General features: G+C 42.3%; 1 protein-coding gene across 2 annotated transcripts; it reads left to right on the forward strand.

The window, feature by feature from the left end:
- Positions 1-30,141: 30,141 nt before the first annotated feature.
- LOC147451220 (uncharacterized) lies at positions 30,142-57,119 on the forward strand. Of its 2 annotated transcripts, none has more exons than XM_086520184.1 (5): positions 30,142-30,362; positions 54,517-54,587; positions 55,004-55,169; positions 56,025-56,225; positions 56,300-57,119. In XM_086520184.1, the coding sequence occupies exons 2-5, from the start codon at positions 54,537-54,539 to the stop codon at positions 56,890-56,892; spliced, it is 1,011 nt and encodes a 336-aa protein (XP_086376310.1). In that variant the 5' UTR covers positions 30,142-30,362; positions 54,517-54,536; the 3' UTR covers positions 56,893-57,119. The 2 variants fall into 2 exon arrangements, with proteins under 2 accessions (XP_086376310.1, XP_086376311.1); XM_086520185.1 differs by lacking the exon at positions 30,142-30,362 and adding an exon at positions 30,405-30,614.
- The last annotated feature ends 14,970 nt before the right edge of the window (positions 57,120-72,089 follow it).

Below are 72,089 nucleotides of genomic sequence, written 5' to 3' on the forward strand. Positions count from 1 at the left end.
GTATTGCATACATACTTGCAGTACGTGTGCGGTACGTCTGGTGGTGTATGGACTTACACGGGAGCAGGACAGCCGGATGCACACGATCACAGCCAGCCAGTGGGCATCGGTTGAGAGCGGTTTTCTCTCGCCTTTTGTAGTCTTTAGACTAGGTTCTCTTGCTTAAAGGCACAATCGCCTTTAAGTGGGAGGTTGTTGGGGTATAGGCGTCTGTGCCTTGCCCCCCCGCCCAGAGTCTGGGCGCCCACTGACTTGTATACCTTATACATAGCATAAGTGTATAGGGGGCTCGATCCCCTTCACTATATACCACAAATAGACATCATAACTTATACAATAGATTTGTGAGAAAAAAATAAGAATATTGGTATGAATGACAATGATGAACATGAAGTGGATGTACAAAGGTGACAATATGAATGGAAACTGATATCTCTAGTATGAAAGTTCAAGAACACTAGAAAAATAAAAACTACTTATTTACAAGGGCTTCTTCTCTCCTTGGATGCAGTGGATGTCTATTTCCCAAGTGTAACCGTGGACGATGGGGTCATAGTCTTCCATTCTTCTCAATTTTGGTGAGACTCCCTAGATAGCATGGGTCTATAGTCCACTTGGGAAAAATATGGCTTATGCGCGTTGTACCATTGATTAGTTAATGACAGATTTGCAGGCAAAATGTGCTCTCTATCATGGAGCTTTGTTGTGAGACTAGAGTGTCTAGAACCTATCTCTTCTCCCAACCTCTGTCCCTTATATAGCAACCCTTGAGCTTGATTCAAACTAGCCCTTGGCCTTTGGCCCTTGGCTTAACATTACTCCCCCTTGGAGAAGCGTTTTCGTCCTTGAAAACAAAAGCGAGAAATTTCTTCTTAACCACTTGGCCAATGCTTGGCAATGCCCACGAGGACGCGTACGTGGATCATGATAGTTGAGAATGCGCTCAGGTTTATGCATTTGGGTTGAAGATCTAATGAAATCAACCAAAAATTGATGGTCAATGAATTGTCATCCCTATGTGAGTGTTGATGTACATGAAATACCAGATGAATACAAGAGTGCAGTTGGGCTTGAGATCTAATGAAATCAACCAAAAACTGATGGTCAATGAATTGTCATCCCTATGTGAGGATTGATATACATGAAATACGGGATGAATACAAGAGTGCATAGGTAATGTTAGGCCAAGGTCAAGGACTCTTATCCAGTTAAGGTTTCAACATAATCCTTGTCCTACTGCAGTTTCTCAGTTTCCAATATCGTAAATGGTGATCCAAGTGAAAACCATACATAAGCATGAATGGACTAAAACCAGTCATCACATGCTTAGCACTATTGTAAGAAAACTCCAAACTAAAGAAATAACCTTTCCTATTGGAATGCTTCTCGTTAACATATGTCCTTAGCATATCCTTTAGCAGTAGATTAATACCTGCAAGCTACCCATCCATCTCTAAATGAGTGACATTACTAATTTTGAGTTGTGTTGGAAGCAATTAGCACAACACAACACCGATAGCAGTTTTCACCTTCTTCATGCACACAATTTTCCCTGTATAGAGTTATGGGCTCTCTATGAGTTCCAAGTTGTATCTATATATTTACTCTATGTGTCATGGGCAAAGAGACATATTTTTTATGCCTTAGGTATAAAAATGAAAGGTCATTTTTCATTGATCATTATGAGAGTAGAGCTTTAATGGAAATCTTGTAGAGGTGATGGAGATGAAGATTCTTGGAGTTGGAGCTTCCTCTTCTGCTTTCACACTTTTTATGGCATGCAATGGAAAGCTAAGTGCACTTTCTTAGCTGCACTCAAAAAGTTTATTAACATATCAAATAGAAACCCTAATGCATAAATTTTGCTAGCTTTTGAGATGCATCTATGCACTGTAGATCATTTATTTTTGGAGCAATCCTTGGCCTCTTTGCGAGCTCGTTCCCCTGCTTCCTTTGCCTCCAAAATTGCAAAGTCCAATTGAGCCGCAAGATGCAAAAAATTGTCCCTTGGCTGGGGTTCTAAGCATCATGCCCCAATCAATAATGTCAATGAGGTTTATTTACACAAGTAAAGTCTAGCATTGTATTGTAGGGATACAAGTCGTTGTGCACTACCAGCAGAGTGAGCTGTCGCAACGCCATCAATAAGAGCGCGTAAAATTGTTGGCATCTGCTCAATCACTACTTTGAAGCGTGTAGTCTCTATCTCTGATAAGTGTTGATTTATGGGTGGAAAAGTCCTCCAGCCATACAACATGTGCATGCAACACCTGAACACTCCTTGGGCAAACGACAAACAACACATCATGTCTCCTAAGGTACCCCCATTGTAGTATGGGAGTATTGTGATCTAGGGGACCTCTCCTCTTTATATAGGCAATAACCTTATCTTGATCAGCATGGCATAAGTCTTATCTCTCCCTCTCTCTCTTCATCTCTCTCTCTCTCTCTTCTTCTCTCTAGGTTGTTTCCCTTCCAAGCGCTAGCGCCCATACTGCATAGCCACAAGAATCGATTTGTGTGTGTGTGTGCACAAGAGCAAGAGAGAGACTTACCTAACGCAATTGTCAAACCAATTCTCCATAATTGATTTAAAAAAATTCGCATGCCCTTCTCTTTATACAGGCCACGCTAGGATCCTTTTTCTGCCAACCTCTTTATTCTCTCTCTCTCTCTCTCTCTCTCTCTCTCTCTCTCTCTCTCTCTCTCTCTCTCTCTCTCTCTCTCTCTCTCTCTCTCTCTTCTTCTTCTCTCTCTATAACACTCCTCCAATAATGTGTCACACACACACACACACACACACACACAGAGTAGCGGTGAAAGAGGGGATTGTAATAAACTATCTACCACACTATTGGGCAAAATATAGAAAGGTTGTAACCTTTTTCCCATCTTTATTCCCACCCACACAACTTTGTAATGCCATCAAAACAATCCAAACATGCCTTGTCAATGCGCCTTGAATTGGATATCTAATATCCCAAGAGGGAGCATCTCCCCTCTCTCTCTCTCTCTCTCTCTCTCTCTCTCTCTCTCTCTCTCTCTCTCTCTCTCAAGCTAAATGGAGGTAGGCTTCATTGAGCCTTTAACATAGAGAGGCATCAAGATTGAGGGACAGCAACATGTACTAGAAGAAGTTGGGATTTAGCAAGTGCCCTCAAAGAAGGACATCACATTACATGCTGGTTTGGGCAAGCGTAAAAACAAAGTCATTGTTGAGATGATGGCCAATGGGTAGCTAGTAGGGAAAAAGAAGCTATAGAGTGATTTTGTGGGTCCCCTCCAACACTCCTAGCCCCGGTTGCATGGCATTAGAGCTTTGTTGATATTCAAGCACATACATGCCTCTGCTAGTAAGACACGCCTCGCTGGCATACTGGTACTATTATCACATGGCTATGTCTACCATTAGATCTCCCCAATCTCAGAAAATTAAAGATTCTTTCAAAACATATTAAGTGCATAAGTGAAGGGTGAGTTTAGGAAATGAAAAGACAGATGAAGGTAGAAAGTCAAAAGACATCCTTTTCTGTCCATATAAAGAGGTGTTTCTTTTATCCTTTATTTTCCCTTTAGTGTTTTCTTCTCTCTCTCTCTCTCTCTCTCTCTCTCTCTCTCTCTCTCTCTCTCTCTCTCTCTCTCTCTCTCTCTATAATGCAATGTTGTATCCGTCCTTCCCAGGTAATACTATTGCAAATCTACGTGCTTCGTCATTGCCCATTGCTACGTGCTTTAGACTAGCGCATTATTTTTGTTGTTGTTGAGAGAATCTTTGAATTAGGAAAAACAAAGGAATACTTTTAATTCTTTTTGAAGCCAAAAACAAATCTACAAATAAAACATGAACGCTTTGAAGTGAAGTTTTAAAACATGCATGCAGTGAAACTCTATCTTCCCCTGTTTGAAAATGGAATGTAAAAGCATGTTTCTTGCATTGCCACTTCAAGAGAATGAAACCTTATGTTGCTAACAAGACACCATGAGCTAGCCTATTGATCAAGATCTAAAAGAAGTAGAGCAAGCCACACACAACTCTCTCTCTCTCTCTCTCTCTCTCTCTCTCTCTCTCTCTCTCTCTCTCTCTCTCTCTCTCTCTCTCTCTCTCTCTCTCTCTCTCTCTCTCTCTCTCTCTCTCTCTCTCTCTCTCTCTCTCTCTCTCTCCTCCCCCCCCCCCCCCCCCCCCCCCCCTCTTCCTTTTTTTGTTTTGGTGCACCAAAAAAGTAGGGGGTACCAACAGGCACAAAATGCAAAAATAAAGGAATTAATGGGAGAGGGTCATTGCATAACAACACGATGGGGCAAGGATAGGTATCAGTGGTAGGTTCAAGGCACGAGACAGAAATAGTGGTGGTGAGTGATGGCCATTGAGAGCTACAATGCAACACCCGACAAGGGGGAGGGCACTTTGTGCCGTGTTTGAGGAGACACGGAGTTTTTTTAATTTGTACGGCCTCGAGTAGCGAACTCCACATCATTGCAAACACGATGACAAATAGCAAGAAGCTCCAAAACATCAACCTGCAACCCTCCTCCTATCCACAATTTTGTAGGGGCAAACCTACAAAGACACAAACTCAAAATATAGATGTTAAAAAACAATAAACATACTCACATGAAAATATGGTTAGAACTAAACCTCTCATAGTATGTTGGCCAGCACCGCTGCATGAACAAACCATGCAAACAAACCTAGAGAGGTCCCTCCTCTGCAACACCTTGAGTAGGAAAGACATGATGTTATGTTACGTTCACCTTTCTTGATTTGTTGGCCTGTCAAGATGGCATAGCCAACAAACCAAGAAAGGTGTTCAATTCCCACAAAGAGCCCAGGCTGTGACCTCTTGTGATCATCAAGTGCATCGTCCACTGATCTACTTTGCTTGAGTCATCCGAATATGAGCCCAAAACGAGGAGCAATGTCTAGAGTTAGCTTCTGCAGCTCCTCAGATGTAAGAACTTCCCCAGTCCTTGCCTTTACTGCACTAACTAGCGCTTTTGTTAATGGATTTGCGGTTTGCTCCTCCAATATTTTTAATGAAGTGCTTTGCATGCCCGAGGAAAGCTCGCCTTGCTTCTCCACTCCAGTGCTCTTATCTGCCCCTCGTTTGTAGCACCAACTACTACCCTCACCTGCTACTCTTGTATTCGATAGCTCCTCCTACCTCCCTCCTGTTAGGAAATAAGACGTAGCTAAATAGATAATTGAGTAGATTACTTAATGGAGAGAGACAGATTTACATACATGAGATTATAGAGTAGAGAGAGAGAGAGAGAGAGTACACACGATATACGTGGTTCACCCAATGTGGGCTACGTCCACGGGAAAGCAGCCACTCAATGGCTTTAGTACTTCAAAACAAGAAGTAGTTTACAAAGGGATTATACCCTTAATGGAGCTCCCGCCTTGCTTCACTCTCACCACCTCACACTCACCTTGTTGCATCAACTTCACACTATGAAATGTGTGTAGAAATGGCCTCCTTTTATAGGCCAAAAGGGATGCCCTCTCTTATGAGAGACAGCCATGTGTAGCCGCCCTTGTGCGAATAAGTCCAAATCGGACCCTCCAATCCGCCCATGTGTGGCCGCCCTTGAGAAGACAAGTCCGCTTTTGAATTCGGCCACCGGCCACCGGCCATTGACTTCCGACCACCGGCCATCGGCCATTGACTACCGGCCACCGGCCAACCGACCGGTTGTTTTCCGACCACTTTCCAGCCGCCGTCCGGCCATAATATTCCGGCGAAAAAAAAAGTATCGGGGGCCTCCGCCCCCGAGGCCTTTAAAGTTGCCCCTGATTCTTGTCCGTGAAAATTTTGGTTTCCGGTGAGTGATTTTCCTTCACGCACGATGGCTTCTCCTCATAATGGGGGCCTTACAAATGTGCGCTTTTACCACAGAAAATTATAAGGGAAAATCAGTCTCCATACTTAACACCTCCTCTTGCAACTGGTTAGGCCCTGACCACCCCATGCAACTCCTTTACCCACCCACCATGCATGCCATTCATCACCAACTCCTTCTCATCGTCCTGCATGCAGTAGCGCCGCCCTACTCTTGTATATTTGAGCCACCTCTAGCTCAAGGATTCTATGCTCTGCAAGCGAGGTCTTCTTATATTCTGGCACTTGGTTGTGCCAAGACCTACTACGACAAGGCACGGAAGCTGTTGCTGTGAACCATCTTTACGGACTGAAGAGCCTTGATATCTTCTTGAATTGATTCTACTTTCTTCTGCTGCTCCTCGACATAGCCAACTGCATCTCTCTCTCTCTCTCTCTCTCTCTCTCTCTCTCTCTCTCTCTCTCTCTCTCTCTCTCTCTCTCTCTCTCTCTCTCTCTCTCTCTCTCTCTCTCTTTGAGCCAGCCGCTCTCTCTCTCCAGGAAGCAAACCATAACTATGGCACCATGCATGCGTATATGAAGAGTTGGGAGTTACAGTTAGGGAAGAGGTAGGCAAGGGCCGTGGAGGCGTAGCTCGCATGAGGACTGTTGCCCTCAACTTGATACTTTTGAAGGAAAATACTTGCCCCGATGACGCATAGCTGCATGCCAGAAAAACAAACAGCGGCACCATGCCTGGGTATACGAGGAGTTATGAGCACGATGCTCGTCTGAGGGCGGACATTCAATGAGCTCATGCTATGTAAAACTCTTTGTATGAGTAGATATAGCCCAATCAGGCTTAACTCGTTCAATCGTGGCAGTAGGCGGTGAGTTAACCATGGGCAATCTGCAAGATGGAAGCACTTTAAAGATCTTAGCATAGATTCACATGGGGTGGGGAAAATGCTCTCACCTTGACCCTTTTGGAAATTCACAAAAATCAGTTGAGAGGGAAGCAAAAAGAAAATCTCCTCTTGGATATCGCAAGAAAATAATACAAATGTGCCAAAAATGTAGTATATGTTCAAAAAATGGAGTGCTTTTATTATACACAAAAAAAAAACATATTGGCAAATGAGCACACTGTCCGTCCGCACGCACGCGGACGAACTACGTGCTCATTTGCCAACGTGAAAAAGCTTTCTATTTTTTGAAAATAAACTACATTTTCATCATAATTGTACTATTTTCTTGCAAAATCCGGCAAGAGGAAATTTGCATCAATGCATGCACGGACAAACTGCGTGCTCACTGTCCTAATTTGTTCTTCTAGCGATTGTACAAAATGCTTTATGTTTCGTACACAATTAGTGATTGTACAAAATGTTTTATGTTCCTTACACAATTGAGACCATTAGGGAAGGGAACTAGAGGTGCCACAAACCATTGGATGCATGAGATACAACATGACGCTCAAGATCATCCATTGGGGGATTGCCAGGTTTGTGAGTTGGAAATGCCAAGCATCCTACAAAAAATAACGTAGTTGAAAATTTATATATGTGAAGGTCATCCCTCCAAAATTATGGCCCTTCCTCCACCAACCACACTGTGTGACACACATGAACACCACACATCAATTTTGCTAGGGTATGATGAGAGAGAGAGAGAGAGAGAGAGAGAGAGAGAGAGAGAGAGAGACCCACCAAGTGAATCAAACAAGATTACATGCACATGCATGATAAATGATAAGCTTTGATCCTAGTAAAAAGGTAGGTTAACAACCCTTTTCCCTTGCAGTGAGGATGAGATTGTCTCACATGTACGATAATCTTTTTTTTCTTGTTTGATAACACTAATTTCTCACACGTTGATATGCTCTTGGTACCTACCTGTTTAAGTTGTTGGTTGCATTGGTTGCAATGTAGTAGGAATGTTTGGGATGAAGAGATCAAGCAACCTTGATCAAGCAAGGTTGCTTGCTTACCTCGCTACTCTTTGCAATTGGTTCAAGGACAATGCTACAAAAGGGGAGATTAGTGGACTCTCACTAAAGGGGGCAAGCAACTGGAAAGCTCAAAACATCTTTGAGAGAAACTTTATGTTAGCTTAGTTCAATGATATCGTGCATGAAAGCATTGAGCTTATATATTTAATAGGGTGTAGGGACAACTGTACAAGCCAAAGAATGAAAAAAATGCAATGGATACATTGGCTACTTAGGTTGTGCTCTCTAGGGGACAAGGAGATAAGTACCTTTGGTTGAAGCTACTAGATAAGGATTAGGCAGGGTCTTTTGCTACACTCACAATTTTTAGTATGTTTTCAAAGAAAAAAAAAACTAGCCACAATAATGGAAAAGACATTTCATGCCACTCTAGAAGCCAATGGTGTTTTATCGTCTCTGGGAATGCAACGGAACTGCTATGATTTAACATCATTTCATACATATGAAAAGATATGTATATCTTTTAAGATGTGAAATAGGACTTTAGTTCAAAATATTTAAGCTCTCGTTTGTATCCTCTTTATGTATGGTCTTACCTAATAACTGTCATATAATTTTATATTTTGCACAATGGGTTATTATGTCCCTCCTAGCTCTCAAAAAGGAATCACAACACACCAAAAAACAGGAAATGTCAAAAAATGCTAGAGTATTTGGAAAGTTTCTACAACAATAAAGCTTTAATGGGTTAGTAGCACTCACAAGAATTCTATGATTTAATTGTTCCTTTTTGCCTCAAGGAAGGAAGAATTTACATATTCATTGTCATTGAGTATCCCCTAAATATCTACTACCATATGTAATTTGCATCAAGTCGAAGGGCCCCTCCAGAAGAGAAATCAAATTGTATACAACTAAATAGATGATAAATTTTCTCGTGCCTTTGCCTTTCAAAGTGGAGATGTGTGTAGGAAAACTTATGTTGGCATCTATCCCATATGATTTAATTAGGTGGTAAATCTTGAAAATAGCATGCCAATCTTACACTATATCTATCTGTTCAAATGGATTTTTGTGGAATTCTTTGGAAATTTATTACCCCTTGTTTGCAACCTTCACACACTATATCTCCATTTAAGCTGTTTTGCTTACTTATACAAAGAATTTATTCCTTTAGCAACCAAAAGACTAAATAAATTACTAAGGTTAATATAAATAAATTAATGATGATGACTCTAACCTTAGTGATTATGTTTCCCCTTTAAACAAGGAGTGCCTGAGAGTATGGTTGTGTTAGTAGATGAAGGTCAACATAAATATATCCATGTACTCAATATATTCCTCACATTTTTATGCTTTGTAATCAAGGTTAGTATTAAATCATGGATTCTTTGGACATTTGTATTCAAAGCCCCACTACCAACTTTAGAGCGTATTCAAAATATGTAAGTGTAACATGTGAGTTCACCTTGAAGGGGGTTTTAATATATCAAGTATTTACAAAGTTATATTTACAAGAGGCATTTAAAAATAGAAAACTTAAAGAAAGTTACATATTTATGAAGAAGAGAAGTCTTTTAATCTATGTTGAAGTGTGTGTAGAGGGGTTTTATAAATACCTCTTGAATGCGCACACTATAGGTTTTTTAAAAAGGTGGACCCTTTGGCTCAAATCTTTTATGTAGATTTTAGACATGTTGCACTTATCATTGGGTTTCCCTTTACTTGAAAATCAATCATATGAAATAAGGGGAGTAGATTGTTTGTTTCCAAGAGTTCAATAAGTCTTCACAATATGTAAGAGGAAAAAAGTATTTGTTACTTTAGGCTAAAACATTGTGAGGTGGGATGGGAAAATTTGAAAATTGGAAGCTTATATGAAAATTGGAAGGTTGAACATGAGTAACTTAAAGTTGATAATAATAAAATGAAAAAAGTCTCATGACATTGGGAAGTCAAAGGACTTTGTAGAACTACAAGATTTTGCAAAATTCTACCCACAACTTGAAAAGACCATATCTTTTTTCAAAAGCTCTAAATTAGAAGCTCCCAAAAATAAAGAACTCGCAAATCACGAGATCTCTCTCTCTCTCTCTCTCTCTCTCTCTCCCCTCTAGACCAAGCACTAGCACTCAACTCACTAGTGACAATAGTCCTCTTATGAAAAGCAACAAATTTTTTAATCGCACAACTAGGGGTATTTTGGGAATTTTGGAAAATTTGAAGGACATCTTTGGAATTTATAACAAAATATGGGGTGTATTTTTGTGAATGGGCGCTAGCGCTCAATTATGTCTAAAAATAATGAAGCAATTAGTCTAAGAAGGTTTGTACAACCAACTCAAATTCTAGTTTTAGTATCTTGTATTTATAGACAATAGACTTCTTATGAAAAGTTACAAATTTTTTAATCTCTAGAGAAAAGCAACCAGACGACAATCTACTTCCATGAAGCTTAGCCAAGTTGGAAGTCTTCTCTATCTGACCCAACGAATCGCTTCCCCATTGTAAATGAATTCAACATAAGCAGATTTATGGGCCATCTTTTGTCTGAACTCAAAAGTATTGCACAAATGCTTTGCCCGATCTGCAAAAAAAAATATCATTTTTTTCCTCCATCTATTTCTCTCCCTCTCAGCCTTGCACCACCTCAGACCTTCCTTTGCTCTATCCCATCTTCCCCACCTCCATCTCTAGCAACCATCTCATTTTTATCTCTTTTTTTTTCAATATGTCACCATTGCTCGCTTAATTAGCCCTCTCTCTCTCAACTACTTCAAATCCCTCTATCTCTCTCACACTCTCCCATCTAATTTCTCTCCTTACCTCTCCCTCATTTGCTTGTTTTTTAAAATACAAGGTGCTAGCACCCTAACTGGAACTGGATGTGTGTGTGTGATAGAATGAGAGAGGGGTTTAAAATCTGATCACTAGATAGCAGCTCCCTCTCTATCTGTTTCAAAGGTTACAAACCCCCCTCCCAAATTGAATCTTATCTCTATCTCTATCTCTATCTCTATCTCTCCTTCTCTCTAGGTTGCACTCCCTCCAACCCTAGCGCCCATACCACTAGATTTCTATTTAGGCCAATCTACTAGATTTTTATTGCAATCTCTTTATTCTCCCTCTCTGTCTTCTTCTTCTTCTTCTCTCTCTCTCTCTCTCTCTCTCTCTCTCTCTCTCTCTCTCTCTCTCTCTCTCTCTCCACTTGAGGAGGATGCAAGTCCACCCAGCAAATAGGGACACATGATCTATGAGACCAGCTCACGCTTGCAAATAAGCTTTTGGAATTGTAACGGGTATCCATGGAATGCAGGAATTGGCGTTGATGAGCTTACCAATGACTCCAATGTGATACTTCTTGTCGAAAAGTGGTAGCATGATGCGCAACAAATTTTTGGATTTGACACATACAATCTACATTCTTTGATGTGGGACAAAAATGCAAAGCAACGTAGAGGCCAAGGAGGCATAGCATGTATGATAAAAAAGGGTTTGAAAGATGTTTCCATTGTCAAAGAAGATAAGTATAAACGTTACTAATGGCTAAAAATCAGCCCACCAATTGGTCAATTCATGTTTGTGGCTGGTTGCTACATTCCTCACTATGACTCCAACTTTTATGTTCGCTTGGATATGGATAGAGATCAGCCCTTTGTTGAACTAGAGGAAAACATTGCTCATTACAAGGACCAGTGTGAGTGCGCAAATGCAGTGTGCGTGTGCAGAGAGTGCAAAGGGGAGAGCGGGAGAGGGAGAGAGAGAGAGAGAGAGAGAGAGAGAGAGAGAGAGAGAGAGAGAGAGCACAGCACAGGATGTGGGGTGGAGCTCCCAAATCTCACTGTGTGAGCACCATGTGTGAATGTGTGAGAGCTCCTTATTCTTGGTATGTATAAAGAACAAGGAGATAAATGTGGGCAGCGGACACTAGCCGGCAGACACGGGCAAAGCACGATGAGGCACACCGCCTTTACCTAACATTCTCCCACTAAAGGCTGTGTGCCGATAAGTGGTGAGAAGACTAGCCTACAACTAGTATATACAAGAGGTGAGAGAAGTCGACTCTCAACCTATGCCCACTGGCTCACTCCAAACATGCTCTAGTGTAGATGCAACATGCATACCACTAGGGCTAGAGCTACGATGACACTCCTGATGCAGGTATCGAGTGACGACCTGCATGGCTCCACAATGCACAATGCCAGTGTCAGTCATCGCACGACTGACAACTCCCACTGCAAATGCACCAACCACATAAGCAAGATCAGGTCTCGAGACCAAAAGGTCAGACATGAGAGACCCAAAAGCCGATGAAACATGCACTATGTGTGTCAACCTATCCCTGTCAGCAACCTCAGTGCCATATGCATCCTCATCAGAAACAACCTGACTATGCATCACCATGTCAACATCCTCTAGCAAATACATATCTGCTGAGAATGATTGCAAAACCGAAAAATTAGCACCACTACAATCACACACAGCTATCTGAAGGACACTGTTGCCCTCAAACATATCAGACGCATCATAGAACAATGCATCGGTCTCTGGCTCAACTGATGTCACCTCAACTGATGACAGAAAAAGTTGTGCATCCCCAAAGATACCACTGTCTATGTGAACATCACCACAAGATAAATGCACAACCTGCTCTCCATGCAGCACATTTGCAAAAGAAACACGCCTCGTCTCTCGCTCCAAACATGGTTGCAAATACACAGAGACTACACCGCCTCGTGTGTCAGAAATATGCAAAGGGTATACCAAACCGCTCCTAGCACCTCTGGCTATCACCAGTGATCCCCTATGCATCTGAAATGACCGCTCTCCAAGCAGTACACAATGTCAACTACTCTGCAAACTGACGCATTGAAATGAGACCATGGCTGAGTCCTGGTACATAACGTACATTTCGTAGCGTAAGCAATGCACCGCTAGGTAAAGACATGCATACATCTCCAACACCCTCTATGTCATATGCTGAACCATCAGCAAACTGCACACAACCAAGTCTCCCACTAGAGAAAGAGAAAAACAAATTACGATGTGGCGTCACGTGAAAAACTGCATGCTCGTCTAGTAGAAAACGTGTAGACAATGTGCTATCCCAAGACACAAAGTAGTCTGAAGGCAAGCTAGACTCCTCAAAAGTGACATGCCCGTCACATGCATCTCTAGCATCTGTCACACTAGCACCATGCATCTGCCTCTTTTGCTGCCTCGTACACCTGAAGCAACGGCACCTAATATGCCCCTTGTGGCCACAATACCAACATGTTAGTCGCTGTGAACAAAAATTGCCTCTCATGGCCATGCCAAACAATGGCAAACAATGCTCGAGATCACAAAACTCTCCCACCTGAGAGCAAACCACTATCTCAAGCAGACAAAGTGAGAAAATGACAAAATTTTGGCAGAGTCTCCCTTGTAACTGGAGCAAAAACTCAACAGTAAACCACAAATGGAGACAACACAAAATGCCCAAATGGCCAAATCCGGGAATGTAGTCGTCCGGAATCACCTCACAAAGTCATACAAAGAGCAAGCATGCTCTAGTTGGAGTACCACTCAACGGAATATTGACAAAACCTGTCAACCTATTTGTATAAACAAGCTTCAATGGATGCGCATAAATAAGTGCTCAACTGTGAGCATCAACCATGCATCCAAAATACTTAGCCATGATGGCTCCACATCTGTTCCCACATAGAGCATACATCAGCACAAAACTATGTGCCGAGAAACTGCATACGGATGTGCCTTAGTCCAAGAACCACATCCCAAATCAACACTTGTATACACAATTGCAAGTTAAATCATCACCCAATGGACTCCACAATGTGACGTACATATCCCTAGACACAATCTACACAACGATTTGCAGTATACAAGCCCTTAACTGTCAAATCTTTTGTGTCTAAAAAAAACACAGGTTGCTGCAAAAAATTAAGAGATAATAATTTCAAATTTGTGATATAACCATTGCATCCGGAACATCGACAAACCCTGGGGTAGACCCCTAAGTCCGAGTGTGCAAGATATGCCAAAAAACATTGTTTTCGGCCCAAAAACGCAGCAAAAACTTGTTGCTGTTGCAGAAATTTCAGAGGTCAAAATCAGCTCAAAATGGATATCACCATTGCGTTCGAAGCATGCCAAAACCCCAGGTTACACCCCGACCTTGCATAAATCGCATTCCGTATGCAAAAGTTATGCAAAAAACGTTGTTTTTGGGGTTCGAAAAACGACCTGCGGAAATGAAAATCTGCATTCTTTCTGCAAGTATGGCTGCAAATAACCATACACACTTGCAATACACTCTTCTCTCAAGCTTGCAAATGCCCTTCAAGCTTCCATGAGCACAGATCTGGTGGTTTCTCACCGATCTCAAGCTTCCACCGAAAGCAAGCTTACCATAGCCAAAAGCTCACTCCTCTGTAGCACTCCATCTGTCGCGAAGCCAAAGCTCTGATACCAATTGTGAGTGCACGAATGCAGTGTGTGTCCGCAGAGAGTGTGAAGGGAAGAGCTGGGGAGAGAGAGCACGACACAGGATGTGAGGTGGAGCTCCCAAATCTCACTGTGTGAACACCATGTGAGAATGTGTGAGAGCTCCTTATTCTTTGTATGTATAAAGAATAAGGAGATAAATGTGGGCGGCCTGACACTGGCTGGCAGACACGCGCAAAGCATGATGAGGCAGACCGCCTTTACCTAACAACCAGGTGAAGTCATTGTCTTTGGAGACATGAATGCTCGCACAAGTACGTTAAAACACGACACACAACAAGTCGACATGCCGCATTTTTCAATAAGAATGAATGACTCATACATGTATAATCAAAGTTCTAATGATGCAAAAGGACTCGATCACTATGGAAAGTAAATTCTACATATGTGCAATAGTATTAGAATGCTCATTGCAAATGGTGTATCTTTATGGCACCAATGACTTTACATGTAGAAAGCACAATGGTGATAGCATGATTGACTATATGTTGTTTTTGGAAGCCACTCTAGAATGCATACAAAGCTTTACATTTGGTGAATGGAATCTGGAATCGGATCATAGGATGTTATGTATTGACCTCAAGTGTGGTAAAAAACCCAAGCATGTAGCCTCCAATCATGATGTGAATCATTCGTACCTACGTCTAGACTTCAAATGAGCACTTATATATGCACATGTGGTGGACCAAATGTTAAGCATGACAGAGCATCAAGAGAGCCCAATATTAGAATGCAAGTGGAAAGTAATTTTGTCTTGTGCGAAGGAATCCTTTTCGGTGAAACACATGTCTTGCAAAAGGTCTAAGAAGGGTAGCACCAAGAAGAAATGGTTTGACATGGAATGTAGTCAAGCCCGAAAATACTTGCTAAGTTTGGATGTAAGCAAAGATAAGGAAGTTTACTTGGAACTTTCACACACATACAAATCACTTGTTCAAAAAAAAAAGGAGAAGGTGGGAAGTCAAAAAACAACTTCTTTTAGCACAAGAGAAAGCACATGCATGTGGCAAGTTTTTGTAAAATCTAAAAGGTAAGCGTGTTGAGAGCTTTGGTGACTTGACTCTTGAGGATATGTATACGCATTACAAGAACCTCTATGAGCAACCCAATGTTGATAACATGGAGTGTTGTAGCTCCCTTCTGTTTATGCCTCCCTTCTTTACCATTGAATATGTATGCCGCGCGCTTGAGAAACTTGCTACTCACAAGGCAAGGGACCTTCAAGGTGTCAAGGCTAAAATGATTAAATGGACAAAAGAGAAACACGGTATTGGACATGCAATATATTTAACCTTGCACTTCAACATGGAATGCCTCACGATTGGAGTACAAATTGGATTAAACCTTTGCACAAAGGAGGAGATGTAAACAATGTGAACAACTATCGCACTATAATGGTTGGTTCTTTGATGGCAAAGTTATTTGGATGTATCATGGAGATGAAGATAAGTGAATGGGTTGAAAAGAACGGCAAACGTGCACTTGGCCAAGCAAGTTTTTGAAAGCATCATAGCACTATTGATCACCTTGGTACTCTTCGAGTTCTTATGGAAGCGTCTTGATTGAAAGGAAAAAAGCTGTATTGTTGCTTTGTGGATTTCAAGAAAGTTTTCGACATGGTACCACAAGGAAATCTTTGGAGACGTATGCAAAGCCTTCAAGTGCCGAGAGAATTTATGCATACAGTCTTTCGCATCTACCAAAAAGTGATATGTCGACTACGTATTGGAGATGGAATTTTAGCGTTTTTTGCAAGCACCATTGGTGTCAAACAAGGATGCCCACTTTCCCCAACCCTCTTTGGGCTACTCATTGATGAATTAAAATGCATGGTTCTTGATTTTATGCAGCAAGAAGGCATAGAAGAGGTTAAGATCGGAAATGCAATGATCATACTTTTGCTTTGTGCCGATGATGTAGTGCTCTTGGCACATACTTTAGAAGATGCACAAAAGCTTATGAGTGTCTTGGAACACTTTTGCCTACATAGCGGCTGATTGTGAATGGATCCAAAACCAAGGTTATGCTTGTAAAGACCCTCAATGACAAAAATCCATGCATTGTATATAACAATGAGCAACTTGAAGTGGGAGATAGCTTCAAGTACCTTGGCGTTGAGGTTCCATCCAATCATAAATGGAAGGATTGCGCAATGCATCACTTGGAAGCCAAAAAGAGGGCTTAATATGCATTTGAGAACATGTGCAATGCCGGAGAGATCAAGTGTTGGGCTCTCAAAAAGTACCTCTTTGACACGTTGGTGACACCGGTGATTCTTTATGGAGTGGAGGTGTGGGGTGGTCGCATTGGAAAGTCTACTTGGAAAGAGTTTGAGAATGTCCAAAAGCGTTTTCTTACCAAATTTCTCCAAGTCAAGACACAAACATCCTACATGCTCTTACTTCTTGAGTCCGGATCGCTTCCCATTGAGGTCTTGGGCATGCAAAGGGTTGTGGAGTACATGCTTAAGACACAACGTAACCCTTTGTATCGACTTCCTAGAATTGTGTATGAAGCAAGTCAACAAAAACCTTACTGCAAATTCATTGGATTGTTCTTTGATGATATCATCATCTACTCCAAGTCTTTGGAGGAACATAAGCAACATCTCCAAGTGATTTTTCAAGCATTGAGGGATAATAAGCTTTTTCTTAACCAAAATAAAAATGAATTTTTCCGTCAAGGAATTCAATACCTAGGTCATATTATCTCTCAAGATGGTATCCGTATGGATCCATCAAAGTTAGAGGTAATAAAAGCATGGCCTAACCCAAGGAATCTACATGAGCTAAGAAGCTTTATTGGTATGTGCGCATACTATATATGCTTCATAGCAAAATTCTCTCAAGTAGCAGGACCACTACATGACTTAACTAAGAAGAACATTAAGTATGTATGGACTGCTAAGGAGCAAAATGCTTTTGACAAGCTCAAGGAGAAGCTTACCTCTCAACCAGTCCTCGTGCTTCTCAATCTCTCAAAACCATTTGAGGTCCAATGTGATGCTTGTGGTGATTGCCTTGGAGAAGTTTTGCTTCAAGAAGGACATGCCATAGCATATGAGAGCCGAAGGCTCAATACTGATAAACGAGTCTTGGGCATTTATGAGAAAGAGCTTTTAGTTGTTCTACATGCCCTAGACACATGGAAGCGCTACTTATCGAGGACTCCATTCATTTTACAAACTGATCACCAAAGTCTCAAGTATTTCATGACGCAAACCAAGCTCTTCGACAAACAAATGAGGTGGGCAAATTTTCTTTCGCAATTTAATTTCCATATTGCTCACATTGTTGGTAAGCACAATCAAGTGGACGATGCACTTTCCTCTATCATAGAGGAAAGATCATTCCTCTATGATAGATGAGTATGCTATTGATCCTGATTTTAGAGACATAATGTCAACCCTTGCTGTGGGGAAGAAAGAGGAACCATTCACCTTGCAGGATGGTTATCTTCTCCATGACAATATGCTATGCATTACCCATTTCCTTCATGAGAAAGTTATGTATGAATCCCATGCTCCTCCCTTTGCAGGACATAGAGGTATTCAACCTAGTCTCCGAGGAGTAGAGACGTACTTCTATTGGCCTACCATGAAAGTGGACATACAAGAGTATGTTTCAAAATGTGTAGTATGCCAAAAGACCAAACATGATAGAGGGAAGCACCCTAGATTACTCCAGCCATTGCCTATCCCAAATTCACCATGGGAGAGTATATCCATGGATTTCATCTTTGGATTACCCAAGTCTATCCATGGGAATACGGGAATATGGACAATAGTCGACAGGTTTATCAAGCAAGCACATTTTATTCCTGTCAAAAGACTATACAGACACACCAAATGGCAACTCTCTTCATATCTCAGATTTTCAAACACCATGGATTACCAACATCCATCGTGTCAGATAGAGATCCTAGAATGACCAGTAATTTCTGGAAAGGTCTCTTTGAAAATCTAGGAACAAGATTGAATTTCTCTTTAGCCTATCACCCACAAACGGATGGCCAAAGTGAGATAGCCAATCTTACGATACTCGATCTACTCAAGACTTATGTTACCGAAGTAGATCAACGCTCACAATGGAAAAAGTACTTACCTCTTGTAGAGTATGCCTACAATAATACTGTACGTACTTCTACAAGAAAAGCACCTTTTGAGATCATTGAGGGAAGACCTAAAAGTCCCTTGCTACTCAAAGTACATGGGAAGATATTTGTTGCCGATGAGTATAGCCGTGACCTACATGAATCTTTTCAAAAGATTAAGGAGGCTATATCCATCTCTCAACAAAGGCAAAAAGTTGTTGCTTACAAGCACAAAAGGGCCTTAACGTTTAGAGAAAATGATTGGGTTTTACTTAAGTTTCCTAAGGCTCGATTAAGGCAAACGACGGGCAAAAATCCTACGGGCCATCAAAAGTATTATGCTAAGCTAGCAAAAAGATACTATGGTCCTTTCCAAATCTTGAAGCCCATCAATGAGACGGCTTATCAACTGAAGTTGCCCAACCATTGGCTCATACACAATGCCTTTCATGTAAGCCTACTCAAGCCCTACAAAGGAGAGCCACCAAGTGAACTAATTATTGAAGACCCTCCCGAAGTTGAAGACCAAGAAGAGGTGCTACAACCCGAAGCTATCCTTCGGCATGAAGACAAGGTACTATAACATGGTAAGATTATCCGACGGTAGCTTATTAAGTTCAAAAATTATCCTTTTGAAGATGCTATGGATGCAAGGAATACAGCTCAAGGATAGTATGAACCTTGTGAATGCTTACAATGCTACCTTAGACTAAGCAAATGTACAAATTTCTTTTAAATGACTCATGTTTTTGTCTTATAAGACTAGTTCTCTTTTTTTTTTTTAATGTGCACAAATTTAAATAGTATGAATGCTTAGAATCATGTTTGTGATGATGAAGTCTCTCAAACACCAAATAGAATTTGTCACTCTACTTTGGGAGAATGAGTTGGACTAAAGAGCAGACATGCTTGTGGCAGCTATGTCTCCCAAGCACCAAATGGATTAGTCATCCATCTTCGAAAGATGTCGTAGGGTAAAAAGGGATCCTCTACACGCTAAGTAAGATTGACTAATGACTAAGGATTTATCTCTTCTACCTCATAATCGAGGAGGACTATGATTTCAAGAGAGAGGTAATGTCATAAAATCTAATAACTAACCAACCCAAATGATTTTCTCATATTAAGCTGATCACTTAGTGTGGGAGAATAAACGGGAACAAGGGTTAAGATATACATGTGCTTATAGATCTATCTCAACACGAGGCCAATGGTAAAGGGGACCAAATGAGAGATGGTCTATTAAAGAGCAAGGCTAACCAATGGAGCATAAGACCTTAGGGTTAGCTTCATTGAAGACCTTTAATAATGTGTGTAAAAGTCCTTTGACCTTAGGTAAGCTAGGGTTGAGCTTGAGGTGGGAACCCGGCCCAAGCTTAAGGTGCTTGAGGTGCTTGTCGTGCTTGATGACTGAGGTGATTGATGATTGAGGTGCTTGTCATGCTTGAGATGCTAGGGTTGTATTTGAGGTGAGAACCCAACCCAAGCTTAAAGTGCTTAAGGGCCAAGCTTGTGGTGGGAATTGGGCCTAAGCATGAGGGGCTTGAGGTGTCAAAAAGTCAAATCCAATCGCTACAAGGAGGGGGTGATCCCTACAAGAGGGGGGATGAGAGAGAACACCCACACACTCACACAAGACATGCTTGGTGCAAAGAAAGTAAAAGGGACAGTTGTCAAGTTACTCCTCATGTTGCGCTCATGGTGTGCCTGAAGCCTATTGATTGGCCACCCAGGGGGGTCCAATGATAATTTAGGAGATTTAAATAATTTTCTTTGCATTTATCAAGTCCTCTCTCTCAAAGGGGAAAGGGGGACACTTGTCCCAAGGATACAATTGTTTCTTGTAATACCTCTTGCTTGTGATTGGCTAGGCCTGGAGGGGTCCAATGAGCTTCAAGCATGAGCTGCAAGGGGGGGTTTGATCGAAGCAAGCTAGGGGGTTGCTTGAGGGGTATACTCTCCCACACACACTCACACACACTCTCATTATGCATTGTGCAAAGTGCAAGAGCTCCCTCTCCTTCTCCAAGCAAGTAGAGGTTGAGAGCCTACACCAACACTCTTGGCTATGGAGTGCAAATCCAACCAAGAGCCATGCTTCAATGCTTAAGCTTGCCATCTTCTCCATATTCATTACTATGCTATTATGTATGCTAGCAAGAAGAGTTATGATAGGTGAGGAACCAATTCTCCTTCTATGAAATGTTTCTTCTTCCTCTTCCCTACCCTCATTCCCTGCTAGCTCTCTCCACCTTCGAAGGTGTTTGAGGTCTTGGGACTAAGGCTTGGGATAGTTAAAGCTTTCTTCAAAGTTTATGTTATGCTTGTGATGCATGAAGCTTTCCATATTCATTGCATCACCTAGGTCATAAGGAACACAAAGATTGTCTCTCTTGATGGGAGAAATCATAATACAAATGCCTATTGGAGGGGGGACCAGCTCCACATAAATCCGGTCCTCAACTGTTGTCATGTTCTCTAAATTCTCTCTATTGCAAAAGTATTGTTCATGCCAAATATGTTGCTATCTTCAATTATGTTCACCCGCTATGGTCACAAAGTAATTTCTTAAAAGTATTGTCATTAATTTCATCTACTCTCAAGTTAATAGGCCAATTCCATTACAGAACATCCCAATACACTAAATTGTTACAGGTAGCGCTATCATGTAGAAGCTGTTTGTCTCGCATGTTTCCTCTAATCATCTGTTGCTATGCACTGAGATATGTCCCTTCCTCTCCACAGAGAGAGAGAGAGAGAGAGAGAGAGAGAGAGAGAGAGAGAGAGAGAGAGAAGAATTGGAAGCTGTATTTAACGAAAGATGGATTGTTGGTAGCAGGTTCGACGACATGAGCTCCAGTACAATTGATATAGAGACCCTTCCCATTTCAAAATGGCAAGGGTACACTTAGCAAGGGGTTGTAGGACATAGGCTTGCAAATGGGTGTGTAAGTCTTGAGGGTTTTGGGTTGCGGTGCCTCTGTCTGCTCTCCATGCTTGCTTGGTTTTTTTGGTTCAGAGGTGGCGAAAGCAACTGAAGCACTCTCCATGGTTCAACAGCCTCTTGCTCAATACAAAATATAAAGCCTGTGTGGTAAATGTTAGAGGCAAATTCACTCTCCATAGACACCAAATTTCTCCTATCTTTTAGCTTTTTTGGCACTGCCCTTACAAAAAAAGGAAATGCAAATAGGCTCACTGACTTGAAGAAGCCCATTCCACGTCCTTTGTGAGTGAAGTGTCGATGACGCTACCAATTCAACTAGGCTGTGAGCAATTCACTATGAGGCTTTTAAACACACAGGTTCAACGCAACATGGTGTGATTGTTATGGGTATTTGCAAGCAAGTGTTTGGTAGCAGGGAGGTGGTCCCTTGTCTGTTCACTAGCACCCACAATGGGCTTGTTCTGGTCTTTTTTTGGGCTAAGTATAGCCTAGCAGCAAGGATGATTTATTGTGGTTCCTTATGAGTAGGTTTGGGTGGGAGAAGGCATACTCTCTTACGCCCCTTTGCGATGTGTTTTATCACCCGTATAGTGGGTTACAGTTTGGATCAGGTTATATGCAACATGGTTGAATTCTGCATGGTTTTTGCGGGCTGGTTTTTGATCGGATCTATGCACCAGCTGGGTGTCGTGCGAGCGCCTTCAACGGGCTTATGGTTGCTAAGTCTTCTGGTCTTTGTAGAGATAGAGCGTGTTGATTCCTTTGTGGTATTGAGACTTGTATTAGTTACTTTGCGGGTCGTCAAACCCCTCGTATGTACACCAGTTGTGATTTTTCCGGTCTGAGCTAGGAAACTCTTGTTCTCATTCCTTATTGGTTGTAGAGCCATGTGTTGGCTCTACAAGTTGAGGTGAATAAACCCTCTCTTGTTTCTACGCTATCGTATCAAGTTATCAGGTGAGCCAACCACTATAGACCCGACCTTTGTGTTGTCAAGAGGAGCCCCTTGTTTTCTGTGTTGAAGTAGGGTATAGCCGTTGCAACTCCTGCAAAACTCCAAACCCAAATTTTACAGAGCATCGGTGATAGATTTCTCATGCTGTAATTGTGTAGCGTGCTTGTGGTGTGTGACAAAAGATCGTTCTGTAGCTCCCCCCCACCCCCCTGCACTAGGTGGGACGAGGCTCTTACCACTTTGAGTCACAAAGTCAGTATCTACTCTCTCTCTCTCTCTCTCTCTCTCTCTCTCTCTCTCTCTCTCTCTCTCTCTCTCTCTCTCTCTCTCTCTCCCCCCCCCCCCCCCCCCCCCCCCCCCCCCCCCATGTATGCAATTTTGGCTTGCTTTTGCTTTGCCCCCAAGAATGCACCTGCTTGCTTCTTCAATGCCATCGTTGTTGTGAACTATTTGCTTGCTTGCAACACCTGTATCATGGCCGTACCTTGCTGCACAATCACACCCTACTCGCTCACATCCAGCTCCACATCCAGCACGATGGGCGGCACCAACGATGCCACCGACACCCCCTCCCTTTGCACCACCTCCAGCAATGCCCCTATCTCAAACCTCACTATTATGGCTATCACCGCCCCCACCCGCAAGCTCACCACTAGCACAATCGACAATGAATATATGTTAAACATGGGAAACACATAAAACACTACATCCTCCTCCCTAAACAAATATTGGGATTATCCCCATCCGCCTACTATGTGATGCTCGTCACCGATCTCTAGTTCATCAACATCACCCCTTTGATAGCCCCGTCGTCCCCGACAAGTATGGCAGTGCCACCACATCATCAGAGTTTATCTCCACCTCTAAACACCCCCCCTTATCTGCCTCCGTCAATTCTAATATGTGCACAACATTGTCACCTACAGGTTCCAGCATAGAGAGAAAATCGCAAACTAGAAGGAAATACAGGTCTCAGTGCTGCAAGTCTGCACACCGGGGTACATGTTGCCTCTTTGTGGGCTAGTTCCATCAGGGCCATGCATGGGCTATCATACGCCACGAGTTGACCCAAGAAGTGGACCGTGAGCAGTGCATTGACGAGCAGATTGAACGAATAGGTTCAATGTAATAGGGCAATAGTCCCTTGCTCCTATTTCCCTCCAAGCTCGTGCTCCATCCTAATATCCCTCTCGCCCCTGGATTCTCTGGCCTGTATGCCTTGGGTGGATGAGGTGGATGCAATTGATGGGGTCGATATTTCGAGGTAGAACAGAGACCTAAGCTGGCATACGAGGTTACAATGCTCCAAAAATTACAGCAGAGTCGAGGCTTGAGGGCACGAGCAATGTGGGGGGAAGGCTTTTATGCAGATCGCAGAGTGGGAGTAGGTGCTTGCAATTCTCTCTCTCTCTCTCTCTCTCTCTCTCTCTCTCTCTCTCTCTCTCTCTCTCTCTCTCTCTCTCTCTCTCTCTCTCTCTCTCTCTCTCTCTCTCTCCGATTTGGGTGATCTATAGCCTCAATCAAAGAGCACGAAGCCCTCTACGCATTGATGTAAACATAGAAATTTTCAAGAGTTATGGAACTCCGAACTCTGATTTGGGTGATCTATAGCCTCAATCAAAGAGCACGAATCCCTCTACGCATTGATGTAAAGACATAAATTTTCAGGGTTATGGAAGACATTTTTGTAATGGCATTTCCGAAGTGAACAGGTTCAAGAAAATTGACTCTCATCTCTTATTTTACATACAATGTCTTCCGGCACTTGCAAGGGTTCTTCTTCTTCAACAAGGTCCACAACCATTGTGGAAAATGATCCAAGATCTCCTAAGTGTGGAGATACACCACCCAACCAACGACATCGGATACCATGTTCATGGCATACTTGGTATCATTGCAAGAGACCGTAAACAAACAAGGCGAAGACTTACGAGCACTTGCAATGGAGAATGGCACACTAAGGGTACTTGTGGTTGAGAATGAGAATCTCAAGAGGACACTTGAGATGCAAACAACACGTTTGATGCAACTTGAAGAGGAAATCAATGAATGTAAATGCTCTCTTGTGGACTTGAATTCTTTGAAGGAGCGGATGAGCAAAATAGAGCATAACCATGTATTGAAAGAGGAGAAATTTGACACCACGAGCCGAGATGTATGCGACATGAAAAATGTATGCACAAACAAGTCTTGGGCTGATGTATGTGGTAGCAATGTGGTTGCTAATTCCTCACTCAATGGCTCAAACAAAGAATGTTGAGAATGTGGATGTGGAGGAGTTGAAGGAACGGGAGCGATGTTCCAAGAACATTGTTATTCGTGGAATACCCGAAGAGAAGCTAGAGACACCTCCTTCTCTTGCCATTGTTATTGAAGATTTCTTCAAACCCCACTTTGGCATGTTCGGAGTTATGGTCTATGGAGCACGTAGAGTGGGAAAGCAAAGAGCTCCTCGCTCGAGAGAACGGCCAATTGTATGCACCATGCTGGATGAGACCAAGTGAAAGATTATCCATGGTAATAATTGGATCTATTTGAGGGATACAAAATGTTTTGTATGTGAAGATCGCACTATTAAGCAACAAAATATGCGTCGCAAGGCATATGAGGAAAAGAATAAGAAAAACAAGGAGATCTCTCATGAAGAAAATGTGTCCAAGGAGGAGGTGAGTCCCTCGAGCAATTAGGAATGCATGACCTATGAGACCGAGTTACAATTGAAAATATGCTTTTGGAATTGTAATGGATACCCATGGAATGCGGGGTTGGCATTGATGAACTAACAAGCAAAGCTGATGTTGTACTTCTTGTTGAAACTTGGGAGAATGATACACAAAGGATTAACGGCTTGGAGTATTACAATGTACATTCATTGATGTGGTCAAAGAATCTTAAGCAACGAAGAGGACAAGGAGGGGTAGCATGTATGGTTAAGAAAGGATTGGAAGATTTTGTATCAATTATGAAAGATGACAAGTACAAACATTATGTATAGCTGAAAATTATGACACCAAAAAGAGCACCCATTTTTGTAGCCGGTTGCTACATTCCTCATCACTATTCTTCCTTTTATGCTTGCATGGGTAGAGATCATCCATTTTTTGATTTAGAAGAGGACATTGCTTATTTCAAAGGTGAAGGTGATGTTATTGTATTTTGGGGATATGAATGCTCACACAAAAACATTGCAACATGATACTCAACAATTTGATATGCCATACATTTCAAGGGAGTTGGAGGAAGTTCACTTGTATGATCGTTCTTCAATGGATGAGAAAGAGCCGGATCACTATGGAAAGTTACTTTTACACATGTGTAAGCACGGGTATGCTCATTGCCAATGGTGTATCTTTGTGGAGTAGAACCAATGGATTTGCATGTAGGAGACATAATGGGGATAGTGTGATTGACTATCTACTACTCTCCGAGCCATCATGTATCGCATAAAGAGTTTTATGTTTGGCCAATGGACCCCAGAATCTGACCATTGCACCTTATGTATTGACCTTTCATGTGGAGAAGCAACTAAGCATGATAATCTCAGCCAAAGGAAAGAGAAATTATCACTATGTATTGATTTCAACGAGCACCAAATGTACATTGAAATGGTTGAGCAAAATTTATGGATGAAGAAGCTTCAATATAATGCACCATTGGAAACTAAATGGGAAGCTTTCAAGAAAGTTATTTGTTCTTGTGTCGAAGAATGCTTTGCTATAAAGCATCTTCATGGTATCAACAAAGATAGATCACGCAAAAGGTGGTTTGATAAAGAATGTCAAGATGCTTGAAAGTCCTTGATAAAGCTTGATGCAACTATGGACAAAGACAACCATCAAAGTCATTTGCATACATATAAGGCATTGATTTAAAAGAAGAGAAGAAGATGGGAAGTAAAGCAACAACTTTTTCAAGTCCAAGAAAAGGCACATACATGTGTAAGATTTTGGAGAAACTTGAGGGACAAGCGGGTTGAGAATTTTGGTAACTTGAGTTTTGTGGATATGTACACACATTGTAGGCAATGATATGAGCAAACAAATGTTGATAACATACCATTTTATGGTTCACTCCCATGTATGTCTTCTTTTTTTACTATTGAGGATGTATGCGGTGGGCTTGAAAAGTTGGCCACCTGCAAAGCGGGAGATCTTCAAGGTATCAAGCCGAAGATGATCAAATGGACGGGAGATTTTATCCATGAGTGGATGTGTGCTATGTTCAACCTTGCACTTCAACATGGTATGCCTTATGATTGGATTACTAATTGGGTTAAGCCTTTGCATAAAGGAGGGGATGTAAAAAAGTAAACAACTACCGGACTATAATGATTGGGTCTCTTATGGGAAAGTTGTTTGGGTGCATAATGGAGATAAAATTGAGTGATTGGGCTGAAGATAATGACAAGCGTGCAAAGGGACAAGCGGGTTTTCATCGATGCCATAGCACCATTGATCATCTTGTCACTCTTTGTGCTCTCACGAAGGAAAGTCGGTTGAAAGGCAAGCGATTGTATTGTTGTTTTGTGGACTTTAAGAAAGCCTTTGATATGATTCCACATACCATTTGTGGAGAAGGATGGAAGAACTCCAAGTGCCGAGTGAGTTTATGCTTGCGGTTTTTTGAATCTATGAGAAGGTGATTGTCAATTGCGCATGGGAAGAGAAATTTCAAAAAAAAATGTGAGCACTATTGGGGTTAAACAAGGATGTCCGTTGTCACCAACTCTCTTTGGTCTATGCATCGATCAATTGGAACAAATGGTACTTGACTTTATGCAAGAAGAAGGCATTGAAGAGGTCACTATTTGCAATACGGTAATCATGCTTTTGTTGTATGCAAATGATGTAGTGCTTCTAGCACACACTTTAGAAGATGCACAAAAGCTTATGGTTGTCCTTGAGAACTTTTGCTTGCATAGTGGACTGATTGTGAACGAATCCAAGACAAAGGTTATGCTTGTGAAAACCAACCATAAGGAGAAGCCATGCATCGTGTACAAAAATGAGACACTTGAAGTTGTTGAGAGCTTTAAGTACCTTGGCCTTGAAGTTTCGTCTAATCACAAGTGGCATGAATGTGCTATGCATCGTTTGGAAGCGGGAAAGAGAACATATTATGCATTTGAGAACATGTGTAAGGCGGGAAACATCAAGTGTTGGGTTCTCAAGAAGTATCTTTTTGATGCATTGGTGACACCGGTTCTTCTTTATGGAGTTGAAGAGTGGGGCGGGAGCATCTCAAAGTCTACTTAGAAAGAGTTTGAGAATGTCCAAAAGCGTTTTCTCATAAACTTTCTCCAAGTGAAGACACAAACACCATATATGCTCCTACTTCTTGAGTTGGGATGTCTTCCAATTGAGGTTATGGGCATGGAAAGGGTTGTGGAGTACATGATAAAGATGCGTCAAAACCCCTCACATCGACTTCCTACAATTGCATGGGAAGCAAGCAAAAAAGTTCAAAAGACGCATAAAAGCAAGATCTTGAGCACGGGATGGATGCAAGACATAAAGAAGTGGTTTGGGAGATGGGATGCATTACACTTGCTACATGATGCTTCAATTGACTCCCAAGTGAATGAAGCTTTTCTACAACGCCAATGTATTACGGCTTGGGAGAAATCCGGTGGGTCATGCTTCATACATTACACCACCCATATTGCCCCCAACTACAAAACCATGTTCTTCGCTGAAAGAGGAAACCGTACTCACACTTATATGCTTGAGCCTATCCCCTTATTATCGATATGTACTATTGCAGCCGTTAGGCTTAGCTCCCATTTCCTTCGATGCGAGACAGGGCGTTGGGGCAATGGAGAAGAGTCAAATCAATTGTGCACATTATGCTCTATGCAAGTTCCAGAGTCCGAGTACCACACACTACTAGAGTGCTCAACTTTTGGTCACATTCGAACTTGCTTCTCTCACATTTTCAGCCATTTCTTAGACCTACACACTTTCCTCTCCCAGCCACAGTGTGGGCTCTCCATTGCGACTCTCATACCACAATTTTGGAGCATCGAGAGTCACTCATTAGCCATACATATACTACATCACATGTAACTTTGGTCCCATAGGTCATATTTGACCTCCGAGGACGATAATAAAATCTATCTATCTGTGTGTGTGTGTGTGTGTATGTGTGTGGACATCGTGCAGTCCCTGTGGCAATGGGCATGGGGCAAAGATGTTGTGAAGGAGGAAAATAGGCGGCTACGGAGAGCTCTTGCACAGTGGAGAGGGCTGCTGCTACCGCGCACACACGCAGAGGAGAGACAACCAAGGTAGGGCCAAGAATTAGGGGGGAGAGAATATTCATAGCTATTTGCATTTTAATATAAAGCAAGCCAGTATGTGTGCTCGATTTCAAGAAAAGATGTATTAAGGGGAATATGAGGAGATGCTCTCTCTCTCTCTCTTCTCTTGGGCAAGTTTCCACGATGTTAAAATTCTCTTCTTCTAATTCTCTCTCTCTCTCTCTCTCTCTCTCTCTCATGTGCTGGTCGACATATGTGTTACATGCACGTAGGTTTTTTTTTTTTTTTTGGGGGGGGGGGGGGGCGTTCGATCGAAAAGGGGGCCATATTAGTCGGGGCCGTTGTAGAAAGGCGTCGTGAGGTGCCTCTCTGTTTGCAAGAGAGGGCTCTCTCTTTCTCTCTCTCTCTCTCTCTCTCTCTCTCTCTCTACAGAGCATGCAGTTTGCGAAGGGACGGACTACTTGTGGAGAATTGTTGGAGAGAGGAGTGCAACGATTTCAGAGCAGATTATTAAGTCGGGCTATGGGAGGGCATACAGAGCTAGATTGTTAGTGGGGGCCTTCTAGAGAGAGTTGCAACAAAGGGGGTTTGGGGGCGAGGGGGACCTGGGGAGGGAGGCGCACATGCCTCACCTTCGAGGGGAATCTCTGAAATAAGTGACTTTATTTGAGTTGAACGAGTATGTGCCAACGATTTAAAAAAAATCATTGTAACACGAATCTCAGGTGATGCCCTATCTGTCGACGCGTGGGCAGCAGCAGCTCAGATGCATTGGGAACGCAGTCGTCGACACAAGCAAGGGCGAAGGGAGCAGAGCGAGCAGTTTGCAGAGATTGCGAGCAGGTTGAGCATGAGCGCATAGGCGGAGAGATATATTTTATGTAGGATGAGGGAAAGGCTGTTCTGCAGCGTGTCCATCTGTTTGGATGGCTTAGATTAGCTTCAAATAGTGCTTTCATTATGGCCTGTTCAAAGCTCGAGTCCAGGCATTTCCATTTTGAACGAGTATGTATCGCTTAGATTTTAGGGGAAATTACCAAAATACCCCTTTAATTTGAGGAAATTCCCAAAATACCCTTCAAATTTCAAAAATTCCCAAAATGCCCCTGCTAATTTGTCATAAATTCCCAAAATGCCCTTCAAATTTTCCAAAATTCCCAAAATACCCCTGGTTGGGAGACTAAATTTCTCGAAAAATAAATTTTTCTGTAGGTCTACACAAGAAGAGTGATTGTCTATCGTACAAGATGCTAAAACTACAATTTGAGTTGGTTACGTAGGCTTTGGAGATGAATTGCTTCATTATTTTTAGACATAATTGCCTTTTTTGCGATGGTAACTGGTGACAAATTACATGCTGAGCACTCAAAAACGGATCTCAATTGTCGAAAACAAATGAAGATTAGAAAATCTTGAACATTCCAACCAAAATAGATACAAGGGTATTTTGGGAATTTTTGAAATTTGAGGGATATTTTGGTAATTTTCCCTAGATTTTATTATGTCTGTTCGATATCAAATAGGCAACGCACGGGAAAAGCTGATCAAGATAAAAAACAGCATCATCTTCAACGTTGGATTACTTCAAAAATCCATGGTTGGGATTGAGAAAAGTGACTTACGCTTACCAAGGTGAAAATGTCGATGTAGCTCTCCCCTCTGTCTCTCTCTCTCTCGCGTACACGTATCGCTGAGACAGGAGAAATTGCAACTTGTTTAATGCGGAAGAGTTCCGCTGGTGCATTACCCATCGTCATCGGCGCCTAATTTTACAAGGTTGTGTGCCTGCTTCTTCAAGCTACCCATCGGCAGCGACCTGACATCAGGTTCGTTTTATCAACGCACAGAGAGAGAGAGAGAGAGAGAGAGAGAGAGAGAGCAGCACAAACGCCCGTTTCACCTCAGCAACTGGACTATTGCCCTATAAACAAAACCCGGTAGATCCTTGCTGAAAGGCTCTTGTCACAGAAATGGAGTCTGGGAGTGCCTGCACAGTCGTGCATTTCATGTGCCAGGCAACATAAGACCCACTCTGAGAAGGGATATAACTCTTGTTTTGATGCACATCAATGGAACAAGTAAGAGTTTGTGTCGTGTATGAATCTGCCCAAGCGCACCACAAATAATCTGTATGAGCCAAAATTGGATGTTGTGTGTTAGTTTTTTTAGGATGCCAGTCTTAATGTGATAAATGAGGGTGAGGCTGAGAACTGGTTTTCATGCTTTTCCTCTGCTTGCTATGTCGTTGTCCATCATCTCTGCAGTATGATAGAAACTCAGCTTGTTGGTTTTATAGCATACATTCTAGCCATGAAAGAATTCTGTGCAAACGTGCATCTACTCTTGGGCATTGATGACATGAGTAGGGATGTCATAACTATTGTCCAAGCTATGCATGATAAAGGCGACGATCTTATTCTTCCTAGTTGGACAATTAGTGAAGTTAAGGTTGCATGGGTTAGACTTTTGGAGGTCATCTCTTGGGTTTCCTTGTCTGGATCTTGCAGTGAGGGCGTTGCCCTATTTGCCTCATGTTTCCACATTTTAGAGTCATGGGGTATTTGGAGGTGGCTTGAGCATTTTGGTTAGCCTCCATATATAGGGGAGGAGGGGCACCCCCATTTGGCAGTGTTGTAGTGCCTTCTTGTCTCTCTTGTGTGTAGAGTTGCCACCATAGGTTTGTAGTATGTACACTCCCCCTATCTTCTCTCGCGTTTTTTCCTCTCTCCCGGGCATGTTCCTTGTCATAACATCTTGCGCTGCACTTGACATGGTGAGCTTGTCCACGCCTAGTGGATCCAGAGCCCGGGAAAGGGCTGATTGAGCTGCGCTTTTTAAACCGGCAGGAGGGTGACTTTGTTATTGCGTTTTCGTCGTGGAAAGGACCGTTGGACCAATGTTTTTGCATCAAGAGGGGGACTGATTAGTGTGTGCAGCATTTTTGTTGCAAAGATTCCTTGTGTGGTAGATGATCGAGGAGTATTGCTAATAGCTATTTTAAGCGAGGAGTAGAACAAGATCTGGGCTGCGTTTGAAGACAAGAAAAGATTTGAGTGTGGTGGTTCGAGCCGGTAGATGACCGAGGAGTGATGCTAATAGCTATTTTAAGTGAGGAGTTGAACAAGATCTGGGCTGCGTTTGAAGACAAGAAGGGATTTGAGTGTGGTGGTTCAAGCCTGATACCTTTGTAGACTTTCAGTCAATTGGTTGGGGACTTTTGTGCGGGAGAGGGGCCTGATTTTGGACCAATTTGAGCAAGTACACTTGCCTTTGCCGAGGAGTTTGGAGATCCCTTTCTATGGGAGGTTACTTGTAGCTTGAAGCTCGGTTTATACGTGTCTATGGAGGATTCCCTTGCGATCTTGGAGCGTCTTAACAAAGTTGCTTTTGGGTGTCTAGCTTTTGTAATAGTAGTTATGGGAGATCAATGCATGGTTGCACATCTACATAGTGACTCTGCGATAGCTGTACTGTATGTATTTGCTTTGGGGCCTCAGTGCCTTTAAGTATGAGTCTTGGGGTCATTTATACAAAAAGTAGTACTGAAAGGGGCACTAAACTTTGGGGCCAATGCATCTGGAAATTGAACTCCGTCAATTTGTGTCACGATTACTATTGGTATTCAAGTTAAAGTGTTTGCTGTTTTGGCTCAGTTTGGTGATGTTAGAGTTTGGCATCTCCCAATGTGGTCCCATTATTTATTTTGGCTTTTAGGTAATTATTTACTTATTTGTCAAAGTCTGGGTAAGGCAATTTATTGAGTTTCTATATATGCAACCACTTGCCTCCATTGTATTACATATTCAGATATTCATTGCCAAGATTGATTGTTTCAAGAGACTCTCTCTCTCTCTCTCTCTCTCTCTCTCTCTTCCCCCCCCCCCCTTGGTCTCTATGCTTCCACATCGTCGACTTTGACATGGTATTAGAGCCGTATTGGTGAAGAGCTTTGGTGCAGGAGCACCCGTGGAGAAGAAGTCACCGGCGTCCTACTTTCCCACACCTCCGTAGATAGCGTTTTAAAACACTAAGCCTTTAACCCCCCCCCCCCCCCCCCCCCCCCCCCCCAAAACCCCGGGGTTTTAAAACACTGATACGCTCGTCCCCTACCTGTTGGTGTTAAGCTTTGTCGCTAGCGTTTTGAGACGCAGTGTTTGTGCTCACGCTCGGCCTCCCCACGTTGCTCCTCGCACTTTGTTGCTAGCGTTTTAAAACAGTGCTGTCGGTAGTGGTTAACGGCGTTGCAACTGGGCTCTCTCTCCTTGCAGCAGGCAGCGTCTTTGTCACGTGACACATCCCAACCCTATGTGTCCGTGGACAAGCTACACCATAGCAAGGTTCCGTCAGTTCAGTCAGTTTAGATTAGCAGTGATCTGGCACTTTTGTGAGTCTATTCGTAGACCGTGCATGCCCAGTCACTTAGCATAGATGCATATTCTCCGGTTGCACACAATATGATCATCGGAATTCCCATCAGAATCCATTAGCATCAGTTAGGGGAATTTTCCAGTGCATTTAGCCTATTTTTCTATTTTTGGTTATTTTCACTTATTATTTTTAAGTGACTTTCCAACAAAAGTAGGTAGGGCAATTTTGCTAAGTTAATATATAAGCAAACCCAAGTTAGCACTTTCTGGCAGAAGAGGTAGCAAGAGCTTCTCGCTCAACAGGCAACTTCTCAGCAGTACCCGCAACACACCCAGCGTTTTTGGAGTCCATCCTCACCGGGCCAGTTCCCACCATTGGCGCTTCCTCATTTGCAGATATCGCCTTCATCTCCTAGATCTCCCAACATTGCAGATTCCTCCCCGTGCTAGCAGTAGAGAGCCCTTGCAAAAACGCTACATAACCAGCCAGCGTTTTCCTTGCAAAAATGCCAGCCCAACTTGTAGATCTCAGCGTTTTGTTTCCAGCCACATCAGCGTTTTGATTCTCAGCCCTTACCACAGCAGATACTCGCAGTTTTCAGCCTATGACACAGTAGCAGATCAGCCCCAAGCTGGTTGCAGATGTTCCCCCATTTTCACCATAAAAACGCAGCCAAAACAGTCATTTTCAGCCACCGAAACAGTCCCGAAATTCAGCGATTAGAAGATCTCAGATTTCAGCCATCAAGTCGTCGTCGTCACCACCGTCGTCGTCATCGGCATAGTCCATTGCATACGCATTGTACACCTTTGTGCAATCAAAGTAGACCACTCTCGCCAACGAGAGTGGGGCCTTTGGAGGAGGGTTTTACAACTCTCGGGTGTCGTATCTCTTCTCTCTCCTTCTCTCAGTCTCATTCACTTGCGCGCACAATATCCACTCACTTTGTTCGTGATCACAACACTCTACAAGACAGAAGGCTTTCCTAAGAACTAAAAGGAACCTTCAGCAATAAAGATCACTAATCTTGAGAAAATACAACATTCATTCCGTTGCACCTTACATTGGTATTTTAGCTTTGGAAGTGTTCTGTATTACTCAAGGAAAAAACCACAAGAACCACAATAAATTTTTTGTGCTTGTTGAGGTCGCACGAACCCAAGTTCGCTTGGGCGTGGCGATTCCTAATCGTGTTTTGTTGAAGAGTGATAGGAATCCCAAGAAAGAAGGGCTTGTCCAGCCTCCCCTTGTGTCTCTTTTCACTCATTGAGAGCGGACCGTGCACTTAGCGGCCGGCCAATCGACATGAGGTGGGAAAAAGCAACCTTGGTGTGAGCGCAAGGCCGCCAAGGGGTGCGCCCACGGAAAGGAGTAGAACTCGGGTGAAGAGAAGATCCTTCTCCAACGCGATTTGCAAGCGAAAGCACACCTCAAGATCCTCAAGAACCCAAGATTCTCATGAATGAAGGACCTCAAGAACCAAGACCCTCAAGAACCCAAGTTCCTCGCGAGCTTAAGAACCCAAGATCATAGTGCATGGTCGTCACCCGTAGCGGAATGGATACTTCGCATACAGGTGATGAGTATGAGAGAGGCGACGAAGACTCGTCCCCACCCGGAGATGATTTCTTCAACCCTCCCCCTTCGCTATCTACGCCACCAAGTGCACCAAACCCTATGGAGGAAATGGTCAAGCAGATGATGGCCATGATGGATAGACAAGAAGCAAGTCGCCTTGCTCAGGACTGTGAGCGCCTTGCTCAGGAACGTGAGCGCCTTGCTCATGAGCGTGAGCGTGATGAAAGAAACGCAAGACTTGCCGCACAACAAGAAGAAAATCGACTTGCTCTCGAATGCGAGTGCGATGAACGAAATGAACGAAAAGCAGAAAAGGACGCTGAGCGTGAAGCTCAAAGGGAGCTTCGCAATCAAGAGTTTATTTCCCACATCCTAGCCTCGAAGACTAAACCATCGAAAGATCGTGGGAGTTCGTCAAGTGGCGCAAGCCACGATGCGGATTCCAACCATCCAGTTACAGAAAAGTTGACTTTCAGTAAGTATGATGGTAAGATGGATCCTATAGTTATTCATTCTAGGTTGCATCAATTTAATGCTTATTTTGCGACAACTAAGAAAACAGGCAATAGCAAAGTTTTGACGGCAGCTATGTACCTTGCCGGTGATGCAATCAATTGGTACCACGCATGGCAAGAGGCACAGCTAGCCGCGCACCTAGAGGCAGCCGACGATTTCACTGTGACAAAGTGATGACGTGGCGGACAACAGAAACCCTAATTTCTGCCAAAAACCCTAAAATTCTTGAAAACCCTAATTTTTGCCAGAAACCCTAATTTTTGAAAATCGCGGAGGCTAATTTTTTATTTTTTATTTTTTTTTAATAATGATGAGCGACACGAATCTTGCTTTTTCTCTACACAAGGAGAAAGAGAGAATGCTTTTGCTTTCAAGTTTTGACTCTCTGAGAGAGAGAGAGAGAGAGAGAGAGAGAGAGAGAGAGAGAGAGAGAGAGCAGTTGCTTTTGATTTGAAGATTTTGGGGCTCTGATTTTGGGCATCCCTTGTAACCTTTAAATTAGTGGTGGTGAGGGCCTCACTTCTCAGAGCATCTCGACGCAGAGTCTGAGAGTGAATCCCGACCCACTCTCTTGTACTTTGAACTGATTAATATAAAAAGAAATACCGAAAGGGACGCCAGTCTTTGGGGCCAATATCTCTAGGCACGGAACTCCGCTAGGCCAGTGCAAATCTATTGTGATCTGTAAATTGTTTTGAAGTGGTTATTTGGTGTTGTCGCGGTTGATTCTTGACTTGGAGTGTCCAAGTCTGTTACAGTGGTATCAGAGCAGGGCCGATTTCTCTTCTACGGGAAATCCGATCTCCAATTTTTTTTTCCGCGGCACCTATGGCTTCACGCAAGGATCAATCGACTCCCTCTGCATTTGGAGATGCGGGCTGGGATCATAACGAAGATTCAGACAGAGAGTATGGCCCGCCTCGGCCTACTCAGGAGGAGCAAAGAGAGATGAAGCGTTGTCAATTGATCGGCGATGCAACGAAGATGATGCTCAATTTTGCGAAGGACCCAAAAGTTGCAAAATATATGAGCGAGACTTCTTTTCAAGAAGTGTATGAGCAGTGGCAGAAAACCACTACACCCACTCTCAAGAAACCTTCTGCTCACAAGAAATATTCAGAGAAGGAATTAGAAGAGGTGGTTGATGCGCGGATTGCTCAGCTTTTTGACGCGCAAAAGAAAACCAAAAAGCACGGCAAAAAGCAGAAGAAAAGCACTGACTTCCCGAGATATTTGGGTCGTCAGTCGACTTTTGACAAGGCAAAGAAACAGAAGAAGCGTGTTCGATTTGAAGGAGTACCCAGTTCTTCTTCTTCTTCTTCTTCTTCTTCTTCTTCTTCTTCTGACAGTTCTTCTAGCTTTTCAGATTTGAGCGAAGAAGACAGAAAAGGTAAACAGCGAAGCAAGAAACAAAGCTTCGGAAAGGGAAGGAAAAAGGCAAAGAAGACTAAATCTCGCCCAGAGACTGACAGTTCTACTGAGGACTCGTCTACAGATAGCTCAGATTCTGATGATGGAAACTTCTATGTGAACAAGAAGAATTTTTACAAAGCCAACTAGTATGACTTTCTTGAAGATAAAAGCAAGAAAGTCAGAGAGTTTAAGGAAGGTGGCCACTCGATCAAGTTTGATACTTTTTCAGGATACTCAGATGCTTCGAACGCTTTGTCTTTTATACAACAGTTTGACATCGCTTTCGCAGGAGGACGCTAATCAGAGCACTCCCAAGATTCGGAGAGTTGCCTCTTACTTTAAGGGGAATGCTCGTACTTGGTGGTCCACTCTTCTTTTATATAAGACTTCGCCAGTTAAATGGCTGAAATTTAAGAAACTTTTTATTTCTTCTTGGTTGACGCAAGAATATGAATGAGATATATGAGCTGCTTGGAACCATCTTCGGATGACCAAGAAAGATACAATCAATGCTTACTGTGAAAGATTCTGGAGCTCTTTTCTACCCGCCTCTTCATTCAAGAAGATCTCGTTCAGAGAACAGATTGAGCGGTTTACCTTGGGTCTACCTACAGGGATCTGAGTTCACTGCTTGGAATAGAAGTCAGCTTCTATTCAGGAGTTGATGAGTCATGTGAAGCTTTGCCATTCACTCTGGCAGTCTGACCTACCCCACAGATGAGGCCATGACACAACGAGCTGAACAGACTTCTGGGAATGAAAGTAGAAAGAAAAAAAGAGCAACCCAGAGAAAAAGGATGCATGACCCAAGCTTACTCCTGAGGAGAGAGCTCGCTTCATTAGAGAGGGGAAGTGCTTTGGATGCGGGGAACATGGACATATTTCCGCGAAATGCCCTAAAAAGGCACAGAAAGAACAGAATGATAAAGATGACGACAGGCCTGAGCGTTCGAGAGCAACTGAGAACGTGGTAGAAAAGGCAGATAGAAAAGCAAAACTGGTACCACATGGCGTGGGACCTGCACCGAATCTAATGAATGAAAGTACAAACTTTTGCCGCTTTTGGGGAAAAGTGAAGGATCAGGAAGCTCTTTTGAAGGAGCCAAGGCCAACTTCTTTTCACTTGGAATTGGCCGCTTGATTTGGAATTACGTCCGACAGACTGACGCCACAAGTGGAGGTAGTTCAACTGACACCCGGATGGAATGTTGCCATTACACCGAGTATTGGCAAACTTCGTTTGCAATGATAGGGGTGTTCAGGGCACGCTAGTGACGTTCTACTCAGGATCCCTTTGTACCACAAGAACTATGCCGTGGTTGACTACCGGGCCGAGAAAGCGACTTTGATAAATGAAGGGCTTAGAGATTGTACTTGATGAACTTAAGTGTCTTACTCATTCTTTTGGGAGAGAACTGAACGATGGATAAAGGTTGAATATGTTTTGACCTGATCAAAAGAACGCCAAGATTTTTTCTCCACACTCATTGCTTTTCAGAGGGCCTGAAGATCAAACCATTGATCTGATACCTGGAAGCATGCCACCGAACCGGCCACCTTACCGTGTGAGCCGAGTACAGAATGAAAAGATTATGAACCCAATGAAAGAGCTCTTGGAAAAGGGTCTTGTCCAGCATAGTACTTCACCGTATTGCTCTCCACTGTTGTTGGATTTGAAGAAAGACGGATCTTGGATAATGTGTATCGATTATAGCGCTCTCAACGAAATCACCATCAAGAACAGATTTCCGATTCCTAGGATCGATGATATACTTGACAGGTTACAGGGATCCTCGTGCTGTAGCAGGATTGACTTGAAGAGTGGATATCATAAGATCCGAATCGCGTCGGGAGACGTCTAGAAGACAACCTTTTGGACGACTTTTGGGTTATTTGAGTTTTTGGTGATGCCTTTTGGCTTAACCAATGCTCTGCGACATGTAACCGGATGATGGACAGGATTTTTCGAGAGTACAGGCTATTTGTTGGCACTTTCTTTGATGCTATCATTGTTTTCTCCAAGAATGAAGCAAAACACAGAGATCATATGCTTCAGAGATACTTTTTTTTTTTTTTGGGACACCTTGTCTCAGCAACAGGAGTGCAAATGGATCCGGCCAAGATAGACACTATCCGTAATTGGCCCGATTTGAAGAATGTCCATGAAGTTGAAAGCTTCTTGGGACTGTGTTCGTACTACAGACGGTTCATTCGAAAGTTTGCAGAGGTTGCTTCCCCTTTGCATATCTTGATACAGAAAGGAGTCCCTTTCTCGTGGGGATCCACAGAGGTGATTGCCTTTCAGACATTGAAAGAGAAATTGACTACAGGACCAGATTTGACTTTGTCGGACTTGCAGAAGAAGTATTTTGTGATGCTTATGGTCGTAGTCTGGGTGCGGTCTTGATGCAAGAAGGCCATGTCATTGCTTACGAGAGCCGATTGTTCTCTAGGTCGGAGATGACAACACAGATTTATGAGAGAGAGCTTCTGGTGGTTATCCATGCTCTTACTCAGTGGCGGCATTACCTACTCGGAGCGGATTTTACTGTCTTTACAGACCCATCAGAGTTTGCACTACTTCTTGTCACAGAAGTAGCTTTCGGAAAAGCAGATGCGGTGGGCGAACATCTTGTCACAGTTTCACTTCCAGATTGTCCATGTGTAGGTACAGAAGAATCTAATGGCAGATGCTTTGTCTCGGAAGTCGTTGGTTCTGGCTATTTCCGCGATACATCATAGGAGCTTCGAGGATATGGTTGATCAGTATGCCACAGATATAGATTTTGCAGATATTTTCACACGGATACGGGATGGGGAGACAATAGCTGGATACTCCTTTTGGGAAGGCTACTTGATGAGAAAGACTATGTTGTGCGTTACACAGCCGTTGAGGGAAAAGGTTATGACTGAATGCCACTGTCCACCTTTTGCGGGTCACCGTCGGATACGGGATGGGGAGACAGTAGCTGGATACTCCTTTTGGGAAGGCTACTTGATGAGAAAGACTATGTTGTGCGTTACACAGCCGTTGAGGGAAAAGGTTATGACTGAATGCCACTGTCCACCTTTTGCGGGTCACCGCGGCATTGCTACCACCATGAAGGGGGTAGAGAGATACTTCTTTTGGCCGTGACTCAAGAAGGACGTGGAAGAGTTGTGCGCAGTATGCCAGAAGGTCAAGTTTGACAGGCATAAGGCATAGGGATTGTTACACCCTTTACCCATACCCACCCGCCCCTGGGAAAGTATTGAAATGGATTTCATCTTTGATCTCCCGAGAACACAGAATGATCACGATGATTTTCCGATTACATGGCACGTTTGAGACGATTGTCTCCGACAGAGACCCCAGATTTATGAGTTTGTTTTGGAAGGCAATTTGGGAGAACATTGGCACGCGGTTGCAGTTCTCGTCATCGTTCCACTTGCAGACTGACGGGCAATCTGAGATTGCCAATTCAGTGGTTTTAGATTTATTGAACTCTTGTATCTCGGATCAGAAGACTCAGTGGGAAAAGAACATTCCTTTGGTGGAATTTGCCTACAATAACACGATACACTCTTCGACGGGGAAGACGCCATGTGAGATTATTGAAAGTGATGCGAAGGTTCCATCCTACCTGAGCACGAAAGATTAGATATTTGAAGCGGATAAATATTCGCGAGATTTGGATACGGCTTTTGCCAAGGTTCGCGAGACTTTGCAGGAGTCTCAAGAACGACAGAAAAAGGCAGCGGATTGCCATCGTCGCGACTTGAAATTGAAGGAGGATGATTGGGTGCTCTTACGTTTTGAGAAGGCACGCCTACGAAAGAAAAAGGGAAAGGAGAGGCTTTTTCGAAAGCTTAGTATGCGATACTGCGGACCTTTCCAGATCACTGACAAGATAAATGATATCTCCTTCCGATTGAAACTGCCAGATACTTGGAGGATTCACAATGCATTGTATGTGAGTCTCTTGAAACCTGTTAAGGGTGATGTGCCTGATGATGGGGAGCCTGATGAGCAACCCGAAGTGAAAGAAAACGAGGAGACCCTTGTTCCTGAACAGATTTTGGCACATAACGATACGAAGAAAGGTAAAGTCCGAAGGCGGTTCTTGGTTTAGTTCAAGAACTTTCCTGCATTTGATGCGAAGTGGATGGAGGAGGAGGACCTAGCAGATACTCCTCGGATTGTGAAACTTTACCTCGATGTTTTGGTTTAGCATAGTCTACTCCAAACGGAACCGAGAATTCAGCTTGGCCGGAGATTTGGTGCAGTGGGATGCACAAGAGGGGAGTTACTCCGCTCCTTTGTCAACAGATGCCTTGATTTTGATACTAAAGTCACTGATGTCTCTTTGAGCTTCAAGGATACTGAGAGTTGACAGTATTCTGTTGGATGACTTTATGAAATGGAATTCCTGATAATGATACTGATTTGTTCTTGACTTCTTTTGAGTGCAGGAATTGATAGCCGAAATGACTGCAGCATTTTGGTTTGATTGATCTCGAATAGACATGGTTGCAATAGGGGTTAGTCAATCGGACATCGATGAGGTCCCGGTTGGACCTAGATGTGATTGCTAGCTACATTGCCCATAAATCATGGTCTAAGATCCGAATGAATGTTGAATGTCATGTGATGTCCGGTGATGTCTGGTGATGTCCTGTGATGTCGTGTGATGTGACTGTCGATTTTGTACATGTGCTAGATGTGTGTTCCTAGTATGTAGGTACTAACAGTTTGTGTCTGCTAAGACGGTTTATGGCTTTTGTCAGTTTTGCAGGCGTACGCGGTCGATTACAATGCTTTCAAGAGGGGGTATGTCACAAAGTGATGACGTGGCGGACAGAAGATTGCCAGAAACCCCAATTTTCGAAAATCGCAGAGGCTTTTTAAAAAAATAAATAAATTATAATAATGATGAGCGACACGAATCTTGCTTTTTCTCTACACAATGAGAAAGAGAGAGTGCTTTTGCTTTCAAGTTTTGACTCTCACAGAGAGAGAGAGAGAGAGAGAGAGAGAGAGAGAGAGAGAGAGAGAGAGAGAGAGAGAGAGAGAGAGCAGTTGCTTTTGATTTGAAGATTTTGGGGCTCTGCTTTTGGGCATCCCTTGTAACCTTTAAATTAGTGGTGAGGGCCTCACTTCTCAGAGCATCTGGACGCAGAGTCTGAGAGTGAATCTCGACCCACTCTCTTGTACTTTGAATTGATTAATATAAAAAGAAATACCGAAAGGGGTGCCAGTCTTTGGGGCCAATATCTCTAGGCACGGGACTCCGCCGGGCCAGTGCAAATCTATTGTGATCTGTGAATTGTTTGAAGTGGTTATTTGGTGCTGTCGCGGTTGATTCTTGACTTGGAGCGTCCAAGTCTGTTACATTCACGTCCCTCTCTTAGTTGGGCTGATTTCCAAGACAAGCTCAAGGCGCGGTTTATGCCACCTGAGTACCTCGCACGATTGAAGGACGATTGGCGCGCTCTCAAGCAAAATGGTATGCCGGTTATGTCTTTTTCTAATCGTGTTTTGCAGCTAGGTACCCAATTACGCATGTCGGATGATGAGCGCAAAGAGGCTTTTCTCTTTGGATTGGACGAGTATATCAAGTACGATGTCGAGGTATTCGATCCAATCGATCTTAACAAGGCGGTAGCGATTGCTCTCGCACAAGAGATGAAGCACAACAAGGGAAAGCCTAAGGAGAACAAGACTTCCACAAGTACCTCGCGGACTTCTCAGAACCCTCAGAACGGTAAGAACGGTAAGAAGGGTAAGAATGATAACTCTTCTAACCAATCTTCCAATAGTCTCTCATCAAAGAATTCTTCCAATGAATCTAAGGGTAAGGCTAACACAACTGCTAAACCTAAGCTTACTCCAGATGAAAAGGTAGCACAAGGAATTGTAGGAGGATACATCACGTCGGAAAAACAAAGCCCTTATTCTAAGGAAGGTCGTTGTTTTCATTGTCACGTTAAGGGTCACATAAAAAGAACATGTCCTAAGCTTGAATCGAATGAATCTAAAGAACCCACAGCACCCACTATATCTATCAATGCAATGAATGATAACACGAGTGTGCCCCAAGTTTCTCAGGACCCTCCCATCGATGATTCTCTCATTAAATGTTATGGTCGTACGTCGGGTCATATTGTTTGACCTAGGTAGTATGCATGATGTGATCAATTCCTCTCTTGTTGAGAGAGCCCGCCTCGAGGTTAGTCCGAGATCTCCTATCGAGGTCTCTGGCTTTCGTCTCGGTATGGACGCTCTCATCACAGAGGAATGCCTTGATGTGTTGTTTGCAATTCAACAGACTGCTTTCACTAGAAGATTTGTTGTTTCTCCTCTCTCAGGATGTGATATGATTTTGGGCATTCGATGGTTTCGTGATAATGACGCTCTCATGAAATTTACGGCTAGCACTAACTCTCAATGTCGACAGTGATTCTCCTATTGTCATTCATGGAGAGGACATTGCTCCTTCTCCATCTCTCATTGCTAATATGCAGGACAAGGTTGAAAGGATTCGGGATAAGGAGATTCTCTCAATCTCTTCTTCTCCAAAGTATGATACACAGGATTTGCATGATTATGAGAAGCATGATGATTTGGATGACAATGACCAACATGATGATTTGCATGAAGAAGATGTGATTGTTCATAAGGATGATGTGTTAGTTGATGCTTTTTCTAGCGAAGCTAACCTCGTTGTAGATTCGCTCAATCACCAAGAATCGATCTTGGCTTTCAAGTCGAGGTCCACAGATCGCCCACAAGAAGATTCGATAGATGCCGACGAAGCGATCTTGGCTCACGAGCCTTGGGCCAAAGAACCCTCACAGGAAGTATTATGTGCTCGCATGATTGATACGCACGCATTGTTCGAGTGTTTCATTCGTGAAGATTTCCTGTATTTTAGTCAACATCGTTATGTGATCCCTTTTCCTAGGCATGACATATTGTATGTTGAGCACGTTTCTCTCATGGATGAGCACAAATGTATGCGGATTTTTCGTGAAAAGTTGAAAAGTATGTATGTAAGGAAGTTACATGCCATGTCTCTTCCTTGGCATGACACAGTTGTTGACAGAGCACATGAAAGTATGAGCACCACGCATGGGCATTTCCATTGTGATTTGCCACTGTTGATTGATTTCGATCAAACAGAAAAGATTCGATCTCATTGTTTGCAATGTGCATGTGTTTGATGAACGGATTGCCACTCCTTCTCTATGTTCATCTACATTGCATACACAGTCTTTAGAGAAGACAAGGTTTTTTTCCTTCACTTTACATGGAATGGGTATGTTTATGGTTTTGTGTTGGAGATGGTTTCAAGAATTTTCAGCCATGGAGATTCTTGAAGACGAAAGAAGCAGGACTCGAGACGAAGTTGAAGCATCAAAGGAGCCACAGAAGACTTTGTGGCGCTTTCGGCGCGGCCCAAAGAAGCAAGCGTTGCAGACCTTTATGAAGTTCAAGTACCGCACGACCCACACATCAGAGTGGGCCGGCGAAGAGTCCCTTCCAGGATTCCGGATGTTGTTGGCGATCTCCCTCGACGCCATACAGTTCAGTACCAGTACCTCACTTTGAAAAGGAGGGGATGTCACGTGACACATCCCAACCGTATGTGTCCGTGGACAAGCTACACCATAGCAGGGTTCCCGTCAGTTCAGTCAGTTTAGATTAGCAGTGATCTGGCACTTTTGTGAGTCTATTCGTAGACAGTGCATGCCTAGTCACTTAGCGTAGATGTATATCCTCCTGTTGCACACAACATGATCATCGGAATTCCCATGAGAATCCATTAGCATCAGTTAGGGGAATTTTCGAGTGCATTTAGCCTATTTTCCTATTTTTGGTTATTTTCACTTATTATTTTTAAGTGACTTTCCAACAAAAGTAGGTAGGGCAATTTTGCTAAGTTAATATATAAGCAAACCCAAGTTAGCACTTTTTGGCAGAAGAGGCAGCAGGAGCTTCCCACTCAACACGCAACTTCTCAGCAGTACCCCCAACACACCTAGCGTTTTTGGAGTCCATCCTCGCCGGGCCAGTTCCCACCATTGTAGATTCCTCCCCGTGCTAGCAGTAGAGAGCCCGCAAAAACGCTACATAACCAGCCAGTGTTTGCCTTGCAAAAACGCCAGCCCAACTTGCAGATCTCAGCGTTTTGTTTCCAGCCACATCAGCGTTTTGATTCTCAGCCTTTACCACAGCAGATACTCGCAGTTTTCAGCCTATGACACAGTAGCAGATCAGCCCCAAGTTGGTTGCAGATGTTCCTCCATTTTCAGCCATAAAAACGCAGCCAAAACAGTCATTTTCAGCCACCGAAACAGTCCCGAAATTCAGCGATTAGAAGATCTCAGATTTCAGCCATCAAGTCGTCGTCGTCACCACCGTCGTCGTCGTCGTCATCGGCATCAGTCCATTGCATACGCATTGTACACCTTTGTGCAATCAAAGTAGACCACTCTCGCCGAGGAGAGTGGGGCCTTCGGAGGAGAGTTTTATGTCACGTGACACATCCCAACCCTATGTGTCTGTGGACAAGCTACACCACAGCAGGGTTCAGTCAGTCCAGCCATTTTAGATTAGCAGTGATCTGGCACTTTTGTGCGTCTATTCGTAGACTGTGCATGCCCAGTCACTTTACATAGATGCATATCCTCCGGTTGCACACAGCATGATCATCGGAATTCCCACCAGAATCCATTAGCATCAGTTAGGGGAATTTTCCAGTGCATTTAGCCTATTTTCCTATTTTTGGTTATTTTCACTTATTATTTTTAAGTGACTTTCCAACAAAAGTAGGTAGTGCAATTTTGCTAAGTTAATATATAAGCAAACCCAAGTTAGCACTTTCTGGCAGAAGAGGCAGCAGGAGCTTCTCGCTCAACAGGAAACTTCTCAGCAGTACCTCGCCCCCTCAGCATTAGACCGACCTTCCCTTGGCGTTTTCTTCACAGAAGCCTCGCCTACAAGTTTCCAGCCCTTAGCGTTTTCTCCCACAGCATACCATTGCCAGAAAACATCAAAGCCTACCGTTTTTCTCCTGATCCTCATCAACAATTTCAGCCATTTATTAACGCTAGCAACAGCAGCAGATTCAGCGTTTTTTAGCATTGAATTCAGCAGAGCATCAGCTGGCACATCAGCGTTTTTGCTTTGCAGAGTCAGATCAGCCTTGAATGCATCAGATACATCAGCGTTTTGGGATTGCAGATACAGATCAACCTAGCGTTTTTGGCAAGGGATAGATTCAGCCAGCGTTTTTGGTTTTCAGCCCTAGACCTTATCAGATCAGTTTTCAGCCTAGACACAGAAGCAGATCAGCCCCCAAGTTGGTTACAGATGTTCCCCCATTTTCAGCCATAAAAACGCAGCCAAAACAGTCATTTTCAGGCACCAAAACAGTCGTGAAATTCAGCGAATAGAAGAACTCAGATTTCAGCCATCAAGTCGTCGTCGGTCATCACCGTCGTCGCCATCGGCATAGTCCCATTGCATTAGTCCATTGCATTCGCATTGTACACCTTTGTGCAATCAAAGTAGACCACTCTCGCCGACAAGAGTGGGCCCTTCGGAGGAGGGTTTTACAACCTCTCGGGTGTCGTATCTCTTCTCTCTCCTTCTCTGAGTCTCATTCACTTGCACGCACAATATCCACTCACTTTGTTCGTGATCATAGCACTCTTCATAAAGACGGAAGGCTCTCTCCTTCCCTAAGAACTAAAAGGAACCTTGAGCGATATAGATCGCTAATCTTGAGAAAATACAACATTCATTCCGCTGCACCTTACATTTTACAACTCTCGGGTGTCGTGTCTCTTCTCTCTCCTTCTCTCAGTCTCATTCACTTGCACGCACAATATCCACTCACTTTGTTTGTGATCACAGCACTCTACAAGACGGAAGGCTCTCTCCTTCCCTAAGAACTAAAAGGAACCTTGAGCAATAAAGATCACTAATCTTGAGAAAATACAACATTCATTCCGCTGCACTTGACAGTCTTATACCTTCCTACTTCCCTTGCAGATGACTCCCTCCCTTCCTCCTCGACGACTCTATCATCGATTTGTTGAGTAGAGTTTTTAAAACGCCTTATGCAGCCTTGCTTTGGGAGATTATAAGCCAAGATAGGGGCATTGGAGGAAGTTACTTGGCTTGGAGAAGTGAGAAGGACGCCTACAAAGGAAAATTGACCAGTTTGGATCGGTTTATTGGAGTGGCTTTGTGTTGACCGTGCGGCCATTTTTAAGTGCTTTGAAGTGGCTTGGAAGACGAAGAGGTGAAGTTTGGAGGTTGAAAAGAGGGATATTGGTGCCCAAGAGAGGGCATCGAGGGACACTCACAAGGACACCTACAAAGGAAAATTGATCAGTTTGGATCGGTTTATTGGAGCGGCTTTGTGTTGACCGTGCGGCCATTTTTAAGTGCTTTGAAGTGGCTTGGAAGACGAAGAGGCGAAGTTTGGAGGTTGAAAAGAGGGATATTGGCGCCCAAGAGAGGGGCATCGAGGGACACTCACTTTGTGTGGCTTGGAAGAGGTGGAGTTTGGAGAAGGCAACAAAGAAGTTTTCGAAAAAGCGGCTTAGAGTTTATTTTGCGGCTTGGGAATAGTGCGGCCACTGTCACGTTTGTGACTTAGTTACATTACATACTTACTCATTGATGCAGATATGTGAAGTGCCATGCCAAGCAGAACCTTTACGCTTGGATGGTCACACCCCTTCGTTGAGAAGACGTGCCTCTTCACCAAAAGCCACACTCCTTCGACGACTGGTCACAATCCTTCGCTCTACGGGTGCGACTCTTCGCCCAATGGTTGCAGCTCTTCGACGAAAGGATGTGTCTTACATCTAAAGTCATGTCTCTTCACCAAGAGATGCGTCTTTTCATTTGTGTCTATTCGTCTCTTATATAAGGAGCCCTTGTATCACACTTTGAATCAATCAAACACAGAGTCTTCTTGAGTCTTTCTTTTGAGTTCAGTTCAGTTTCTTAAGTCTTAATCACGAGTTTAAGTACTTAATAAAGGATTAGTACCTAGAATCCTCACAGTGGTATCATAGCAAAATTTTTTCCCGGGACCCTACGGTAGTGAGCCTCTCACCATTGACGCTACACTCTACCCCTTTTCCCGGCGTGGTATGAAATCTGAAGAACGGTGGCCTACGCTCACATCTCGACATGAGGTAACATAATTTACTTCTGTTCTCGTATAAAACATATTACAACCCACCAGAGATAGCAGCATGGTTGTGTGCAAGCGTGATGCTCGTGCTGCTGCATGGGTAAGAGCGAAAGTGTGTGCCTTTTCAAGCTACAAGGTGTACCTGTTCATGTGAGGACCCCTTCGTGTGAGCACCCGTTAGGCGAAATTTCTGCTCATACGGACTAAATTGCATATGGGCTGCCTTGCACCCTTTTGCTGGTGTCCCTCCGCATGGTACCTTTCCCCAAGCGGCGCCTCATGTTAGGTGCAGCAGAATGAATGTTTGTGCTTTGCTCAAGATGAGTGCTCCGAACTGTGCTCAAGGTTCCTTTTGTTCTTACGGAAGGGAGAGCCTTCCGTCTTAATGAGAGAATGCTATGATCACAAACAAAGTGAGTGGACACTATGCGTGCAAGTGTATGAGACTGAGAGATAGAGAGAGGAGAGATACGACACCAGAGACGTTGTAAAACCCTCCTCCGAAGGTCCGACTCTCGTCGACGAGAGTGGTCTACTATTGATTGCACAAATCTCTACAATGCTTGGACTTGCAGACGATGTCGACGATGATGATGACGACGACGAGACGGGTTAAAATCTGGAAACTCTAAGGGCTGAAATCTGCAAATCTTCTATCTGCTGAATTCTGACTCTATGTCGACGACGATGTCGATGGCGATGATGCAACGACGACGCGCTGAAAACGCAGATGCTGAAATCTGCGTTTTCTGGGCTGAAATTGTAAACCTTGCGGAAACTGACCGTGCGGCGAGGAACTGCTGCGGGAATGTGAGATCTGCAAGGTTCGGGACTTGATCTACGGTGTCTAAAGGCTGAAAACTGAAAACGCTGAGGTTTCTTGATGTTCCGTCGCGGTGAATCTGCAAAACGCTGGGGCTGATCTGCAAATAAAAAACTCTAGGGCTGGATGTCCTGCAAATGCAAAACGCTAGGCTTCTTGTTGCGTCTTCTCACCAGGGATTTGCAAGAGCAAAAACGCTGGCTGATTTGGTCCAAAAACACTAGGTGGTTGTTGTGGAGCAAAAACGCCAGGGCTTGGGGTTCTGTTGAGAAGTTGCCTGTTGAGCGAGTGCTCTTGCTGCCTCTTCTGCCAATTAGTGCTAGTCTAGGTTTGCTTGTATACAAACTTACTCAATTTGCCCTACCTACTTTCCAACAAAAGTCACTTAAGTGAAAAATGTCAAAAATATGTAAAATAGGCTAAATGCACTGGAAAATTCTCCTGAAGGATTCTGATGGATTGTGATAGGAATGCTTATGATCATGCTGTGTGCAACCAGAGGATATGCATCTACACTAAGTGACTGGGCATGTACGGTCTACGAATAGACTCACAAAAGTGCCAGATCACTTCTAATTCTAGACTGACTTGACTGAACTGAACCGTGATCATGCTGTAGCTTGTCCACGGACACATAGGGTTTGGTGTGTCACGTGACATCCCCTCCTTTTCAAAGTGAGGTACTTGTACCGAATTGTATGGCGTCCAGGGAGATCGCCAATAGCATTCGGAATCCTGGAAGGGACTCTTCGCTGGCCCACGCTGAGGTGTGGATCGTGCGTTACTTGAACTTCATAAAGGTCTGCAACGCTTGCTTCTTTGGGCCGTGCCGAAAGCGACACAAAGTCTGCTGTGGCTCCTTCGATGCTTCAACTTCTTCTAGAGTCATGCTTCTTTCTTCTTCAAGAATCTCCATGGCTGAAAATTCCTGAAACCACTTCCAACAGAAAACCATGAACATACCTATTTCATGTAAAGTGAGTGGAAAAAATCTTGTCTTCCTCAAAGACTGTGCATGCAATGTAGATGAACAAAGAGACGGAGTGCCAAACTGTTCACCACACACACGTAAACAATGAGATCGAATCTTTCTCTTTTGATCTAGAGCAATCAACTGTGGCAATTCACAATGGAAATGCGCATGCTTGGTGCTCATATTTTCATGTGCTCGTTCTGCCAATGTGTCATGCCAATGTGTCATGCCAATGTGTCATGCCAAGGAAGAGACATGGAATGTGACTTCCTTACATACATACTTTTCAGCTTTTCATGAACAATCCGCATACATTCGTGCTCATTCCCGAGTGAACGTGCTCAACATACAATATGTCATGCCTAGTAAAAGGGATCACATAAAGACGTTGACTAAAATACGGGAAACGATCATGAATGAAACACTCGTACAATGCGTACGTACTAATCATGCGAACACATAATACTTCTTGTGAGGGTTCTTTGGACCTAGGCTCGATAGCCAATATCGCTTCTTCCTGAATGATCGAATCGTCGTGTGGGGGTTCTTTGGATCTCGATTCGAAAGCCAAGATCGGTTCTTCATGATTGATCGAATCTACAACAAGGTTAGCTTCACTAGAGAAAGTATCAACTAACACATCATCCTTCTTGTGAACAATCGAATCTTCTTCATGCAACTCATCATACTTGTGAGAAATCAAATCTTGATCATGCAAATCATCATGCTTGTGAGAAATCACATCTTGACATGCTCATCATTAACATCCAAATCATCATGCAAATCATTGTCATTCAAATCATCATGCTTATCATCAACATTCAATTCATCATGCTTCTCATAATCATGCAAATCTTGTGTGTCATGCTTTGGAGAAGAAGAGATTGAGAGAGTCTCCTTTTCCTGATTCTGTGCAAAGTGCGTCTGCACTTGAGAAAAGAGTCGCAACATCTCTTTCATGTGTTGAGCGCTCTGTTCGGCCGCCTCACGCTCACGCTCCAAGTCGGCCTTTCTTTCTGCTTCTCTTCTGCTTTTCTTACTTCGGCTTCCAAGCGGGCTTGCTCGCTCGCACGGGCGATGACTGCCATTCTTTCTACGCTCGATGGCTGCGATTCTTTCTTCGCTTTCTAACTTCCTGTCCATCATCCTCTTGTCGAAAGCCTCCATAGGAGTTAGTGCAATCCTTGTTGTAGATGGGGAAGGGGGAGAGTCGGAAAAACCTCCTGGTGGGGAAAATTCTTATTCACCTCTCTCATGCTCATCACCTCCAAGCGAAGTATCCATTCCGCTTCGAGTGATGACCATTCTGAAGTCGTGGGTTCTTGTGGTCTTGGGTTCTTAAGTTCACGAGGAACTTGGGTTCTTGGGGGTCTTGGGTTCTTGGATTCTTGAGGGTCTTGAGGTTCTTGAGGTTTTCTTTCGCTTGCAAACCGTGTTTGAGAAGGATCTTCTCTTCACCCGAGTTCTACTCCTTTCCGCGGGCGCACCCCTTGGCGGCCTTGCGCTCACACCAAGGTTGCTTTTTCCCACCTCACGTCAATTGGCCGGCTGCTAAGTGCACGGTCCGCTCTCAATGAGTGAAAAGAGACACAAGGGGAGTCTGGACAAGCCCTTCTTTCTTGGGATTCCCGTCACTCTTAAAAAACATGATTAGGAATCGACACGCCCAAGCGAACTTGGGTTCGTGCGACCGCAACAAGCAAAAAAAAATTTCTTGTGATTCTTGCGGTTCTTTCCTTGAGTGATACAGAACACTGCCAAAGCTTTGATACCAATGTTATGTGCAACGGAATGAATGTTTGCGCTTTGCTCAAGATGAGTGCTCCGAACAGTGCTCAAGGTTCCTTTTGTTCTTATGGAAGGGAGAGCCTTCCGTCTTCATGAGAGAATGCTATGATCACAAACAAAGTGAGTGGACACTGTGCGTGCAAGTGTATGAGACTGAGAGATAGAGAGAGAAGAGAGATACAACACCAGAGACGTTGTAAAACCCTCCTCCGAAGGCCCCACTCTCTCGGCGAGAGTGGTCTACTATCGATTGCACAAATCTCTACAATGCTTGGACTCGACGATGTCGACGACGACGACGAGACGGGCTGAAATCTGGAAACTCCAAGGGCCGAAATCTGCAAATCTTCTATCTGCTGAATTCTAACTCTATGTCGATGACGATGTCGATGGCGACGATGCAACGACGACGCGTTGAAAAGCAGATGCTGAAATCTGCGTTTTCCGGGCTGAAACTGTAAACCTTGCGGAAATTGACTGTGCGGCGAGGAACTGTTGCGGGAAGGTGAGATCTGCGAGGTTCGGGACTTGATCTACGGTGTCTAAAGGCTGAAAACTGAAAACGCTGAGGTTTCTTGATGTTCCGTCGCGATGAATCTGCAAAACGCTGGGGTTGATCTCCAAATAAAAAACACTAGAGCTGAAAATGGTTCTGCTGTTGCCGGATGTCCTGCAAATGCAAAATGCTAGGCTTCTTGTTGCGTCTTCTGTCGCTAGGGATCTGCAAGAGCAAAAACGCTGGCTGATTTGGTCCAAAAACGCCTAGGTGGTTGTTGTGGAGCAAAAACGGTAGGGCTTGGGGTTTTGCTGAGAAGTTGCCTGTTGAGCGAGTGCTCCTGCTCCCTCTTCTGCCAATTAGTGCTAGTCTAGGTTTGCTTATATACAAACTTACTCAATTTGCCCTACCTACTTTTCAACAAAAGTCACTTATAATAAGTGAAAAATGTCAAAAATAGGTAAATAGGCTAAATGCACTGGAAAATTCTCCTGAAGGATTCTGATAGGAATGCTTATGATCATGCTGTGTGCAACCAGAGGATATGCATCTACACTAAGTGACTGGGCATGCACGGTCTACGAATAGACTCACAAAAGTGCCAGATCACTTCTAATTCTAGACTGACTTGACCGAACTGAACCGTGATCATGCTGTAGCTTGTCCACGGACACATAGGGTTGGATGTGTTATGTGACACCTCACCTCTCCCAAGCGTCACTTTTCTCAAGCGGCAACATCAAAAAACCTTACGCGCTGGATTGTTTTTACGTTGGGCTGATTACACTTTAAATTCAACGCAAGTTTTAAAAGGGCTTCATTAAAAAATTTCTTGGCCAAGACTTGGTTTAAAGTGGCCGCCCATATCCATTTTTTAAACCCGATGTGAACATACCTATTCAATAAAGAAAACAAACAAACATGAAGAGCCAGTGTACGTTTCCAGAGAACGTTGCCAGCGCTCATTCCCAGCCAGCGCTACACTCTCTCCCACTTTCCCGCCCTGGCCTTTGGAGTACTTCGTGTGCGCACGTTTCTTCGCCATCATGGCCGACGATGCCTTCGACGTTCCAATCCTCTTTCTCTCGTACATAGACGAGATTCCGAACGAAATCCTGCCGACACGCGAATTCATTGTAATTCCCGATACTCCGGAACCCGAATTTATTATCATTCCCGATTCGTCGGAACCCGACCCTGTTCCCGTGAATGCTCCAGTTTTAAAAAGCACTCCCGTTCCAGCAGAGATACCAGTTCCTATACCCCAGGTTGTATTGGCTCTGCAAAAGTACCTATTATACGTCACCCACCGCCACTCGACACAGTTCCATACTTGGGTGGTGTGGCATATTGTTCTGACTTGCGAGCCGCAGCATCTTCAACACTACGAGTACTTCCTTGGTCGAAATCCTCATCTCGCCTACTCACTGACAGAGTGCAAATTGGACGTTATCAACAATATTATTTCACTCCAGCCGCTAGTGCGTGTTCACAGCGAGATTCTAATTCCAGATTATACACCTTTGGCATCCGCTCCAGAGGAAACACCTCCATTGGATGAGATCGAGGATCTCAAGGATTCGGACCTGGATCTAGATTTCATAGTAGAGTTCGGCGAATCTTCGATAGCGGCTTCTCCTGTCTACATGCCCCATACTTCTCCAGTTTCTCCTCGGTACTCTCTTTGAGGCAGAACTATGTCGACGTCCCAAGCAAAAGAAGATGGATAGCGGGCATCGATGCTTGCTCTCCTCAAGGAACAAATGGAATCTTTACAACAGACTTTTACAACAAGTCTTGCTTCCCTCAACACTCGTTTGGAGCAGATGCAACAGACACACACTTCTTTTCGAGCAAACCCTTCTGCTGCTCCACCCTCTTCTTCAGAAGCTTCACTGGACGCACACGAAGACGACCAGATCCTACAACAGAGGTAGACAATAATCAATTACAGCTTCTTTATAAATTTTTAAATTCCGCAGAGAAAAAGAAGCTCGATGTTAAGCTGCCAGAACCATACAATGGTCGCCGCGACAAGCGCGTGCTAGACCAATGGATATTTAAGATGAAGGTCTACCTGTCCAATACGGACTTGGTGGAAAGTAAGAAAGTTGCATTGGCCAGTTCATTATTAAAACATACAGCATTCCTGTGGTGGCAACGTAGAGTTGCTGACGGTAAACGCTCCCCTTCATGGGACAAATTCCGGCGCTCCATTCGCAAAGCATTTGAACCTGCGAATGCGGACTTTCATGCCCGGTCTGCTCTCCGCCGCCTGAACCAAACAGGTTCCTTGGCTGCGTATATCACAGAGTTCCAAAGACTAACTCTGGAGATAGAGACCCTCAGTTCATCGGATAAACTACACAGTTTTATCGACGGACTAAGTTCAGCCCAACAAGGTTAGGGTTTTAAAGCCTAACCTCTTGAGGCTTCTTGGTTATAACTTGTTTAGTTCTTCTGGATTCTTCTGAGTTTCTTCTCCTGTGCTCTCGGCCAACCTCAAGTTGGGCATGCCACATCACAAACTTGTGACACATACCCTAACCTATCGAGGTATTATTCGAATGAGACATTACGTCGGATATTCAAAACATCAAGTTGTTATTTAGGGCTTCAAAGTCGGCTAAGCTAAATGACATCCATTCAAGTTTTTAACACAGTGAGCATGCAAGCCGGACCCCATCGATGATTGCGTAAAGTGGACATTCAGGCTCAGCCTCACCAAAACCTTCTGAGGCTTATGTCATTTGGTTTCAATCACGAAGTCTTATCTATAACTCAAACAATCCACTCATTAAGGATGTTGTAAATTTCTGTTTTGCAGGTATAAGCTGTTAAGCCAGAATGGGCAAGAAACTTACAATGCAGGGCAGTCTGGATTTTGCCGGACCTGAGGTAAAGTCCTTTTTATTGTTGTCATGGATATGAAAGTGCACTTTGTCCATCCATGCTGCGTGCATAAATAGTAGCATGTGCACATGCATGTGTGTGTGTGTGTCCGGACCCCTCCCTCCCGCATGATATAAAGTAAGTGTGTGTGTCTCATATAAAGTGTACATCTTTCTCACACGCACATACGCACATCCCATCATAAGGCAGAAAAATCTAAGCTTAAAAATTTTATGAGGGTTTAGCAACTTGCATAAAACACAAAATCAAGACGCACACAAACCTATAAAAGAAAGGAGGATAAAGAAGCAATTGTTACAGAATTGGGTTATTTAAAATACAACAGCAGCTACTTAAATATCGACTTAAACAAGATGGGCAACATAAAGGCCAATTCTGACTTCTTGTTTGTGTGCTTGCAGGTAGTCTTCGATATTCTTTTTGGCAATGATGAGTTTATGAGGAGGTATCACAAGAAAATAAATAGTGACCCACATGCTGAAGCTTCCAGCTGGAGCAAAGACCAAGAGCGTGAGGTCAAGTATGTTGCTTCGACGGAGGTACCAAAAGTGATGAAAAAATTGATAGGTACATCTTTTGGCTACATTATTCTATATGGCTTCATGCTTTCTCCGAATGGGACTTCCTTTGATTTTGTGTGGGTCAGTTCCTGAACTGCTCTTGCTGACTTCTTTTTCTTGGGGATCCGGCAAGCAATGATACTAGAGTAGTCATTCAAACAAAAGAGGAAAGGATTTTTTTTAAAAGAAAAGGGGATGATGTGAAAGAGTATTTTTGAGGAATCAAGTGTCGAGAGTGAGTTGAGATGAATGTAACAATGCATGGAAACATTCTTTAAATTTTATCTGCTCAAGCCTGAGAATAGGAGAGAAGGAAGCGGTTTCTGAGGTGACTTGAGATCAATGCAAAATCCATACAAACATACTTATTTCATTGACCCAACACTAAGTTGGAGAACATTGCAGGACAAAGAAAAGCAAAACTGACCAAAGCACAAGTTCAATCTAGAGGATTTGAGGTGTAAAAAGCAGTGTCTCTATCCAAAAATTGGGTTGCAAGTTTTCAGAGGTAATTAGGGTGGTGTTATCTCTAGTAACCTTTTATTAGGGGAAAAATCCACCTGACCTGACAAGGATGTAGAAAAACAATCTGGATGATGGACTGACACTACTCCCCCCTTATGGATGAATTATTGTGCTAAAAAACAAGAGTGGGACATCTCATCTTGAGAACACTAATGTTTTCTCAAGTGGAACCTTCCTCCAATCGAAATCGAGGAGAGAAGGCCGAAATTAGCATGCCACTAAACTTTTCTAATTCCATGGTCATTCTTAATTATTATCGATTTCATTGCTTTTTATACCTTATATTACTGTTAAAGGCCTCATTTAGATCCTGGTTCTGTTGTTGACCAATGTACAGGTGAGTCATTTCCAGTAACGGAAGTCCAGACATTTCACAAGAGTGGTGATAGCTATACCATCAGATGTATTCCTACAGTGGATTCGCCTAGTGGAGATCTCTTTTCCACGGAAGCGGAGACGGTTTTGGCACCTGATGCCAGTGGAGGGTGTGCCATCACATCGAATGTGACAATAGAGTATCGCGGTGTTTGGTTCAATGGTAGGAAGCAGTCTTTTTTCCACAGAAAAAGCTGTGTGGGTGTTTCATTTACCCCTTTACATATATTTCCTTAGGACCTATAGAGACCTTCATGGAGGCGAAGGCGAGAACTGGATTTGAGCAATGGTTGACACTCGCCAAACTCTTTTGCCAAGAGAAGCTAGCGGTAATGAATGCTGAGGAGATTGATGACAATGACGAAGGTTTCTTTGATGCCGAGGAGGCTCTATTTGACAACACCTCGTCTGTGGCGCCATCCGATAGCGTGACGCCCATGAATAGAATCATCAGTAGATTCAAGGCAGCTTTTTCCACATCGACAGATATTGATGCTTTTGCGCCGGCAAACTCCAACAACAGAAGAGCTTCTGCAAATGATATAGAGCAATTGACCACGAAAGTCCTGAAAGTAGAAGATGATTTGTCCTGTGCGCGGCTAGCATGGGAAAGGAAACAGCTTGCTTTAAGAGGACATGTTGAGCAACTGAATACAAAGTTGCTGAAAATGGAAGAGGACTTGGCACTTGTCAGGTTATCTTGGGAGAAGCAGCAGGGTGTTGCTTTTAAGAGAAGGCAATCAGCTGTGGTTGGTGCAAGTTTGGCGGCAGGTTTCGCCGCAGGGGTTGCTGTAGGATATTTGTACTTGCGTGCAAAAAGGCAACAGTAAAGTGATGTAGCACACCTGAGGTCCTTAAAAAGCCACACAGGAGCTTTGCCTCGTGTCACATAGGCTCCTCACTTATTTTTTTGAAGTGAGATCTCTGTTTGAGATTTATTGCTCCCTTTTGATCTCAATATTTGTGTAAAAAGCGTCGAAAGGTCAATTCTCATGTTAGAAATTCTTGGTTTCTTATATAGTCTCTCAATATCTGATTTCAATGAGTTATTTGGCTTTTTCCTGACTGCAATGTAAAGGTTATTATTCCATTCATCGACATCATCATCGGAAACAAGTCAAAGTGTGAGGGAGCATTAGCTTGGTGATGTCTTGTGTTCTGGTCAGAACTCCCTAGTTTCTTTTCTCGGCGAGGTCACCTATAACATAGGGTTCAACACAAGGGTATTTTTAATTCCAAAAATTGTTGCTTTTCTTTTTTTGGGGTTGCAGAGGGATATCATTAAAGGAACTCCAAAAAGAATTAAATAAGGAGAGGATTAAAACACTGAGAGCAAGGCTTTTTCTAAAAATAGGCTGGTAGATTTTGCTTCATTGCATGGACTTAAGTGCCCCTATGCTGTACGTAGACCTAGTTTACTGCGAACGCTTGCCTCTAACTCACATTTGCATCTTGAAACTCATACCCTCTTATATTTTAAAAAGTTCTCATTAAATCTTACCTCCACATCACCAAGTGGAGAGTTTTGAGGCAATATTTTAAGCTTACAGAAATTTCTTATGCCATGGCCCCAAGTATTATCTTCCTTTTGAGATTTGGACTCTGTAGATTTGCTTGTGGCTATGCATGTATAGTTGCTTGTGGCTTGCATAGCCACAAGCCGGTGGAATGAGAAGATGTGTAAGCCGTATCCAATTTAATCACCATGAGCAATACATTGTTTAGGAAGAGAAGCCAACCAAGAGCAGACATTTGGCAATAGAAGTAGCCGAACGGAGGGAGAGATTTCAAAAAATAGAATATCATCCATTAGGACTATAAAATGCCATAGGCAGGATAGGGAGGTTTAGATAAAGACATTTCTAGAGTAGCAATTAGGCTTGCCACTTTTGGAACCATGAAAACCCATTGAAATAATGAAAATTGTACTTGATTATTTCTCTCTTGATAAAGCTAGCATATCATGAAGGGATTTTGTCCTTCATGATGATTTTGTGCTCTTTGTGTAGCAAATTTATGCATCTATGCCAAGAAAGAGAGAGTGCTTACCATGAAGCACATTACCCTCTCATGCTTGGGATCCAAGATTGACTAACACCTAGTATAATATAAATAATGCACAATGTCCAAACAATTGAACTAGGGATGACTTCAACCTTTGATAAGACTCTAGATAGCCAAATTATCATCATTAGAGTAAATTGTGCACACAACTAGGATCCAAGATTGACTAACACCTAGTATAATATAAATAATGCACAATGTCCAAACAATTGAACTAGGGATGACTTCAACCTTTGATAAGACTCTTGATAGCCAAATTATCATCATTAGAGTGAATTGTGCACACAACTAGGATCAAAACTTTGATTTCTAGGTATGGACATACACTCGATTTGTTGTCAATTTTCTTTTTTTATCAATGCATAAAGTCAAATTTTTTAGTCGAGCATTTATCACAATGTACACACATGAATCTTGATAATTCTTTTTGGCATAATTATGTCACAAGACTCGAGGATCAAAACTATTTATTTCATTACCAACCTAATAAAAAATTGCACACAATGTCAAAGAATTGCATCAAACACTTAATTTTGACATAACTTTAGCACAAGATTGGATCCAAATTAACATACAAAAAATCAAATTAATAAGTGAACTTGCATCTTGATAGCAATCCAACAAAATCTTTGCTCCACACCTAGATGCATCAATGCACGCACATATGTGCACCTCTAGTTTGGATCCAAAATTCATCGGTTTTGGCAAATAATCAAACACTCAAATCACACAATTAGGCATCCATTAGCACAAATTATCTAGATTAGATTGAAGATTTAACCTCTAATCAAAAGGTTATACATACATCACACATCAAAGTTAGCATTTAGGTTCACAAAATTAGGCAATTGTTAGTAGAAATTAGTGAAAGTTGGCATGGAATCAGTGAACATTAGTATGAAACTAGTAGAAATTAAAATGGAATTGAGGGTAATATAACTCAAAACTGGTTGCAATCATTGCAAACACATACCAAATCAAATAAAAATTGAGTTTAAACTCAAATCCAACACAATTAGTGACCAATTAGTAGAAATGATTCAATTCAAATATTCTTACCATTTCATGCTTGACTCCACTAGCTTATGCTATCGTCCTAACAATGATGCCAAATTTTGGGGGGTGTCGTAGCCACTGGACAAAACCCACAATCCAAGACCAACAAATGCTCAATCCAAGGAGTAATCCAAGACCAACATTTCAATTTAAGGGGCAGGGCTTGGAGGCATCACATAAGAGTTTGAAAGCTTTATTGGATGCTTTGACTAAGAGGATTCATGAGAATGCTACACGATTTTTTGAATAACTTGAATATCACTAATTTCATTCTACTCATCAATCAAAAAATCACTTACACACATATTAGGCCAATGGAGTCCGACTTGTGAATCTCCCTAGGTCATCACAAGCCTCAAAATCACAAACATCACAAGGAGACTTATGGAAATTACACATTAATTACATTGATGTTGGCCTCTCTAACTATGACATGTCAATCAAAATTCTTCAATCATAATCACACTTAGATCCACAAACCTACTTACACATAAGCATATAATTAGGTACCCGCTCTAATCAGAAGACCAAGAGTGCACACATACTTGAACAATCAAGCTAATTATATTTTTTAATCACTAATTGAAATACTTATGACAAGATAGGAGTGAAATGAAAGCAAGAAGCGATTAGTTTTTCTAAATAAAAAATAATGAAATTCTAAGTCTGCTCCATTACTCAATGAAACATAAAAGAACCAAGATTAATGAGAATAATGAGAATTAGATTAGAATCAAATAAATACCAACTCTATGTGCAAGAATTAAGCACTCGCCTTCAAAGCACGAGCTTGAAGCTCAAGGCTAGGCCATTCAAAAAATGATCACAAAAAGATGGCTACTTAAGAATGGGCTTCAAAAGGATTGATCTGTACACAAGAGGTTTTCTTTAATAGGCATGGAATCCAAGCGTCTATACATTATGCATAAATTATTCTCATCTACCATAGGATATACAATGTGAAACTCCTAATGAGCTCAAAATCATACAAAATCAAATGGAAAAATTATGGCACATCCTCCTTTGTTGATACATGTGCTATCTTTTTGTAATAGAGGAGTATTTATTTTTATTGGAAGGCTTATAGACACACTTTTTCAATTTAACAGTTTAAAAACCTCTACCCAAGAAGTGTTAGGTTTCCCCACTTCCAAGGACTTGAGGCTACAAAAGCGTACTTGTGGATACTGAGAACAAGAATTAAGCTAGATGATTAATCATGCGTACAAGGCTAATATAAAAATAGTGTCCAATTCACTTGTGAGAAGCTTATATGTCTCCTTTCCTCGAAGCTATATGAGCAATATGTAGAAGAGGTGATACCAAGGAAAAAACTATGTACTAAGAAATTCTCTGAATTGAGCTATGAATGTAATGGGAATAGAAATTCTTCCCTTTGAAGCACCTACAAATCTAGAAGTGAGCACAAAGCTAAGGATAGGAGAAAAAAAAAAATCTAGACTTAGCTTCATAGCTTCATTGCGTGAATCTAACACAAAGCTAAGGATAGGAGCAAAAACACAAAAAACAAGATTTTCTATAAAGGTTTTCTGCTAGACTTAGCTTCATAGCTTCATTGCATGAATTTTAGTTCCCCCACACATCTTAGTAGATCTAGCATACTGCACATGCTTGCCTTTGACTCCTTGTGCAATCTTGGACTCATTTCGAAGTCCTATGACTCTATCTCTCTTTGTTCTTATTATATTATAACACATACCAAGAGAAAGATGAACCAAGTGTTTTTGTTCATAAAAGTTTTCTTCATAGCACAAAGCTTTACTCATGCAATTATCTTTCATCAAATACCTGGAATCTCTTTTTGTAGGTGCTGACAACTACATAGCCACAATATGTTGAGAGTGAGAGGCGTGGAACTCTATTTCTTAAGAAATGCAAGCACGTGGAAATTGAATAAAGAGGAACATATAAGGATCAACAAACAATCAACTAAGAAGAAAATTATTTGCATGCTCAAAAGTTGTTTGATATTTTACATTTGAGATATTAATTATTATTAAAAGCACAATTCCTCTAGAATTTGCAAGCAATTAAACAAGCATGTATAGGATGGTTGATCGGTTTTGCATGAATCAAGAATGAAAACCTCTTTCTAGTTTTCCAAGACAATGGAGATATTAGAGTGGGTTGATGTCATGATGGATAATCATTGAACAAGGAAAGATGCTTCCATGAAGAGTGATTGACCATTAGAGGTCTAGAGGATCCAATTTGAGACATATGAGATACATCCACATTAGACACCCTCATAATTGAGGAAATTGGTCAGGCAACATAGCTAAAAGCTAATGTGCAAATGACCCAAATAAGGAACAAAGTGGATTCAAAATTGTGAGAGTCTCTCCAATCTAGACCATGATATCTAATGTTTTAGGAAGTTTAAAATATTTATCTTTGATGTGGAGTGGTTCAAGGTTTCATTTGTGGCCCCATTTCCCTATCAATTTTTTTTTGGGTGTGTAGTTCAACCCCTCTCTAAGGCTAAGGATTACTTGAGAAATTTTAAGCCATTCCTAGTTTACTCCTTTACTCTTTGGGATTTGGAATTTGTGTGTTATAAAACATTCGTATCTTTGGTTAGGAAGACGGAGGATATTAAAAGGGCTAGCACTTTCAATAGATAAACATGCTTTCTTAACTAGAAAAGGTAGCAAACTAGAAAAGGTAGCAGGACTTGGGCAAACAAACTTATGCCATTACAAACATATGGTAGGAGAGATCTTTGATATATAATAGTATGTGTCACGATCTTGTGTTGGTTGATGAAAGTTTTCATTGTTGTGTTGTGTTCAACGGTGAGGTTGGAATTTTTCAAGGTACTTGACATATACATTGTGCAATGCAAACTATGAACAAGATGAGGTTTGATGCTCAAATTGCCTTTGATATTGAGCTCTCAACATAGTGCATGGGGGTCTTGAAGGGTAGGTTTATTGATGATAATAAACCAATAAGAAGAAGAGTTTTAACATTGTGAGAACAAGTCCCAAAAGAGACCTCATAGATCTATCAATGAATTTTGAAAACAAGACCTGATATTTTGCTTCTTATGCTACTGCATGGGGGTGGGTTTTGAATGGTAGGCTTGTTGATGACAATAGAAGAGCTAGGGATGAGCATGCTATGGGCTGGTAATTTGGCAATCAATATAAGAAAAAATACATCTGCCTTTGTCTATCTTCATCCCACATGGAGAAAAACAAAGCATGCGTAGGAGGATGTGGAAACATTCTCATTTGTGATTTGATAGGCATAAAATTTAACCTTGAATTTTTTACATGCTATTGTTGGATAGAATTAAAGAGAAGAACATTGTGTCTTCCATAATGGAAAAGGATTCCATAAAGATCAAACACCGCTATGGTAGACACCTTGGAGGTAGCATAATCTAGGAAGAAATCTAATCTACGAAAAGGACAAAATCATAAGGCTTCCTATTCCCATTTGTCTTTGGTGAGTGGAATAAGCTGGAGCTTGAAAGCTATTCCATAGTTAGTCTTAGAGTAATTTCTTAGGAATTTAGATCTTTAGACACCAGATGACCATATGACGTAGAATCAAACAAGAAGATTTCAGATGATAGATTTAGATGAGACTGGCACATAACATCAAACAATGATTGGATTGGAATGAATAGACGTCACATTATGAGACAACTAAAAACTGTAGTTCAAATTACAAAATATAGTTTAGAATACAATTGGTTTGGATTTAGGTTTGAATACATACAAGGTTACAAAACTCTCGAATGATTGGCTGACAACCCACAATCAAGTTTTGGCTTGGAGAGTACAAATGATACAAAGGATCAACACTAAGAGATCATAAGCTCTCCTGAATGATACCATGTAAGGGTCATAAGTGTCAACCTTCAAGTCTCCTAAAATGAAAATAATGGGTCCTATTTATCTGTGTTGGCACTGGGTTCTGATTGCTATGCATAGTCATACAATATGCAACTAGTCCACTAGGTTCTGACTGCTCTGCACAATCCTACAATATGGAACTAGTCCATTCTGCCTCCATGTGGCATCTTCTAGTGGTGGTAATTTTGGAAAGCCTCAGCCTGTACTCTCCAGAGAGAGGACCCGTGCAAAGCATCTCTCTAAAGAGACCAGTCCCACCATCTACATTCCTCCTCCTCTTACCTAAATTTTGGTATATGCAAAATGTTAGATAACAAGGCTTCATATTTTGAGTTTGCCCTTTCTTTTTTCTGGTGCCTTCTGCACAATAGGCTTCTGGAGTAGCTCTACAAGTTGGCATCTGAGCAAATAGAGTTTGTGGCCCACACTTTTGTTGACTGGTTCCCGATTGTATGGAGTTTCTCCTTTTGAGTGGTCATCATGTTGACTTCATAGGGTGTGAGATGGTGCCATTTATTTGTGTCAAGATCATACATTATTTTCTTTCCCTTTGTTAGTCTAACTCTGGCCAACTTGTGACATATGGAGGTGGTTGTCATCCACCCAACTGGATCTGGTTGATTTACTTTAATTCTAGCTTCAAATAATCTCTCAACCATTTTATTGAACTTAGGCTCATGACCAGCCTTGTTGGGTAGACTCTTTTTTGGGATCTTTGATGCTTGGATAGACAATTGTAGAAGGTCATTTGTATGTTGTACGAGCTGCCTCAACTAGTCTTTCCACTACTTCATCATCTCTATGAAGTTGGCCAAGTCTTCCTTTAGCTGAGCAATCATGTATTTCTGTTAGTGTTGTTTAGTACTACTTTCCAAACTACTCATAGAGAATTAGTATGCTCATTCCGATCTTGAAGCTAGTAAAAAATCCGAGCAAAGCCATTTGATCTACAGGTTCATTGTACATTGAGTAGATTGATGGGTAGAACCTTGGGAGTTTATCTTGTTTCATAGGCAATGCATACATAAAAAAGGGAAATCTGACATGGTTTGATGTAGTGCATTACACTGTCATTTGAAAAGGGGAATCTGGCATACTTTTGATGTAGTGCATTACAATGTCATTCTCAACCATCATCTTCTTGGTGATCCTGACCAAATGGAACAACCTTTTAAGAGCTTGTTCTTGCTCCCGCAGTGTCATTCTGGTCACCTTGCCTTTGCTAATTGATGCATTGTTTTTTAGTAGTATCGCCACCCTATGATCCTGTATCTTTTGAGAAATTTATAGCTTGTGACGTGTTGCCTTCATTTCATCTCTAATTAACTTCATGCAGTTGTAGGCTGTTTGGTTCCCTAATAGGACTTTGATTGAATCCCCAAACTTTGTGTTTTCATCGTAGTAAGACTTTGGATCTAGGGACTCCCTTGTGCATCTTCCTTGGGAATGATATCTTTTGAAATTCTAGCAGAAACTTAAATGAAATTAGGGTTAGAAGATAGTTGGCATTCCTCTTGATCATGATACTTCCATGCTTTCCACTTAGCCACCATTCTTCTAGCTCCGACATTAAGCATTTCAAGTCTCTCTAAGATCCGAATAAGCATAGTTGTTGTCACACAATTAGGTCTAGATTTAACGTTTCTTCTCTTGCCTTAGCTTCTTGTTTAGAATCAGAGCTTGTGTTGAGAAAAGGGAGTCATACTAAGAGTCTAAATCTCTCTCTATTTGAATAGCTTTCCCTTTATCTCTACATGCAAAAACCAACCGTTATTGAGCTTGATCGATTTGTCAATCGTCTAGGGTTTGCTCAAGCTGGTTGTCCTAAGTTTGATTAGCTTGATTATTTGGCGTCTGACCATGCTACTCCTTGGATTGCTCTGGCGTTTTCTCAACTTGGCAAATTGTTTGTCTCTGGTATGGAGCATCGGTACGAAGGATTTAATATTTACATAATTACCAAAAATTTTGTGTGATCACAAGGTCTTATTGACATATTTACATAATCACACTTAACATGATCACAAACAAGCCGATTGAGAGCAACGTGAAAACCCACAAAAAGCTCGTTGGGCAATGCAGCTTTCTTTGCGAGCCCGTCGGGAATTAGTGTTTTCCCTACAGGCCCATCAAAAAAACCCAGATGCTCAATGGTCCGCAACATGATATATATAGGGCTCCGATTGGGCCCGCTGGGTGTTATTGCTTGAGTCACTTTCTGTGTGTGTGTGTGTGTGTGTGTGTGTGTGTGTGTGTGTGAGAGAGAGAGAGAGAGAGAGAGAGAGAGAGAGAGAGAGAGAGAGAGAGAGAGAGAGAGACGATCGCCTTCGCAGGTATGTCAAGAGGAGAGAGGGGATCGTGTGGAAGCGTGTCTACATCACAGTGTGCAGCAACAGCAGAGTACGTGACCACACGACCTGGGTGTGTGTGTGCATTGTGTGGTAGCGTACCTTTTGTCGTATTGCGTGGAAGTCATAAGGTACCTTACCACACAATGTAAGTGTGTGCGTAAGTTTTTCTACGAAACAATGCTTACCACGGGGGCATCACCTCAGTGACACAGGGAATATGGTGTCCTTGTGGTAAGTATTGGCTCATTGTCTGGGCACTACGTCAGTAACGTGGCAATTCTAGTATCTTTATGGTGATTCAACTTCCCTTCCCCTTTCCAGAAAAACATATGGGCATCGATCGGTAAAGCGGCTATATGATGCTCGTAAGCCATTATCGCTCTTTTGATTTGGGCGGCACTCGATCGATAACGCGGCTAATTGAGTATTGTTTGTTAGAAGCATTTGTTTTTTCATAAATGTGGCATTCGGGTTGTTAACCCGGCCGTACAAATGTCATATAATTTGTATGGGCATGTGCAGTTCATTTCTTAAAGTATTAAGTATATGAAATACTTGGTCAGTAACGTGGCCGTGAAGAGTATTTCATACACAAATGTTTGAATTGTCAGATATTGTTGTTTTGAAGTATTGTTGTGAAAATATATACGATCTAATCATATTTAAAACAATGATTTATTCATCAATCATTGTTGCTATTTTAAATGCTACATTTACATAAATAATATTCACACTATGTTATTTCTCTATCTCTACAAATAGCTATTGTACTTTCAATTTAAAAAAGTATATGTACACATTTTTCATGTAAAACATTCATTTTAATCTTTTTAAAGAGCAAGACTTTCTTTGCAATTTATGAGTGGTTTGTATACTTTCAATGTTTTAAAATGAGCTAAAATGAAATTGACAATATCTTCTATTGGTATTTTTTTTTGACGTGATAACGTGCAAAATATAAACTCACGTCATATGTTCTATCGGAATATTTTGAAATGTTTTGGGTTTTTAACTTGTTCTGTTAGATCTGGATGATATCCTTATGAGTTACTTATTTTTATTGCATTTTACATGATTAAACATAGCATTTTAAAGTCAAAATGATTATCAACCTAAATGAATCTAATCTTGCACAATTTTTTAAAGTCTGTAAGTCAAGGTATGGTTTGTTTGAGCTAGCGTGAGAGTGCAACGTGCAAAATATAAATTCACGTCTTGTGGTTTTCAAACAATATGCTAAAATGTTTCAGGTTTTTAACTGTAATGTTTGATCTGGATAATTTTCTTAAAAGTTACTTGTTTTTTATGCATTTTTATGAGTAAACATAACATTTTAAAGTGAAATGGTTTTCAATCTGTATCAATATAATTGTGCACATTTTTTGAAGTCTTCAAGTCACGGTTATGGTTTGTCTGAACTAGTGTGAGAGTGTCACTACACCCATGAAATTGTATTTGATATGTTGTTTTTTATTGTCCAGTGCAAAAATGACGCCAAATCAAAAGAAAATTATTATGAGTGCCATTCGGAAAGAATGTATTTTGGCAATATCATCATGTGTAGATGGTCGCATACAACAAATTAGTGAAAGTGACGTCTTCATTAAAGACCTCAGTAGTGCTATATGGGAGAACACAGAGAGTAGGTTGCGAGGGGAAGGCCAATATGAGTTGTTGATTCCAACATGGATCTGAGAATTTGACCCCCACCACAAGGTCAGGACAGTGTTGGGCAATATGAAAGCCAGTTGTTGCAGAGACTTAAAAGAAGATATCCCTCCCACCTGTGATATGGAAAAAATAGAGCTCTGGGACAAATTATGGGAGGAGCAAAAGGTCAAGATGAAGTGGGTGAAAGTTCAGGACCAAGCTTCCTTGCCCAAGAGATTGAAGATGGCCCAAGATGCACAAGCGGCTTTGGGTGGCCGATCAGATGCCAGCGGCACCGACACAATCATACACACAACATTGAATGCCAAGTGCACTCATCTGATCGGCATTCCCCACGAGGCCACGGTGGAGGTACAAGGATTAGAGCAAGCTCTTTTGGTGTGTGCACATTATACACCATTCAAGGCATCTCTTTCTTTCCAGAGCACATTATATATGTAGGAAAATGCTACAAGGGAGGAAGTGATGCAAAATTTGATAGCTTGCAGGCAAAGCAAGGAATACAAACACTTCACCCCTCCATTGTAAGATGCATTGGATTTACCACCAAGGCTCCCTGGATCACAATCTTTCCATACTACAATGGGGGCACCTTGGGGGAAATGATGTGCCGGTAGCTTGCCATTCGCCCACGGAGCGTTCAAACGCTACATGCATAGGCTACAACATGGTTGAGGTTGCTGCTACCAACAAATCAACACTTATTAGAGATAGAGACTACACGGATCAAAGCAGTGATTGAGCAGATGCGAGCAATCTTACACGCTTTAATTGATGGGGTTGCGGCTGCTCACTCAGCTGGTATAGTGCACAACGACCTGCAACCTTTCAACATAATGTTGGACTTTAGTTGCACAAATAAACCCTGCATCGACATCATTGATTGGGGCATGGTGCTTAGAATGCAATCCAAGCGCATATCAAATAATTATTTGCATCCAAGTGCTCAATTGGACTTTGCAATTTTGGAGGCACAATCAACAAGGGAAGGAGAGATTGCAAAGTGACAATGGATTGCTCCAAAAATATACGATCCACGGTGCACAGATGCATACACAAAATCAAATGACATTTATGCATTAGGACTTCTATTTGACATGTTGACAGACTTTTGGAGTGCAGCTAGGAAAGTTTATTTTCCAGAAGAAGTATTTTACCACCCTGATCAAGATGCCATGAGGGATATTTAGATAAAAGTAGACTGCTAGATGAAGTTAAGAGAGTGGGAAGCTAAAAGAAACACATTAGATGTTTTGATCTTTTTCAAAGAGAATTGAAAAATAGACCCTAATCCTGTCCAGCAATCGCTTGTTGAACTTGCACCGTCTTGTCTGGATATTTTATTTGCATTGAAGTCTATTATTTGGGTTTGGGGTGGTTCATCTCATTGAATCATTTGAAATTTATTTGAATCTATCTGTCTCTAGTCAATTGTCTTGTATTTTCATTTGATCAATTGTCTTATGGTTCAATCAGTCGTGATCTTGTTTTTTGCATCAGTTGAGATTTGATTGAATTAAGATATGACATGTTGTGGAGTGGATGAGACTGCTATATGTTGTGGTATCTTTGAGGCTTTTGAATCATGAGAATAAATTTTTGTCAAAGATATTGAATATTTGTCTATTTGTCCATTATAGTTCTAAGATACTATAGCCGATGAAGAACAAGTTTGTGGTACCCAAACGGTGCAAGATGATCAACAGAAAGTGGCTGTCAATGCATTTCAACACATGAAATCTCTAACACACGGTATGTAGGCACAACAAGCGATGAGCACTGCTCAACAAATATCAAAATGGGCAAATCCAAACCACATGCAATGGAAAGATATCAATAAGAAGTGACCAAGGATACAATTAAAACAATATGGCTGTGTGAGGATGTGGAGATAAATAAAGGACAGTGGAAGGTATCAAAGTGCCTTCACCAAGCGATCAAAGATAACGCTGAGAGGATCTACCTGGAAGTTTATGGCCATCCATTGCACAATGCAGATTGTGCGTTATATTTTGCAAAAATACTATATGTACATTTTTTGCATCTGCGACCAATAGACTTTTTGTCAAAGGAGACAAGTGTAGCCACCCATGATATCAGGGAGAGTTGTGTAACTTTCACATGGGATGAGCTGGCATTGATAGTTGAAGTACCGACATACAATTAAAAAGCAAAAAGATATTTACATGACACAATTGGCAGAGAAAGATGCAAAAATAACATGGCTTTCTATAGCCATCCAAACACCCCAAGCATCCCAAGTCCGAATATGGAGAAATGTATTCATCGCTTAAGCTAGGATGTTCATCATAATTTGACACATCGAGTGAATCCTCTACCTATACATGGGACACACATTAGTCACGTCGTCATGCATCCAGAGTTGGTACCCCCATCACAATCAGATGCATCTTCATCTTCCCAGTGTCCAGTTTGCTACAAGAATTTTGATGGTTGGAGTGGATACTATGCATTGGCATGTGGTCATTATTATCACCTCGTGTGTTTAGTTCACTTAATGCAAAATAGTAGCCGATGCGCAATCTGTTCACAAGATGTTCCACAAGGAATATATTCTATGTTTGGTATGGCAAATAAGTAAAAATTCAAGAAAGCCCGCCAAGACACCCCTAGCACAGTTAGAAATCTATTTGGTAACAAAGATGCAGGTTCAGAGCATAACAATTGAGATCGACAGATTATGTATAATTGCTACTATGAAGCATTATATATGATTAAAACACGTTGAATACAAGCTCTTTAATAATGGTATTTGACACAATCTTCATTCTACTCTCAAGCTATATTGAATCTATGAAGTTGTTATCTAGTTGTTATGGGTCTTCTTGTAATTCAACTTCCACATCTATTATCATATTTTCTTCTATTTCGTCTATAGTGCATTGAGATACACCGACATTGAGCTCTTCTTTGTCTTTGTTTTGACAATCATACAACCGGACTGCATTTCCTCCTTGTATAGCCACCACTTTTGATTTGATGCAATATCTTTTCGTTGCAAAACATAAGCACTAATTTTTTTGCTCTGTATGCTAATAATTTGTTGCAAATAGTGCTATGAACATACTTGTACATACTATAATTTCTCCCTGAACTTCAGTTTGCTGCACGTTGCACTAGTACTTTCATTGCAAGGGGATGTAAGGTCGAGTAATGCTCTTCACATTCATCATCCACCACTTTCATGCAGGTTGCTCTTTTACCATTGACTGTACCATTGAAAATCACTCACCGGAAACCAAAATTTTCACGGACAAGAATCAGGGGCAACTTTAAAGGCCGGTGGCTGGTGGCCAAATTCAATGGCCGGTGGCCGAATTCAAAAGCGGACTTGTCTTCTCAAGGGCGGCCACACATGGGCGGATTGGAGGGTCCGATTTGGACTTATTCGCACAAGGGCGGCTACACATGGCTGTCTCTCATAAGAGAGGGCAACCCTTTTGGCCTATAAAAAGAGGCCATTTCTACACACATTTCATAGTGTGAAGTTGATGCAACAAGGTGAGTGTGAGGTGGTGAGAGTGAAGCAAGGCGGGAGCTCCATTAAGGGTATAATCCCTTTGTAAACTACTTCTTGTTTTGAAGTACTAAAGCCATTGAGTGGCTGCTTTCCCGTGGACGTAGCCCACATTGGGTGAACCACGTATATCGTGTGTACTCTCTCTCTCTCTCTCTCTCTCTCTCTCTACTCTATAATCTCGTGTATATAAATCTGTCTCTCTCCATTAAGTAATCTACTCAATTATCTATTTAGCTACGTCTTATTTCCTAACAACTGGTATCAGAGCAAGGTTTGCTCGTAGCTAAATTATCTCAAGGAAAGGATTCCTTGAATTGAGTGGGAGTTATGTCGGAGGAAGGGAAGCTCAAGATTGAGAAGTTCAACGGCAAAAACTACCAACATTGGAAGATGCAGATTGAAGACTATCTCTACTAGAAGGACCTCTATTTGCCACTAGGCGGTCTTGCGAAGAAGCCCGCAACAATGGCAGATGAAGCATGGATTGTCCTTGATCGAAAGGCACTGGGAACAATCCGGTTAAGCTTGGCGTCAACGGTGGCCTTCAATGTTTCGGAGATGAAGACCACGGAGGACTTGATGAAGTCACTTGACAACTTCTACGAGAAACCATCGGCATCCAATAAGGTATTTCTTATGAAGCGCTTGTTCAATCTAAAGATGGCAGAGAATGGTTCAGTTGCAGAACACCTAAATGACTTTAACACAAACATAAGTCAACTTCGATCAGTGAATATCAATTTCGATGACAAAGTGCGAGCTCTCCTTATACTATCATCTCTACCGGATAGTTGGGACAGCCTTGTGATGGCTGTAAGTAATTCTATCTCTGGCACAAATACTCTTAAGTTTGATGATGTTGTGGGTGTTCTCCTAAGCGAGGAAATGCGAAGGAGAAGCACAGGAGAATCATCAAGTGCTGCACTATCAGTGGAAACAAGAGGAAGGCTTAAGGAGAGGTTCAAAAACCAAAAGGGTCGTGATCGCTCAAGGCAGAGCAAGTCACGCACAAAGTCAGTTCTTGAATGTTGGAACTGCGGCAAGAAGGGCCACGTCAAGAAGGATTGCTGGTCCAAGAAGAAGAAGGAGACAGAGTCTCAAGCCAACAAGCCAACATCGGAGGCCAATGTGGCAGGTAAAGTAGAGCAAGATGCTCTAATTCTCTCATTAGACAATGTGTCTAATTCCTGGATAGTAGATTCCGGGGCTTCATTCCATGCGACACCACACAAGCAACATTTCCAAGACTACACCAAAGGTAATTTTGGGTATGTATACTTGGGAGATGATGAAGCTTGTGAGATTGTCGACAAAGGTACAGTTTCTGTCAAAACTGCTAACGGAAATGAATGGAAGCTTAAAGATGTTAGGCATGTTCCTTCTCTTCGCAAAAATTTGATCTCTATAGGACAATTGGACGATGAAGGTCACAACATTGCATTCGGAAACAAATGGTG

The sequence above is a fragment of the Adiantum capillus-veneris genome, chromosome 9, assembly GCF_014529385.1.
Source record: "Adiantum capillus-veneris isolate H3 chromosome 9, ASM1452938v2, whole genome shotgun sequence".
In the NCBI taxonomy this organism is placed as follows: Eukaryota; Viridiplantae; Streptophyta; class Polypodiopsida; order Polypodiales; family Pteridaceae; genus Adiantum; species Adiantum capillus-veneris.

Excerpts from the sequence above, each read along its gene's own strand:
- LOC147451220 (XM_086520184.1), top strand. The coding sequence starts at position 54,537 with ATGGGCAAGAAACTTACAATGCAGGGCAGTCTGGATTTTGCCGGACCT. Across the intron at positions 54,588-55,003 it reads TGGATTTTGCCGGACCTGAG|GTAGTCTTCGATATTCTTTT; the intron begins GTAAAGTCCTTT and ends GTGTGCTTGCAG. Across the intron at positions 56,226-56,299 it reads TCGCGGTGTTTGGTTCAATG|GACCTATAGAGACCTTCATG; the intron begins GTAGGAAGCAGT and ends ATATTTCCTTAG.